Source organism: Rhinoraja longicauda, chromosome 40 (genome assembly GCF_053455715.1).
Source record: "Rhinoraja longicauda isolate Sanriku21f chromosome 40, sRhiLon1.1, whole genome shotgun sequence".
In the NCBI taxonomy this organism is placed as follows: domain Eukaryota; kingdom Metazoa; phylum Chordata; class Chondrichthyes; order Rajiformes; family Arhynchobatidae; genus Rhinoraja; species Rhinoraja longicauda.
The window spans coordinates 8,364,381-8,425,328 of record NC_135992.1 but is presented as its reverse complement, the minus strand read 5'-3'; the positions used below and the strand labels follow the sequence as shown (position 1 = coordinate 8,425,328).

At 50.8% G+C, this 60,948-nt stretch overlaps 2 protein-coding genes across 3 annotated transcripts in view; one reads left to right on the top strand and one right to left on the bottom strand.

Moving 5' to 3' along the window:
* Nucleotides 1-14,742: 14,742 nt before the first annotated feature.
* Nucleotides 14,743-50,082, bottom strand: LOC144611575 (tubby protein homolog). Its single transcript, XM_078430743.1, has 15 exons — nt 50,032-50,082; nt 45,440-45,481; nt 43,915-43,966; nt 41,477-41,627; nt 37,184-37,330; nt 35,203-35,364; nt 31,620-31,733; nt 30,689-30,838; nt 29,769-29,986; nt 27,701-27,877; nt 25,408-25,520; nt 22,674-22,788; nt 20,163-20,261; nt 16,465-16,636; nt 14,743-15,022 (listed from the first exon to the last, which is right to left on the bottom strand). Exons 1-15 carry the CDS (start codon nt 50,058-50,060, stop codon nt 14,889-14,891), a joined length of 1,875 nt encoding a protein of 624 aa, XP_078286869.1. The 5' UTR covers nt 50,061-50,082; the 3' UTR covers nt 14,743-14,888.
* A 6,368-nt stretch (nt 50,083-56,450) lies between these two features.
* LOC144611576 (nucleobindin-2-like) overlaps nt 56,451-60,948 on the top strand; it is a 30,103-nt gene continuing 25,605 nt past the window's right edge. The window contains exons 1-2 of one of the 2 annotated variants that reach the window (XM_078430744.1): nt 56,451-56,594; nt 60,421-60,544. In XM_078430744.1, the coding sequence (XP_078286870.1) occupies nt 60,440-60,544 (105 nt within the window). In that variant the 5' untranslated portion in view covers nt 56,451-56,594; nt 60,421-60,439. The remainder of the gene's footprint in view (nt 56,595-60,420; nt 60,545-60,948) is intronic. The other variant, XM_078430745.1, reaches the window with a different exon arrangement.

Below are 60,948 nucleotides of genomic sequence, written 5' to 3'. Positions count from 1 at the left end.
TTATGAAATAAAATCTCTGGGAAATTCTTCCCAATTTCCCATGGCAATTAAGCAGGATCCAGGAAACTGGAGACAGCAGGACACAAGATTCACAACCCCCAACTGGGTGCACATACTTACTCCTTTTGAATGCTGTACTGAATAATTTGCAGGTTCCAGCAATGTGTCTGTGTCCCCCTGGGCATTTATCCCTCATCTGGGTAATAATCCAGCCCTTGATACACTGGTGTTTCTCCCAGCCATGAATGATTATCTGTGATTTGGGTGATAGTTCTGCTCGGAATATTTATCTCACCTATGGATGATCAGACCTGGAAAAAAATGTGGTGTACTATCATGTTCATAAGTACTATCATTGCCCGTCTCCGTCCATCCCTCTCCTCCACAGCTGCAGAAACCCTCATCCACGCCTTCATCACCTCCCGTCTGGACTACTGCAACAGCCTCCTCTATGGCGCACCCTCAAAAATCATCAGTAAACTTCAATACATTCAAAACACCGCTGCCCGTCTACTCACCCACACCCCGATCCGTGACCATATCACCCCCGTCCTTTACAAACTCCACTGGCTCCCCATCCCCCAGAGAATCCAGTACAAAATCCTCCTCATGACCTACAAAGCCCTCCATAACCTGGCCCCATCCTACCTGACCGACCTCCTCCACAGGCACACTCCCACCTGCACCCTCCGCTCTGCTGCTGCCAATCTCCTATCCCCCCACATCCGGACCAAGCTCAGATCCTGGGGGGACAGGGCTTTCTCCATCGCTGCTCCCACCCTATGGAACTCACTACCCCAAACCGTCAGAGACTCCTCCACACTCACCACATTCAAAACATCACTGAAGTCTCACCTGTTCAGTACTGCCTTCAACCACTGAAGGTCACCTCACCTTCTGTCTCCTTTCTCTGTTCGTTTACTTATTTATCTATTTATTCACTTCCCTATGTTCTCTAAATCCCTGTAAAGCGTCTTTGAGTATATGAAAAGCGCTATATAAATGTAATGCATTATTATTATTATTATTATAAGTGCTAGGAGCAAAATATCCCTTTCGGCCCATCAAGTCTACTCTGCCATTGTATCATGGCTGATCTATCTCTCCCTCCTAACCCCATTCCCCTGCCTTCTCCCCATAACCCCTGACACACGTACTAATCAAGAATCTCATCTAACCTATTTAATCTTAGGCCACTCTTCTACCCATTTTAAATATCCAGACCTTTCTTTGTATATAAAACACTACTCTAACTCGTCAGTTATCTCTAAATCTCTAAATCTTCAGTTCTGCAGAATCCTAGTACGTATGGATTTTGACTTTATTAAGTATTTATCCTCACAATACAACTCAACATTCTGCTCAGTTTCCAAAAAATCTTGCAAAGTAACATATGAAAGACCCACATTCCAAAATCAATGAGTTCTTAAATATTACTGCTGTATGAAAACATAACAAAATTAAAATCGTGAAGTTTATAAACCCATGGTGTATATCTCAGAGCCAAATGGAAATATATCACACATGATCGATCCCTGCTCTGGATAGTAATCCAGCTGCAGATGAAAATCCCTTCTGAGGGTGCTAATTCCCACTGTGATTATCCCTATGCTGGGCATTTGTCCCTGAGCTGTGTAATTATCGCTGCTTATAGAAGTGAGGGGGAATGGAGGGGTGGAGTGTGACCCCATTATGGGCGCAGAGGAGGGATGGGAGAGAAAAGAAAGTGGCAGTGGGGGTAGAAGGGGGGTGTTGAAGTAACCTAAAATTGGAGGATTCAATGTTCATACCGTTGGATTGTAAGCTACCTGAGCAGAATATGAGCTATCAGGAATATATATAACTTATCCATGCCCTCTGGCAATGGAGGAGGCCCAGGACAGAAAGGTCAGTGTGGGAATGGGAAGGGGAGTTAAAATGGTTAGCAACTGGGAGTTCCAGGTACTCTTTGGCGGGCCAAGTGCAAGTGTTCAGCGAAACAGGTATCCCAACTCTGATCACTGGTCCAGATAATTATTCCTGCTCCCTCCCGGTGGTTATCTCTCATAGAGTCATACAGCACCGAAACAGGCCCTTCAGCCCACCATGTTCATGCCCACCTTTCGGTTCCTATCCATATGAATCATATTTACTAGCACTGCACCATGGCACAGTAGTAGAGTTACTGCCTTACAGCGCCAGAGACCTGGGTTCGATCCTGACTGCGGGTGCTGTCTGCATGGAGTTTGTACATTCTCCCCGTGACCACATGGGTTTCCCCTGGGTGCTCCGGTTTCCTCCTATATTCCAACGGCATATAGGTTTGTAGGTTAATTTGACTTTGGTCAAAAATTGGAAATTGTCCTCTTGTGTATAGGATGGTGCTAGTGTACGGGAATCACTGGTCGGCGTGGACTCAATGGGCTGAAGGACCTGTATCTCCAAACTAAACTAAACACTTGGCCTGTAGCCATTTGTGCCTTAGTAGTTAAAGTGCACAGCTAGAAATGTAGAAGGGAAAAACATCACCCATTCCTTCCCTCCAGAGATGCTGCCTGTCCCGTAGAGTTACTCCAGCATTTTTCCTCAATCTTTGGTGTAAACCAGCATCTGCAGTTCTGTCTTACACATTTTGTCTAGAAATGTAGTAAATGTTTGAGGGTTTCTGCCTCAGCCGCTGCATCCAGATTCCAGCCTTACTCTGGGTGGGGAAAAAAATCCTCAGATTCTAAACAATTTACTGCTTACCCTAAGACCTATACCTTTCAGATTTAGATATCACTGCTACAAGAAAACATTTTCTACCATCTAACCTATCTATGCCCCTCATAATTTTGCACAACTCTATCAGATCCTCCCTCAGCCCAAGGAAAATATAGCCAGCCTATCCCATCACTCTTTATAACTGAAACACTCTATCCCAGACCACATCCTGGTGAATCTCTTCTGCATCTTTTCCATTAAAACCATGTTCTTCTGAAAGTGCGGTGACCAGAACTATACTCAGTAATTTATATATAAATAAAATATAATATATGTGTTTACATGAGGTGTATTTATTATATATGTGTATATATTACTGGGTGTAGTATACTGGGTATATTAGGTATAGTATAAATATATATATTACTGGGTATCTATCTATCTATCTATCTATCTATCTATCTATCTATCTATCTATCTATCTATCTATCTATCTATCTATCTATCTAGTCATTCACACACACATATATGTTTACATATCTGTTTACATACATGTTTACATATCTGTTTACATACATGTTTACATATCTGTTGTGCTGCTGCAAGTGAGAATTTCATTGTTGCGTTTCAAGACATATGACAAAAAAATCACTCTGGACGCTAATGTTTGTCGTTGACCCAGATAAATACCCCCGTTTACCCGTGCTCTGATCCTGCATTTATATATCCCCACTTTAGGTGTCATGTCCTTGTCCCATGTGTGTGTGTGTGTGTGTGTGTATCCTCGCCCAGGTGGATCAGCCCGCCCAAGGTTGTACTACCCAGGCTGGTGAGTCTGAGTGTCGGTGACGCCTCTGGCTGGTTGCTACAGAACTCCGGCAAACGCCGAGCCTTTGTGCGCGAACAGGTTGCAACGACTCACCGCTGACCTCAGCCGCGGTCAGAAAGTTTGCCCAAGAATGAGGCGCTCCAGTCGAAGGTTTCCCGGTTACATCCAACCATTACTTTAATGCCCGAGCAGTCAGCCGAGTCCAGACTCATCGAGCCACGGATCTGGTGAGTGGGGAGGCACTGGGAGGTTTGCTCGGTTCCCCGGGAGGTTCCGTTATCTGTGGCAGGACCAAACCCATTGATGCCACGTTCCTCAATGATGTCCTTGAGATGGTGGCGGCGAGGCCTCTTCTGCTGACAACACTCCCATGCCATGGTCTTGGTGGGCACAGGGTTCAGGATTTAGACCCAGCCAAGCAATAGCCATCAACTGGAGGCACAGGAGACTGCAGGTGCTGAAATCTTGTGAGAAAAGCAGAAAGCTGTGGGTCAGGGAACATCTGTGGAGGGAAATGGACAACCACATTTTGGGTGTTGGCCATTCTTCACACTGATGATAAGGAAGGGTAGCCACCCGAAACATCCTTCCTCATACCCCCCCCCCCCCAAACATACTGCCTGGCCAGTCGAGTATCTCCATCTCATTACCTTTTCTTCAATAGGCAGATATTTCCAAGTCAGCAAAACACAAAGTGCTGGAGGAACTCAGCGGGTCAGGCGGCATCTTAGTTTACTTTAGTTTAGGGACACATGCCCTTTGGCCAGCAGAGTCCATGCCGACCAGCGGTCACCCCGTACACTAACACCATCCTACACACTAGGGAGAATTTACAATTTTACCAAGCTAATTAACCTACAAACCTGTACGTCTTTGGAGTGTGGGACCCGGAGAAAACCCACGCGGTCACAGGGAGAACGTACAAACTCCGTACAGACAGCGCCCGTAGTTAGGATCGAACCCGAGTCTCTGGTGCTGTAAGGCAGCAACTCTACCGCTGCGCCATTGTTGAGGGGATGGTCAGACAACCCAAAATGTCGTGACTCTCTGAGTTACTCCAGCATTTTGTGTCTATCTTCGGTATAAACCAGCATCTGTAGTTCCTTCCTACACATGCTGTACCCTTCACAGATGCTGCCTGGCCCGCTGAGTTCCTCCAGGACTTTTGCGCTTTGCTCCAGGTTCCAGCATCTGCAGTTCCTTGTGCCTCCGTTTCCGAGTCGGAACAGGGAATGACTTGTTGGGGAACCTGCAGATGCTGATGGATGATACCCTTAGACTTCTCGCGAATGGAGGTTCTACTGTAGGGTGAAGATAAGAGAAGTAATAATCATGGAGAGCAGATAATAATGATGGAGAGAAACAGAGTAAAGATGGGGTCAATGGCCTTTTACCAGAAAGTCGAGGAGCTTTGGTCAGATACTTGTGGGAGCGGTGGCTTTAACCTTTGAATAACATTGGTTAAGAATTATTCATTGCGTGTTCCATTTGTATTCATTCCCAACATCTTGTCAAGTTCTGAAAAGACCACACTTGATATCAGATCCTACTTGTTTTACAAACTTCTCGAGGACATTGGAGCTGTGCCGACCTCGTTTGCAGGGGAAATGCAGCAACATCTGTACAACGGCGATTTCTCCCTCTTTAAGACTGCGCCTGTTTTTGAAAGCAATTTTATACAGGTGAGGTGAAAACAACATCTTCGAGCTTAGTTGTCTTAGATTTTTAGTTTAGTGATACGGTGCGGAATCAGGCCCTTCAGCAGGCCAACACACCAGGGGACAATGTTTGCATTTATAGCAAGCCAATTAACCTGTACGTCTCTGGAGTTCTCGGAGAAAACCCACGCATGTCATGGGGAGAATATTCAAACTCTGCTCCCCATAGTCAGGATCGAACCCGGGTCACTGGTGCTGTAAGCGCTGTAATGCAGCAACTCTACCGCTGCGCCACCGTGCCACCCTTGTCCTTAATCAAAACCTGGCCACTTGTGTATATTGTCTCAATGGCCTATTCCTATACACTTTGTACTTAATCCAGAATTTTGCTTGCATATGGCTTTTCTTTTAGCTAATTTATAGTCATGTGTACTGAGGTACGGTGAAAAGGTTTTTTGTTGCTTGCTAACCAGTCATCGGAAAGACTGTACATGATTACAATGGAGCCATCCACAGTATACAGGGAATAATGGTTAGTGCATTGAAAGTCCAGTAAAGTCATGGGGAGAATCATGGGGAGAACGATGAGAGGAGATCTTATCGAAACGTATAAGATTATTAAGGGGTTGGACACGTTAGAGGCAGGAAACATGTTCCCAATGTTGGGGGAGTCCAGAACAAGGGGCCACATTTTAAGAATAAGGGGTAGGCCATTTAGAACTGAGATGAGGAAAAACTTTTTCAGTCAGAAAGTTGTGAATCTGTGGAATTCTCTGCCTCAAAGGCAGTGGAGGCCAATTCTCTGAATGCATTCGAGAGAGAGCTGGATAGAGCTCTTAAGGATAGCGGAGTCAGGGGTTATGGGGAGAAGGCAGGAACGGGGTACTGATTGAGAATGATCAGCCATGATCACATTGAATGGCGGTGCTGACTCGAAGGGCCGAATGGCCTCCTCCTGCACCTATTGTCTATTGTCTATTGTCTAAGTCCGATTAAAGATAATCCGAGGTCTACAATGAGGTAGACATTAGCTCAGGACCCCTCTCTAGTCTTTGGTAGGATGGTTCAGTTACCTGTTAACAGTTGGGAAGAAACAGTATAGTTTAGTAATACTTTGGTGAACTAATGCTCCAGGTTCCTCCCACACTCCAAAGATGTACAGGTTTTGTAGGTTAATTGGTTAAAAAGAATTGTCCTTGGGGTGTAGGATAGTGCTATTGAAGGTGTTGATCGCTGGTCGGTGCAGACCCGGTGGGCCGCATGGACTGTTTCCTCACTGTATCTCTAAACTAAACAAAAAGAAGGTATAGTAAAAAGCTTTTGTTGGAAAGACAATACATGATTACAATCGAGCCATTCGCAGTGTACAGATACATGATAGGGGAATAATGTTTAGTGCAAGGTAAAGCCAGTGAAATCTGATCAAAGATAATCCGAAGGTCACCAATGAGGTAGATGGTAAGTCATGACTGCTCTCTTGTTTAGTTTAGTTTAGTTTATACAGTGGAAACAGGCCCTTCGTCCCACCGAGACCATACTGACCAGAAATCCCCGCACATTAACACCGACCTACATACACTAGGGACAATTTTACATTTATACCAAGCCAATTAACCCACAAACCTGTACAATAGACAATAAGTGCAGGTTTAGGCCATTCGGCCCTTCGAGCCAGCACCGCCATTCAATGTGATCATGGCTGATCATTCTCAATCAGTACCCCGTTCCTGCCCTCTCCCCATACCCCCTGACTCCGCTATCCTTAAGAGCTCTATCTAGCTCTCTCTTGAATGCATTCAGAGAATTGGCCTCCACTGCCTTCTGAGGCGGAGAATTCCACAGATTCACAACTCTCTGACTGAAAAAGTTTTTCCCCATCTCAGTTCTAAATGGCCTACCCCTTATTCTTAAACTGTGGCCCCTTGTTCTGGACTCCCCCAACATTGGGGAAATGTTTCCTGCCTCTAACGTGTCCAACCCCCTAATAATCTTATACATTTCGATAAGATCCCCTCTCATCCTTCTAAATTCCAGTGTATACAAGCCTAGTCGCTCCAGTCTTTCAACATATGATAGTCCCGCCATCACGGGAATTAACCTAGTAAACCCACGCTGCACGCCCTCGGGAAGCTGAAGATCTTAGAGAAAACCCACTTGGTCACGGGGAGAACGTACAAACTCCGCACAGACAGCGCCCGTAGTCGGGATCGAACCCGGTTCTCTGGCGCTGCAAGTGCTATAAGGCAGCAGCTCTACCCGCTGCGCCACCCGTTGTACTAGTTGCGGTCGGGTGGTTCCGTTGCCTGATAGCAGCTAGGAAGATACTGTCCCTGAATAAATCCCAATCTTGTGATTGTAGATCAGTAAGAAGGGCCATGTGAGTGACATCCATCATCGAGTGACCATGGTGACGCTAGGAGTCTCCTCCACAGACCCCACGCTCTATACCCCGGACGTCCTGCTCATCGCCCAGCCCAGTGACCGACAGAGGCAGCTCCAGCTGCAGATCTTCAACAGGAAGCCGGGGGAGATCTTGAGTGCAGAGTCGCAGCTTCCTGGGGGTGCCTACACCCCTCTACAACTGCTGAGGTAAGGCATTTGGTTTAGAGTCAGAGAGTGATACAGCTTGGAGATGGGCCCAACTTGCCCACACCGGCCAACATGTGCCTCCACCCCTCTACAACTGCTGAGGTGAGGCATTTGGTTTAGAGTCAGAGAGTGATACAGCTTGGAGACAGGCCCAACTTGCCCACACCGGCCAACATGTCCCAGCTACACTCACCCCACCTGCCTGTGTTTGGCCCGTATCCCTCCAAACCTGTCCTATCCATGTACCTGTCTAACTGTTTCTTAAACGTTGGGATAGTCCCTGCCTCAACTACCTCCTCTGGCAGCTTGTTCCAAATGCCCACCACCCTTTGTGTGAAAAAGTTACCCCTCAGATTCCTATTAATTTTTTTCCCCTTCACCTTAAACCTATGTCCTCTGGTCCTCAATTCCCCTACTCTGGGCATGAGACTCTGTGCATCTACTCGATCTATTCCTTTCATGATTTTGTACACCTCTATAATATCACCCCTCGTCCTCCTGCGCTCCAAGGAATAGAGTCCCAGCCTACTCAACCTCTCCCTATAGCTCACACCCTCTAGTCCTGGCAACATCCTCATAATCTTCTCTGTATCCTTTCCAGCTTGACAATATCTTTCCTATAACATGGTGCCCAGAACTGAACGCAATACTTTAAATGCGGCCTCACCAACGTCTTATACAACTGCAACATGACCTCCCAATGTCTACACTCAATACTCTTACTGATGAAGGCTAACGTGCCAAAAGCCATTTTGACCACCTGTGCCTCCACTTTCAAGGAACCATGCACCTGTACTCCTAGATCCCTCTGCTCTAAACACTATTCAGAGCCCTACCATTCACTGTGTAGGTCCTGCCAAAATGCCTCAAATTTCTCTGTATTAAATTTCATCAACCATTCCTCAACCCACCTGGCCAATCGGTTAAAATCCTGCTGCAGTTTTTAATCTCAGTTTTTGGAACCATTTTTTAACCCAGTTGTTTTTACCCCTAGGGAGTAGTTTAATGCAGTGGGATAACATAGAACTAGTTAAGGGCGGCGCGGTGGCGCAGCGGTAGAATTGCTGCCTTACAGTGAATGCAGCGCCGGAGACCCGGGTTCGATCCCGACTACGGGCGCTGTCTGTACTGAGTTTATACGTTCTCCCCGTGACCTGCGTGGGTTTTCTCTGATGTCTTCGGTTTCCTCGCACATTCCAAAGACGTACAGGTTTGGCTTGGTAAATGTAACAATTGTCCCGAGTGGGTGTAGGATAGTGATGATGCACTAGGACACCCAGATCTCGTTGTACGTCCCCTTTTCCTAACTTGACACCATTCAGATAATATGTAGGTTGGTGTGCGGGGATCGCTGGTCGGCATGGACCCAGTGGGCCAAAGGGCCTGTTTCTGTGCTGTATCTCTAAACTAAACTAGTGTGAACGGGTGATCGATGGTCTGTGTGGACTCTGTGCGCTGAAGGGCCTGTTTCCATGTTGATCAACGGTTTTGTTGGTCCAGAGTTTTGAAGTCCCACGCTCATGTGTTTTCTCCTGTTGACTCCCCAGACTTTTCCCCCTGAAGCTGACGAAGATCTCCGTCTATGACGAGAAGAACCACCGACTGCGGCTAAGGCTGGTCACCCACCAGTCCTTCTACCTGCAGCTAGTGGGGGCCGATCCCCGCTTCGAGGATGAGATGTTCCAGCACTGGGTGAAGCTGATGCAGCACATCTACCCCCACAGAGTGGCCGCGGCCAGCTCGCCCTGAGCGACCCCCCGCCTCCCCCCAACCCCACCGGACCCCAGCCCGGATAGACCTCCCAACGCCTCTGCTTATCGCTTCACCCAGGAGCAACACTGCCTCCCACTCTCGCCAGCGTGGAGAGTCAGACACAAACTGGAAGTCAAAGATAATGAAACAAAAAAAAATAAAACATATAAATGATTTATAACTCCAGGCGTGTGACCCTTTGGGGTCGAGGGTTGCGGGTTGGGGGGGTGTGGGGGGAGTGTCCGCCATTGTTTAAGTCACGGTTTACAAGTCCTCACTTTGCCATGGTGGAGAAGCTTACCTGTGCCAATGATCCTGAGAGCTGTGCTCTTGGTAGGGTTGGGTCACCCGTGGTCAATAGACAATAGACAATAGGTGCAGGAGTAGGCCATTCGGCCCTTCGAGCCAGCACCGCCATTCAATGTGATCATGGCTGATCATTCTCCATCAGTACCCCGTTCCTGCCCTCTCCCCATACCCCCTGACTCCGCTATCCTTCAGAGCTCTATCTAGCTCTCTCTTGAATGCATTCAGAGAACTTGCCTCCACTTCTTTCTGAGGCAGAGAATTCCACCAGAGATGTGGTGGGCTGGTCGAGGGGAGATGGAAGGTCCCTGACAAAGCGTGGCCCAAGAAGAAGAGCTCAGTGGTGGAACTGAGCACGGTAGGTGGAGCCCCACATCGATTGGTGTTCCCGTTTAGTTCATTGTTGCGTGTACCGAGGAACCGAGATACAGTGAGAAGGCAGAGAGTGGATGTGGAGAGGATGTTTCCACTGGTGGGAGATTCTTGGACCAGAGGTCACAGCCTCAGAATTAAAGGGCGCTCTTTTAAAAAGGAGATGAGGAGGAACTTCTTTAGTCAGAGGGTGATTAATCTGTGGAACTCATTGCCACAGAGGGCTGAGGAGTCAGTGGATATTTTGCCAAGGCAGAGATAGACAAGTTCTTGATTAGAACGGGTGTCAAGGGTTAACATAGATACATAGAAAATAGGTGGAGGCAATTCGGCCCTTCGAGCCAGCACCGCCATTCATCGTGATCATGGCTGATCGTCCACAATCAGTAACCCGTGCCTGTCTTCTCCCCATACCCCTCGATTCCACTAGCCCCTGGAGCTCTATCTAACTCTCTATGAAATTCATCCAGTGAATCGGCCTCCACTGCCCTCTGTGGCAAAGAATTCCACAAATTCACAACTCTCTGGGTGAAAAAGTTTTTTCTCACCTCAGTTTTAAATGGCCTCCCCTTTATTCTTAGACTGTGTGGCCCCTGGTTCTGGACTCCCCCAACATTGGGAACATTTTTCCTGCATCTAGTTTGTCCAGACCTTTTATAATCTTATACGTTTCGATAAGATCCCCTCTCATCCTTCTAAACTCCAGTGAAGTCAAGCCCAGTCTTTCCAATCTTTCCTCATATGACAGTCCCGCCATCCCGGCTTACGGGGAGAAGGCAGGAAAATGGGATTAAGTGGCAGAGATCAGCCATGATTGAATGGCGGAGTAGACTCGATGGGCCGAATGGCCTAATTCTTTGCCTATAACTTGTGAACAACGTTTAGACTGAGACGCAGGAAGAAGGTTTACAACTCTCTGATTGAAATTTGTTTTCCACATCTCCGTTCTAAATGGCCTACCCCTTATTCTTAAACTGTGGCCCCTGGTTCTGGACTCCCCCAACATTGGGAACATGTTTCCTGCCTCTAACGTGTCCAACCCCTTAATAATCTTATACGTTTCGATAAGATTCCCTCTCATCCTTCTAAATTCCAGTGTATACAAGCCTAGTCGCTCCAGTCTTTCAACATACGACAGTCCCGCCATTCCGGGAATTAACCTAGTAAACCTATGCTGCACGCCCTCAATAGCAAGAATATCCTTCCTCAAATTTGGAGACCAAAACTGCACACAGTACTCCAGGTGTGGTCTCACTAGGGCCCTGTACAACTGCAGAAGGACCTCTTTGCTCCTATACTCAACTCCTCTTGTTATGAAGGCCAACATTCCATTGGCTTTCTTCACTGCCTGCTGTACCTGCATGCTTCTTTTCAGTGACTGATGCACTAGGACACCCAGATCTCGTTGTACGTCCTTTTTCCTAACCTGACACCATTCAGATAATATGTAGGTTGGTGTGCGGGGATCGCCGGTCGGCGTGGACTCGGTGGGGCAAAGGGCCTGTTTCCGTGCTGTATCTCTAAACTAAACAAAAAAGGTCACCCCTCATTCTTCTATACCCACGAGGGTTCTGCCCCAGTCTGCACGGTCTCCCTCAACAAACCCACCACCCCCAGAATTAACTGCTCATCCCTCACCGAATTCCTCTGTCACAAGCCTTTTGCTTCCTTCGTGGGGGAGACCGGACCTGTGCACAATATTCCGGATGCAGAAACCTAGGTCATTCTGAACCACATGGAACCTACGTATCTGGAGGATCAGTTCTACACGGTCAGTGTGTCCGTTGCATGGATTCTGTGTGCAGGGCAGTGGGATTTGGTGGGTGAGGGATTAGTTCGGGTCAGTGTATGTGTGTGTGTGTGTGTGTGTGTGTGTGGGAAGGGTGGTAGCATTCTGTGTGCTGGGCAGTGGGATTTGGAGGGTGAGGGATTAGTTCGGGTCAGTGTATGTGTGTGGGAGGGGTGCTGGGATTCTGTGTGCTGGGCAGTGGGATTTGGTGGGTGAGTTGTCAGTGTATGTGTGTGTGGGAGGGGTGCTGGGATTCTGTGTGCTGGGGATGTAGGTGGATCGCTAGGGTTAGCATGGACTAAGACTAGGTGTGGGTCAGTAGATGTGGGGTTGAGTGATATCCATGTGTGGCTGGACTTGTGTGGGCTCAGGGTTAGGGGGTGTTCTTTGGCCTGGGGTTACGGACATTCCATGCGGTCGGTGTGTCATGAGGTCACAAGTTGTAGAAGCAGAAGTGGGCCCTTCAGCCCATCTACTGCGCCATTCAACCATGGCTGATCTATTTTTCCCTCTCAACCCCATTCTCCTGCCTTCTCCCCTTGACCCCTGACACCGTCAAGAATCTGACAATCTCCGCCTTTAAAATACACAATGTCGGCTTCCACAGCCGTCTGTGGCAAAGAATCCCACAGATTCACCACCCTCTGACTAACGAAATTCCTCCTCACCTCCTTCCTAAAGGCACGCTCTTTTATTCTGAGGCTCCGGCTTCCGGTCCGAGACTCTCCCACCGGTGGAAACATCCTCTCCACATCCACTCTATCCAGGCCTTTCACTATTCGGCAAGTTTGAAAGAGGTCCCCCCTCATCCGTGTAAACTCTAGCGAGTACAGGCCCAGTGCCTGGGGGGAGGGGCTTAGTGTGCAGTACGCAGAGAGGAAAACATACCGTCCGGGTCGAACATGCGACCAACATGCATCCTAATCCTAGGTATACATGGTGGTCAAAAAGGCTTTTGGCACATTGTCCTTCATCAGTCTGAGTGTTGAATATAGAAGTTGGGAGGTCATGTTGCAGTTGTACAAGAAGTGGTGAGGCCGCACCATGTTATAGGAAGGATGTTGTCAAGCTGGAAAGGGTGCAGAGAAGGTTTACGAGGATGTTGCCAGGACTCGAAGGCCTGAGCTGCAGGGAGAGGTTGGACAAGCGAGGGTTTCCTTGGAGCACATGAGGATGAGGGGTGATCTTATAGAGGTGCATAAAATCATGAGAGGAATAGATCAGGTAGATGCCCAGAGTAGGGGGGTTGAGAACCAGGGGACATAGGTTTAAGGTGAGGGAGGAAAGATTTCATAAGAATCTGAGGGGTAACTTCTTCACTCAAAGGGTGGTTCGTGTATGGAATGAGCTGCCAAATGCAGGTAGACAATAGACAATAGGTGCTGGAGGAGGCCATTCGGCCCTTCGAGCCAGCTCCGCCATTCAATGTGATCATGGCTGATCATTCTCAATCAGTACCCCGTTCCTGCCTTCTCCCCATACCCCCTGACTCCGCTATCCTTAAGAGCTCTATCTAGCTCTCTCTTGAATGCATTTAGAGAATTGGCCTCCACTGACTTCTGAGGCAGAGAATTCCACAGATTTACAACTCTCTGACTGAAAAAGTTTTTCCTCATCTCCGTTCTAAATGGCCTACCCCTTACTCTTAAACTGTGGCCCCTGGTTCTGGACTCCCCCAACATTGGGAACATGTTTCCTGCCTCTAACGTGTCCAACCCCTTAATAATCTTATACGTTTCGATACGATCCCCTCTCATCCTTCTAAATTCCAGTGTATACAAGCCTAGTCGCTCCAGTCTTTCAACATTTGACAGTCCCGCCATTCCGGGAATTAACCTAGTAAACCTACACTGCACACCCTCAATAGCAAGAATATCCTTCCTCAAATTTGGTGACCAAAACTGCACACAGTACTCCAGGTGCGGTCTCACTAGGGCCCTGTACAACTGCAGAAGGACCTCTTTGCTCCTATACTCAACTCCTCTTGTTATGAAGGCCAACATTCCATTGGCTTTCTTCACTGCCTGCTGAACCTGCATGCTTCCTTTCAGTGTCTGATGCACTAGGACACCCAGATCTCGTTGTACATCCCCTTTTCCTAACTTGACACCATTCCAGATAATACTCTGCCTTCCTATTCTTACCACCAAAGTGGATAACCTCACTTAACCTAGGTGGGACTAGTGTAGATGGGACATGTTGGCCGGTTGGAGAGGCTAGATGCGGGAAGATTGTTCCCGATGTTGGGGGAGTCCAGAACCAGGGGTCACAGCTTAAGGATAAGGGGGAAGTCTTTTAGGACCGAGATGAGAAAACATTTCTTCACACAGAGAGTGGTGAATCTGTGGAATTCTCTGCCACAGAAGGTAGTTGAGGCCAGTTCATTGGCTATATTTAAGAGGGAGTTAGATGTGGCCCTTGTGGCTAAAGGGATCAGGGGGTATGGAGAGAAGGCAGGTACGGGATACTGAGCTGGATGATCAGCCATGAACATATTGAATTGCGGTGCAGGCTCGAAGGGCTGAATGGCCTACTCCTGCACCTATTTTCTATGTTTCTATGTGTGGGCAAGTTGGGCCGAAGGGCCTGTTTCCACACTGTAAGGCTCTGTAACACCACATTGTACAGAGGTGAGAGTGAAACTATAAGCACAATGGGCAGTAGCATACACAAGCACACGGGTTCTGCAGTTCAAACATTTAACATGATTATCATTAAACTTTTCCCGGACTCTGGCAGTATTCCTTAGAAACAATGTCCCAGGATCAAGGTCAGATGTCCCAGTAAATTGACAGAAGATCTGTGGATTTCTACATCGAACAGCTGGTGTCGCTTCAATCTTCTCCAGCTTTGCGGATGATTTGGCAGTCGGAAGCCCTTCTGTGCAGCGCCCGGCAGGCCCTTCGATTCTCTACTCACAAGCCAGCTTGCTGTCAAAACTAGAGAGGGAGACTGCAAAGGCTTGAAGGGCGCACATGGGGTAGTTGTAGTCCATGGTGAACACGTCATCAGCGACCCGGCCAAACTGCATGATGATATAATCAGCTGGAACCAAGGGACAGGGAGAGGGAGAGGGAGACAGATGGAGAGAGAGAGAGAGAAAGAGAGAGAAAGAGAGAGAAAGAGAGAAAGAGAGAGAAAGAGAGAGTGTTAATGTGTAGGAAGGAATTGCAGATGCTGGTTTAAATCAAAGACAGACACAAAATGCTGGAGTAACTCAGCGGGACAGGCAGAGAAGGAATGGGTGGAGAGAAGGAATGGAGAGAAGGAATGGGTGGCCTTTCAGCTCGAGACCCTTCTTCTGAAGAAGAAAGGTCTTGAAGAAGAAGGGTCTCTGAAGAAGACGGGTCTCGACCCGAAACGTCACCCATTCCTTCTCCCCAGAGATGCTGCCTGACCCGCTGAGTTACTCCAGCATTTTGTGTCTATCTTTGAGTGGGAATTAGTTGGCACATTCCAATTCATTATGTTGAAGTCGCCCCCATCCATTTCCAGGTGGTTCTCTGAACCTTCCTCCACTCAATCCCCATCTCTACCCTCAGCACATGTTCAAAGACTTGTCCCAATTCTTTTTCTCCCGTTTCTTCTCTCCAGAGATGCTGCCTCAAGTGCTGTGTTACTCCAGCATTTTGTGTCTACCTTCTGTCCCTAGTCTCTCCTTGGCTCATTCCTCCTTCTTTCAACTTTACTTCAGACTTTAGAGACTTTACAGCGTGGAAACAGGCCCTTTGGTCCACCAAGTCTGTGCCGACCAGCGATCCCTGCACACTAATGCTATCCTACACACACACACACACACACACACACACTAGGGAAAATCTACAATTACACCAAGCCAATTAGGCCTGTATGTCTTTGGAATATGGGAGGAAAATGGAGCACCCGGAGAAAACCCACGTGGTCACAGGGAGTAGGCACAAACTCTGTAGAGACTGCACGGAAGGTCTGGATCGATCCTGGGTCTCTGGCGCTGTGAGGCAGCAACTCTTCAGCTGCACCACCGGACCACACTTATATATAAACCTACAGAACTCATCACACCTCACCCAACACCAATCCTCTGCACAAGCCAGAAACCCTCCACACATTTGCCTTCAATGCCCAGACTTGGTTACAACCTCGGACTTTTTAGTTTGGAGATTCAGCGCGGGAACAGGTTCTTCAGTCCACGCCGACCAGCACATTAGCGCTATCCTACACGCACTTGGGACAATTTTTCCATTTGTACCGAGCCAATTAACCTTCAAACCCGCACGTCTTTGGGGTGTGGGAGGAAACTGAAACACCCGAAGTAAACCCACGCAGGTCACGGGGAGAACGTACAAACTCCGTACAGACGGCGCCCGTAGCTAGGATTGAACCCGGGCCTCTGGCGCTGTGGGGCAGCAGTTCTATCGCGGTCCTGTACTATCCTGAGCCATTCCCTTCACCCCTCCCTCCCTCCTCAACGGGGACCGCGAGGCTTCCCGTCAGGCCCGGCTACTCACAGTCATTGGCGTGGATTATCTGGAAGTTCTTCACAGAGGCCTGGGTGACTCGTCCGTGGAAGTTCAGCACGTAGGACTGCGTGTCTTCATTCCACACCGGGGCCTTGTTGTGGAGCTCGATGATGTTCTCCATGTTCTTGTTTTGCCAACGTGTCAGCAGCGTCTCGTGGTCCTGGTGAGGAAAAGCACTGGTCAACACTCAGCCCAAAGCCCAGGGGCAGGCAGCAGCTCCCGACCCAGAGCAAAACTGGAGTAACTCGGCCAGTCCGGACAGCATCTGCGGAGAAAAGGAATGGGTGACGTTTCGGCTCGAGACCCTTCTCCAGTCTGAGTCGTCACCTATTCCTCCTCCCCAGAGATGCTGCCTATCCCGCTGAGTTACTCTAGCTTTTTGTGCCTATCTTCGGTTTAGAACAGCACCTGCAGTTCCTTGCTACACAGCTCATGACCCAGGCTCCGGCCACACAGCAGATCTGAGGGACAACTGCTCACAGCTCTGAAACACCATCATTGGCACCTCTGGGCGAGAGATACACAGCTTTCAGTCAGAGAGTTGTGAATCTGTGGAATTGTCTGCCTCAGAAGGCAGTGGAGGCCAATTCTCTGAATGCATTCAAGAGAGAGCTAGATAGAGCTCTTAAGGATAGTGGAGTCAGGGGGTATGGGGAGAAGGCAGGAACAGGGTACTGATTGAGAATGATCAGCCATGATCACATTGAATGGCGGTGCTGGCTCGAAGGGCCGAATGGCCTCCTCCTGCACCTATTGTCTATTGTCTATTCTCACTGCCCACTGCCCAACAACCAAATGGCATCTAGTGTAGATGGGACATGTTGGTCGGTGTGGGCAGGTTGGGCCAAAGGGCCTGTTTCCACACTACAACCACATTCCCTAGGGGGAAACTGGAATCAATTAATGGGGCAATGGCTGCACTAAAAATAGACGCCGGAAACACCCAGAAGGTCAGGCAGCATCTGTTAGACAATAGACAATAGGTGCAGGAGTAGGCCATTCAGCCCTTCGAGCCAGCACCGCCATTCAATGCGATCATGGCTGATCACTCTCAATCAGTACCCCGTTCCTGCCTTCTCCCCATACCCCCTCACTCCGCTATCCTTAAGAGCTCTATCCAGCTCTCTCTTGAAAGCATCCAATGAACTGGCCTCCACTGCCTTCTGAGGCAGAGAATTCCACACCTTCACCACTCTCTGACTGAAAAAGTTCTTCCTCATCTCCGTTCTAAATGGCCTACCCCTTATTCTTAAACTGTGGCCCCTTGTTCTGGACTCCCCCAACATTGGGAACATGTTTCCTGCCTCTAATGTGTCCAATCCCCTAATTATCTTATATGTTTCAATAAGATCCCCCCTCATCCTTCTAAATTCCAGTGTATACAAGCCTAATTGCTCGAGCCTTTCAACATACGACAGTCCCACCATTCCGGGAATTAACCTAGTGAACCTACGCTGCACGCCCTCAATAGCAAGAATATCCTTCCTCAAATTTGGAGACCAAAACTGCACACAGTACTCCAGGTGCGGTCTCACCAGGGCCCGGTACAACTGTAGAAGGACCTCTTTGCTCCTATACTCAACTCCTCTTGTTATGAAGTCCAACATTCCATTGGCTTTCTTCACTGCCTGCTGTACCTGCATGCTTCCTTTCAGTGACTGATGCACTAGGACACCCAGATCTCGTTGAACATCCCCTCTTCCTAACTTGACACCATTCAGATAATAATCTGCCTTTCTATTCTTACTTCCAAAGTGAATAACCTCACACTTATCTTCATTAAACTGCATCTGCCATGTATCCGCCCACTCACACAACCTGTCCAAGTCACCCTGCAGCCTTATTGCATCTTCCTCACAATTCACACTACCCCCCAGCTTAGTATCATCTGCAAATTTGCTAATGTTTAGTATCATCTGCAAATTTGCAAATTTGCTGTTGTCACTGAAACCAATGTTTCCAGTCATTGACCCCGGTCAGAACGAATAAATAGTTCAAAGATACACACAAATTGCTGGAGTAACTCAGAGGGTCAGGCAGAATCTCTGGAGAAAAAGAATGGGGAACGTTTCAAGTTGGGACCCTTGTTCAGACCTGACACCTCACCCATCCTTTTTCTCCAGAGATGCTGTCTAAAACGCTGAGTTACTCCAGTACTTTGTGTCTATCATTGGTTTGAACCAGCATCTGTAGTTCTTTGTTTCCATTAAGAAATAGTTCATTTGGGGTACCCAAAATGGCGGCGCTGCCCTAGCAGCTGCGGCTTACCTGCGGTCCATTTGTCTTTGTGTTTTTGTTGTTTTTTTTGTCTTAATTGTTGATGTGATGTCGTGCTTTTGTGGTTGTGTACTATGTGTGTGTGTGTGTGTGGGGGGGAGGGGGGGAACTGTAAAATTGTAAATTTGTCCCTTCCGAACGGAGACCCGACCTTTGTTTTCTGGGTGTTGTCTCCGTTCCTGCTGCGGCCTACCATTGGCCCAACTCCTGGAGCTGGCGGCCCCCAGGGCTCTGGTTCGCAGAGCCCGCGGACCGGACTCACCATCAGCGGAGCCGGCCGTCCTCGGAGGCTGCGGGAGCGGCTGTGGCTCGCCTTGGGCTCGGGCCGCGTGGATGCCGGCGTCAGGGGCTCTGGCAGCGGCAGCGTGTTCGCCCGCCCTGAATCGCGGGGCTTGGGTCGGCCCGCCGCGGACATTTCACCGTCTGGCGCGGCCTGAAATAAGCCGCGAGATTTTTCCCTGCACGGCGGGGGCTTCAATGTCGGGAGCCATGACTGACCCGACATGCACCAGCAGCAGCAGCGACAGTGTGTTCGCCCGCCCCGGATCGCGGGGCTTGGGTCGGTCCGCCGCGGACCTTTCACCGTCCGGCGCGGCCTGGAACGTGGCAACGACAACAGCCTGACCGCGGGAGAGGACAGCAGGGGAAGGGAAAAGACATTGTGGCCTTCCATCACAGTGAGGAGGGGACTGGAGGAGACTCACTGTGATGGATGTTTCTTTTTTTGTGTTGGTTGGGGTTGTGTAATTTGCTTATTTTATTGCTTTTATTGTTGGACTGTGGGTGACTAAATTTCGTCCAAAAGCTTTTTTAAAGCTTTCCTTGAGATTTTTCTCAGCTCTGATGCTGCCTGTCCTGCTGAGTGTTTCTGATTTATTTAGCTATTTTTTGCTTAGTTTTGTCACTGAATGAAAACTCTGAGCATCGACTCTGAGCGACACTGGTGGGAGAGTCTAGGACCAGAGGTCACAGCCTCAGAATTTAAGGGGAGCTCTTTTAAAAAGGAGGTGAGGAGGAACTTCTTTAGTCAGAGTGTAGTTAATCTGTGGAACTCATTGCCACAGAGGGCTGTGGAGACCAAGTCAGGGGCTCTTTTTAAAGCAAAGATAGACAAATTCTTGATTAGAACGGGAGTCAAGGGTTATGGGGAGAAGGCAGGAAATGGGATTAGGAGACAGAGATCAGCCATGATTGAATAGCAGAGTAGATTCGATGGGCTGAATGGCCTAATTCTACTCCTGTCACTTGTGAACTTGTGAACCCACAGACATGGACTGTGATCTAGAGTAACTCAGCGGGTCAGGCAGCATCTCTAGGGAAAAAGGAATGGGTGACGTTTCGGGTCGGGAATTAGAATGACTTGAGTTGGTGAAAGGGGAATGCTGGGTTACACAAAGGCTGGGACTCACGTTCTTTGGTCGAATGCACATTCTCTCGTTCTCCATGTTCATTCCTGGAATAATCACTGTCATCTTCCGAGGCCCTTTAAACCCGAGAATGTTGGTCTCCTGCATTGTAGAAGCAGCTCTGGGTTAGCATGGGTTGTGTTCTGATCGCCATCCTCAACTAGGGTTGCCAACTTCCTCACTCCCAGATACGGGACAAGGTGACATCACCGCCCCGCGCCCCACGTGACCTCACCCAGCCAGCGGCCACGTGCTCCCGCTCCACCAATGGTGGCCGCCCGGGCTGGGGGCGCGGGGTGCGGGGCGGTGACATCGCCCTTTGTCCCTTCTTTGGGAGGGAGGAAGTTGGCAACCCGACTAATACCAATACCAATACCAATTTAGCCCAAAATACAGGATGTCCCGGCTAATATGGGACAGTTGGCAACCCTACACAACACCCAGGAAGTCCATCCAACAATCAGCAGATACAACTAAATGTGCCAATACAATGGGTGGCACAATGGCACAGCTGGTAGAGCTGCTGCCTCACAGTGCCAGAGATGCCCGGGTTCCATCCTACTTCAGAGGTGCGGTCTGTGTGGAGTTTGCACGCTCTCCTTGTGACTGCGTGGCTTTCCACCAGGGGCTGTGGTTTCCTCCCACATTCCAGCCAACTGCAGGCTCGTAGATTAAAGTGGCCTCTGTACATTGCCCGCCATGTATACGATGCAAAACTGGGATAACAGAACTAGTGCGCGGGTGATCGCTGGTCGGTGTGGAATTGATTGGCCGAAGGGCCTGTTTCCACGCTGAATCTCTAAAATAAACATACACCGATCAGCCAAAACATTATGACCACTGATAGGCGAAGTGAAAAACATGGATTATCTTGTTACAATGGCACCTGTCAAGGGGTGGGATATATTAGGCAGCAGTTCTTGAAGTTGATGTGTTTTGGATGCAGGAGAAATGGGCAGGAGTAAAGACCTGAGCGACTTTGACAAGGGCCACATCGTTATGGCCAGACGACTGGGTCAGAGCATCTCTGAAACGGCAAGGCTTGTGGGGTGCTCCCGGTCAGCAGTGGTGAGTACCGACCGACAGTGGTCCGAGGAGGGACAAGCCATAAACCGGCGACATACAGGGTGTTGGGCGCCCAAGGCTCATCGATGAGCGAGGGCAACGAAGGCTATCCCGTCTGGTCCGAACAGACAGAAGGTCGACTGTGGCACAAGTCACAGAAAATGTTAATGGTGGTCACGGGAGGAAGGTGCCACAATGCATAGTGCATCGCACCCTGCAGCGTATGGGGCTGCACACGGAGGACCAACAGCATATTAGGCAGGTGGTCATAATGTTTTGGCTCATCAGGTCATAATGTTTTGGCTGATCGGTGTATATCCTGAAACAGAACAATGACATTTTACATCCCAAAGATGTGTGGGATTGTTGGTTTACTTGGCCCTGGTCTGTCGGGAGTGGATGCGAGAGTGGGATAATGTCGTGTGATCGGGTGATCAATGGTCGCCATGGACTCAGTGGGCTGAAGGGCCTGTTTCCATGCTGTACCTCCAAACTTGGTTTTAATTTTTTTTTTTAGATTTATAGATATAGCTCAGAAACAGGCCCTTCGGCCCACCGGGTCCGTGCCGCCCAGCGATCCCCGCACACTAACACTATCCTACACCCACTAGGGACATTTTTTTACATTTGCCCAGCCAATTAACCTACAAACCTCTACGTCTTTGGAGTGTGGGAGGAAACCGAAGATCTCGGAGAAAACCCACGCAGGTCACGGGGAGAACGTACAAACTCCGTACAGACGGCGCCCGTAGTCGGGATCGAACCTGAGTCTCCGGCGCTGCATTCGCTGTAAGGCAGCAACTCTACCGCTGCGCCACCGTGCCACCCACAGTCTGCACTGTGCAACTTGTTTTTCCCTTCCTGGTTTCTCTACCACTGTGTCTCCCTCTCCTAGTCCTCCTCCCTGCTACCCTTGACTCTTCTAGACAATAAACAATAGACAATAGGTGCAGGAGGAGGCCATTCGGCCCTTCGAGCCAGCACCGCCATTCAATGTGATCATGGCTGATCATTCTCAATCAGTGCCCCGTTCCTGCCTTCTCCCCATACCCCCTGACTCCGCTATCAACTTAAGAGCTCTATCCAGCTCTCTCTTGAATGCATTCAGAGAATTGGCCTCCACTGCCTTCTGAGGCAGAGAATTCCACAGATTCACAACTCTCTGACTGAAACAGTTTTTCCTCATCTCACTTCTAAATGGCCTACCCCTTATTCTTAAACTGTGGCCCCTGGTTCTGGACTCCCCCAACATTGGAAACATGTTTCCTGCCTCTAACGTGTCCAACCCCTTAATAATCTTATACGTTTCGATAAGATACGCACTGCACTGGATGTGTCTCTAGCTGTGGTCCCTGCCACATCCACAGCATCCTGGACGTCCGAGCGACCGTGTCCTCTACCCTCGTTAGATTTCCATGGCACTGCGGCCTCCCCACTGTTTATACTCACATAGCAGACTGCCACGATCTCCTCACGGATGGCTGTGATCTCGGACACCATGGGAGTCTTCTCTGGATTCACGCCGTTGTCAAATACCGTGAACTTGGTCCCAAACACATTGGACCTGCGTCAAGGGGAAACGTACGACTGGTTATGTCGCCAACTGTCTCGTATTAGCCGGGACAGCCCGTAATTTGGGCTATATTAGTTTGTCCCGTACGGGACCGCCCTTGTCCCGTATTAGTAGGGCTGCCAACTTCCTCACTCCCAAATAAGGGACAACGGGTGACGTCGCCGCCCCGCGCCCCCACGTGACCTCGCCCAGCCAGCGGCCACGTGCTCCCGCTCCACCAATGGCGGCCGCTGGCTGGGCGAGGTCACGTGGGGCGCGGGGCGGCGACGTCACCCTTTGTCCCTTATTTGGGAGTGAGGAAGTTGGCAACCCACCCTGCAGTCAGTGAAATTTAATCCTTGTACTAACTCCCGACTACTACCACTGCACTAACTATACTATCTAGACTCCAATATTGGCGCCCAAACCCAGGCGGCTATTTGCGTGCTAGCCACTGAAGCAGATCTACAATTGCAGATACACACGCTTAGATCTCTGTCTATACACTGTGAATGGATCGACCGTGATCACGTACTGTCTTTCCGCTGACTGGTTCGCGCGCAACAAAAGGCTTTTCACTGTACCTCGGTACACGTGACAATAAACTGAACTGAAACCTCTCAGCTGATGGACACTGAGGCGTGATATTATGGGAGCTTTCACCCCAAAGAACGTTAGCTGCAAATTAAACAAATTTGGTGACATTTCGGCTCTGAAGAAGGGTCTCGACCCAAAACGTCACCCATTCCTTCTCTCCCAAGATGCTGCCTGACCCGTTGAGTTACTCCGGACATTTTGTGTCTATCTTCGATTTAAACCAGCATCTGCATTTTGTTTTTCCTAAACAAATTGGGTCCTGTCTTGTTCTCGCCTTCTCCATCTTTCAGTCTGAAGAAGGGTTCTGACCTAAAATGGCACCTGTTCCTTTTCTTCAGAGGTGCTGCCTGATCTGCTGAGTTACTCTCGTATCTTGTATCTATCTTCGATATTAACCAGCATCTGCAGTTCCTTTCTACATAAACCTGCTGCAACATGAACGGTGTCCATTATTGCCAATTGTCCGGTATAATAAGGGTAGCGGAGTCAGGGGGTATGGGGAGAAGGCAGGAACGGGGTACTGATTGAGAATGATCAGCCATGATCACATTGAATGGCGGTGCTGGCTCGAAGGGCCGAATGGCCTCCTCCTGCACCTAATGTCTAATGTCTGTTGTCACTTGTCTATAATCAAGTCAGGGGATTATCATTGCATAATTAGTAAACACAAGCAACTGCAGATGCTGGTTCATGCACTAAAGGACACAAAGTGCTTCACACAGAGAGTGGTGAATCTGTGGAATTCTCTGCCACAGAAGGTAGTTGAGGCCAGTTCATTGGCTATATTTAAGAGGGAGTTAGATGTGGCCCTTGTGGCTAAAGAGATCAGGGGGTATGGAGAGAAGGCAGGTGCGGGATACTGAGTTGGATGATCAGCCATGATCATATTGAATGGCGGTGCAGGCTCGAAGGGCCGAATGGCCTACTCCTGCACCTATTTTCTATGTTTCTATGTGCTGGAGTAACTCAGCAGGTCAGGCAGCATCTGTGGAGAAGTGACGCTTTGGGTCAGGGACCTTCTTCAGACTCTGGGGCTGGAATCCAGGTGAGCTGGCGGGCCGGGGAGGGGCGAGGACCGGCGGAATCGATGGTCGTGGCCCGCGGGTGGCTGGGGTGCAGGTCGGCGGTGGCAGCAGGAGGCATGACCTGGTCGTTGGCGAGGAAGAAGTGAGGGCCGGGGGTGGCGTCACCAGGCCCAGCCTGGCGGTGAAGCCTGGTCCGTTATCAGCAAAATAGTTTCCCTCTCCCCTGAGTCTCAGTCTGAAGGGTCTCGACCCACAACGTCGCCCATCTCTTCCCTCCAGAGATGCTGCCTGTCCCGCTGAGTTACTCCATCATTTTGTGCCCGTCTCCATTATAAAGAGGCCCATAATGGCGAGGGTTTACTGTATTCTACCATATTCCTGAACTGTGCATCATAAAAAGAAACATAGAAAATAAGTGCAGAAGGAGGCCATTCAGCCCTTCCAGCCAGCACCGCCATTCAATATGATCATGGCTGATCATCCAAAATCAGTACCCTGTTCCTGCCTTCTCCCCATATCCCTTGATTCTGTTAGCTATATCCAACTCACTCTTGAAAACCATCCAGTGAGTTGGCCTCCACTGCGTTCTGTGACAGAGAATTCCACAGATTCACAACTCTCTGGCTGAAAAAGGTTTTTCCTCATCTCGGGCCTAAATGGCCTACCCCTTATTCTTAAACTGTGACCCCTGATTCTGGACTCCCCCCCCCCCCCACATGGGGAACATTTTTCCTGTCCAATCCCTGAAGAATTTTAAGAGTTTTACATGTTTCTATGATGATGGGAAAGCTTTGGGGAAACAGGAGGTGAATCACTGACCATTGGGGCCTTGGCCTCTGACCAGCGTCAATGGCCACGCGGTTTATATGGAGCTTGGCTTGAGCTTCTGGCCAATGTTGATCCCTCCCACCCATGCTGTTGGCATTGGGGGAGAGGGGGAGGGGGTGATTGGAAGGGCAGAATGGATGTAGGGGCGTGCCGGCTTTGCCATCTGTTGCCGTTGTCTCACCTCAACTTGCCGACGAAACTCTCGCCCGCACGGGACAGGTTAGTTGGGTCAGTGGAGATGAGGTAGTTGGACGTTTTGCTCTTCTTGCGTTTCCGTCCGGCCATCAAGAAAACCTGTGGACGTGACCACACGACAGGTATTTACTCTACCTGGGTGGGGAAGGTCCATAATGTCCACAGACAGGGAACAGATCACCCCCACCTCACTCCCCACCTCCCTCCTCCCCCTCCCCAACCCCTCACTCCCTCCCCACCCTCACTTACTCCACCCACCGCCACCCCTCCCTCCCACCCCCACCCCTCCCTCACTCCACCTACCCCCAACCCCTCCCTCCCACCCTCACCCCCTCCCCACCCCCACCCCTCCCTCCCACCCCACCCCCTCCGAACCCTCACTCCACCCACACACCCCCACCCCTCCCTCCCACCCCATCCCCTCCCCACCTTCACTCATTCCACCCACCCCTCCCTCCCACCCCCACCCCCTCCCCACTCTCACTCCACCCACCCCCACCCCTCCCTCCCACCCTCACCCCTCCCCACCTTCACTCACTCCACCTACCCCCACCTCTCCCTCCCACCCTCACCCCCTCCCCACCTTCACTCATTCCACCCAACCCACCCCTCCCTCCCACTCTCACCCCCTCCCCACCCTCACTCCACCCACCCCTCCCTCCCACCCTCACCCCCTCCCTCCCACCCTCACCCCCTCCTCACCCACCCCCACCCCTCCCTCCCACCCTCACCCCCTCCCCACCCTCACTCCACCCACCCCCACCCCTCCCTCCCACCCCCACCCCCTCCCCACCCTCACTCCACCCACCCCCACCCTTCCCTCCCACCTTCACCCCCTCCCCACTTTCACTCACTCCACCCACCCCCTCCCCACCTTCACTCACTCCACCCACCCCCACCCCTCCCTGCCCACCTCCCTCCCTCCAACCCCCACCCCTCACTCCCTCCCCACCCTCACTCACTCCACCCACCCCTCCCTCTCCCCCACCTTCACCCCTCAGAGACCCCCGAACTAACTTTGGTTGGACTTTACCTTGCATTAAATGTTATTTACGTTATTCCCTTTATCATGTATCTGTACACTGTGAATGGCTCTATTGTAATCATGTCCCATTGACTGGTTAGCGCGCAACAAAAGCTTTTCACTGTCCCTCGGGTACACGTGACAATAAACTAATCACAATGTTTAAGGAACATTCAGATAGGTCCATGGATTGGACTGGTTTGGAGGGACATGGGCCAAATGCAGGCAGGTGTGACTAGGGTAGATGGGGCATGTTGGTTGGCATGGGCAAGTTGGGCCGAAGGGCCTGTTTCCATGCTGTAAGACTCGATGACTCCCCTCACCTCCAAAGGGAGGGTGCAATAGAGATCTAAGGTGGCCCGTGATCATTTATCCAGTGAAGGGAAGCTCTGTGAAGGGCTGAGGGGAAGGTTAGTGCCAGCAGGGAGTCAGCTTTCAGGAACTCCTCATTGCCAGACTCACACTGACCCCCAGGCTTTGGCCCCCAGCTGCCTCCAGATGACATACATGATGAAAGAATGGGTCGACTGGGCTTATAACTCACTGGAATTTAGAAGGATGAGAGGGGATCTTAGAGAAACATATAAAATTCTTAGATGATTGTTCAGGCTGGATGCAGGAAAAATGTCTCCAACGTTGGGGGAGTCCAGAACCAGGGGTCCCAGTTTAAGAATAAGGGGTCGGCCATTTTGGACTGAGATGAGGAAAAACTTTTTTTACCCAGAGAGTTGTGAATCTGTGGAATTCACTGCCACAGGAGGCAGTGGAGGCCAATTCACTGGATTTTTCAAGAGAGAGTTGGATATCGCTCTTCGGGCTAAAGGAATCAAGGGATATGGGGAAAAAGTAGGAGTGGGGCACTGCACATTTATGTGTATGTGACAAATAAATTGACTATTGCCTATTGACTATTGATTTAGGATGATCAGCCATGATCATATTGAATGGCAGTGCTGGTGCAAAGGGCCGAATGGCCTACTCCTGCATTTCTATGTTTCTATGTTTCAGCCCACAACGCCCATGCCATACATACTGCCAAGACCAACTCCTACCTGCACATGATCCATATCCCTCTATTCCCTGCATTTCCACATGTCTATCTACTTTCTATGTTTCTATGATAGTCCATTTCTCAGGGTAAACAAGGAATGCAGTTAGATCAGTAGGCAAGGATTCTCCAGGATTGGGAATGCCATCATTCCTGATCCATATGGATTCCTGCCCGAGACATCGGACTGATTGATGAACCTGTTACCTTTTTCCCGTCATCCCTTTCCAAGTGCAGGTAGTAAGTCGGGAACATTCCCTTGTCCATCCCCTTCTTGTCCCGTGTGATCCGACATTTGACGACGGTTCCTTGGGGCGCAGGCTTGAAGGCAAATTCGTCCAGGTTCCCCACTTTAATTGGGACTCCCTCAGCTCTGGATTCATCCTAGATAATAAGACACGGTGTCACTGATGCAGTAGGCAGCTAGTAACAGAGGAAACTTAGTGAGTAAAATACTTCAACTCAGCGAAAGGCGGAGGAAAGAATACATCTCATTGGCATCTTTAACAAGCCAATGAAGAATTGTGTTTAATAAAAACGAACTGCAGATGCTGATTTATACCAAAGGTAGACACAAAGTGCTGGAGTAAAACTCAGCGGGTCAGGCAGATCTTATCGAAACGTATAAGAATATTAAGGGGTTGGACACGTTAGAGGCAGGAAACATGTTCCCAGTGTTGGGGGAGTCCAGAACAAGGGGCCACAGTTTAAGAATAAGGGGTAGGCCATTTAGAACTGAGATGAGGAAAAACTTTTTCAGTCAGAGAGTTGTGAATCTGTGGAATTCTCTGCCTCAGAAGGCAGTGGAGGCCAATTCTCTGAATGCATTCAAGAGAGCGCAAGATAGAGCTCTTAAGGATAGCGGAGTCAGGGGGTATGGGGAGAAGGCAGGAACGGGGTACTGATTGGGAATGATCAGCCATGATCACATTGAATGGCGGTGCTGGCTCGAAGGGCCGAATGGCCTCCTCCTGCATCTATTGTCTATTGTCTATTGACCCGCTGAAGAACCATCTTTTTCTCCAGAGATCTTTTGGTGCATCTTTTTTCTCGGGAGATGCTGCCTGACCCGCTGAGTTATTCCAGCACTTTGCTGGAATAGCACTTTTCTATCAAAAGATAGAATGTGCTAGAGTAGCTCCATAGGTCGGCCACGGTGGCGCAGCGGTAGAGTTGCTGCCTTACAGCCCTTGCAGCGCCGGAAACCCGGGTTCCATCCTGACTACGGGCGCCGTCTGTGCGGAGCCTGTACGTTTCTCCCGTGACCTGCGTGGGTTTTCTCCGAGATCTTCGGTTTCCTCCCACACTCCAAAGACGTACAGGTATGTAGGTTCATTGGCTTGGTGCTTGTGTAAATTGTCTCCAGTGTGTGTAGGATAGTGTGTTAATGTGCGGGGATCGCTGGTTGGTGCGGACTCAGAGGGCTAAAGAACCTGTTTCCGCACTGTATCTCTAAACTAAACTCAACGTGTCAGGCAGCATCTCTGGAGAACATGGATCGGTGACATTTCGGGTCGGGACCCTTCTTCAGACTGAAGGAGGTCCCGACCCGAAGTGTCACCGATCCAAGTTCTCCAGAGATGCTGCTTGACCCTCTGAGTTACTCCTTGTGTCTGAGGATTGTGTTTAGTTTGTCTCACCACATCAGCTCCGGCACCAGTGTCATGCATTCAGTTTGTTCCCCCCTCCTTGCACTCTTTGTTCAATCACACATCAGGAACACATGTCCCAAATATGTTAACCCATTTGTTAACACGGTCAGTGTGCACTGAGTAACAACAGGCCAAAGGGGCGGGGGGGGGGGTCACAGAGGGGAAGCCCTAAACAGGTTTGCCCCCCCCCCCCCCCATATATATAAAAAAATCTTCCAACCCACCACTCTATCTCCAGGTCCCTCTGGTTGGCCGACTTGGGGCTACTGACTATCCCGCGGTCTAGGCTTAAGCTCGGGGGTGACCGCGCTTTTGCGGTTGCAGCCCCTAGACTGTGGAACAGCATCCCTCTCCCCATCAGAACTGCCCCCTCCATCGACTCCTTTAAGTCCAAGCTCAAAACCTATTTCTACTCCCTAGCGCTTGAGGCCCTCTGAGGGGGCGCTGTGAACTGTTTATGTATGTGCTGTTATGTTTGTGTGCCATTGTATGTTCGTTTCTTAGTACCTGAACCGATGTACAGCACTTTGGTCAATGTGGGTTGTTTATAAATGTGCTATACAAATAAAATTGACTTGACTTGACTTGAAAGAAAAAGGGAAGCAAAGAGAAAGTTGTCTCACATCGCAGGTGATGATGGGTGGGATGGAGTCAGACTGCTCGCTGCTGTGGATCTGAGGGGAGATGCTCTCCCCCTCTTCTCTCTCCTCCTCCTCCTCATCACCATCATCATCATCCTCATCCTCATCTTCCTCGCCCTCCTCTTCCGCCCCTGCCTCTGTCTCTTCCATCGCCTTCTCCTCGTCAGAGTCATTGTCGATGAGCTTCTTCTGTGCTGGAGCTGCAGAGGAGAGTGCACAGTGTTGACTCTTTAGACCGAGATTGTCACAGGGACAACCTACGTTTACGGTGGCGCAACGGTAGAGTTGCTGCTTTACAGCGAATGCAGCGCCGGAGACTCAGGTTCGATCCTGACTACGGGCGCCATCTGTACGGAGTTTGTACGTTCTCCCCGTGACCTGCGTGGGTTTTCTCCGAGATCTTCGGTTTCCTCCCACACTCCAAAGACGTACAGTTATGTAGGTTAATTGACTGGGTAAATGTAAAAAATTGTCCCTAGTGTGTGTAGGATAGTGTTAATGTGTGGGGATCGCTGGGCGGCGCGGACTTGGTGGGCCGAAGGGCCTGTTTCCGCGCTGTATCTGAAATATGAAAATAATAAATAATAAAAATAAAAATATTTACATAGGAATTTGGTTAATAATGTGGATTTTTTTTTTTTAAAGGCATTAATAAGGATAACAAGCAAATGCTGAATTGTATTCAAATAAGCCATTGAAACATGCCTATTTAAAAAGTGTCTCTTTCAAAAAAAAGGGCCATTATAAAAATGGCCATTTAAAAAAATGACCATTGGTGGAGTGGGAGCATGTGGCCGCTGGCTGGGTGAGGTCACGTGGGGCGCGGGGCGGTGACGTCACCTTGTCCCGTGTTTGGGAGTGAGGAAGGTGGCAACCCCTAGAATGCACAGCTCACGCCTCACCTCTCATCTTCCGTCGCCTGTTCCTCTTGGTCAAGACTGGCACACTCACGACTTCCTCCTGGTCCTCACTGGAGTCGCCCACCGTGAAGATCTCAACCTTCCGGTCTATCTCCTCCACCTCTTCCTGAAAGGCCACAATCTCGTCGCCAGCTGGAAGCGGACAGGGCAGCGTGCGCGGTGAGCGCAGAAGGGAACAGGTCAAAATCCACTTCCACACAGTCACTCCGCAACCCAGTGCCCTTCAGAAAGAGGGGGACTGAGACAGAAGCACCTCCTGAAGACTTTCTCCACCCACAGTGGACTTTGCCAGGTTCCCATTAGTTGACCTCTCTCTCTCTCTCTCTCTCCTCACATTTGAATTTTTTCCCTCTCTTCATTCATTCGACAAGTCAGCTTCCAAATATGTCCCCTGTGTCCTCCTCCCTTCCACCCATTTCTCTCAACTACCATCACCCCTTCCCCTCAACTCCCTTCCACCTCTCTCCTTCCCCTATCTTCCACCCCTCATCCTCCATTATCTTCCTCCCCTCGCCCTCCCACTACAAAAAGACACAGACACAGACACAGACACAGACACAGACACAGACACAGACACAGACACACACACACAGACACACACACACTCACCACACACACACACACTTTCACGTTGCACATATCACACTGTGTGCTGCTGGGAAGGACATTGCAAGAGACTGAAGATGCTGGAATCTGTGAGCAAAACAAAAAACTAACAGCATCTGAGGAGGGAAATAGTGGCACAATGTTTTGACCAGAGATCCTTCTTCAGTCTGTGACCGCAATGCCGTCTGTCCATTTCCCTCCTCAGACGCTGCCTGACCCGCTGAGTTCCTCCAGTACTGTTTCCTTTGCCATAGTGAAGGACGTGCTGGGTGTTGACTGGGGCTGCCGGTGACACAATCTCTCTCACCTTCCTTCCACCACTGCCTCTTCGCGCCGTTTGCTCCCGTTCGGGATATCATCTTCAGGGGGGTTTGGAGCTTGTCCCCGGTCTCGGCCGCTTTCAAGTCATCGGCTAACGATTCTGCAGAGAGCGGAGGGGGACGTCAGTGATGGAGGCAGGGACTCTCGTCGTATTCAAGTGGTGGAGGCAGGGAGGGGAGACACCAATGAGTTCGGGTGGAGGAAGAGACGAGACACTCACACAGCCAGCGAGGGACAGAGGGACAGAGGGAGGGAACGAGGGAGAGAGGACCTGGAATTGGAGAGTGAGAATCATGTAAAACTCATGACAATGTGTGACGTTGTGGGTCTGTGCGAGAGTCAGCCCGAGTACTCTCACCCTCCAGCGGGATAGATTTAGGATCAGAGTTGTAAAATCAGCAGCCCAGCCTGTCCAAACTCACCATCAATTACCTATCTGTACTAAGGGAGTCAAAGATTACGGGGAGAAGGCAGGAAAATGGGGTCAAGAGGGGGGGAAAACAGATCAGCCTTGATAGAAACGTAGAAAATAGGAGCAGGAGTAGGCCGTTCAGTACCCCGTTCCTGCTTTCTCCCCATACCCCATGATTCCATTAATAGACAATAGATAATAGGTGCAGGAGGAGGCCATTTGGCCCTTTGAGCCAGCACCACCATTCAATGTGATCATGGCTGATCATTCTCAATCAGTACCCCGTTCCTGCCTTCTCCCCATACCCCCTGACTCCGCCATCCTTAAGAGCTACATCTAACTCTCTCTTGAATGCATCAATGATCGAATGGCAGAGCAGACTCGATGGGCTGAGTGGCCTAATTCTGCTCCCATGTCTCGTGGTCTAAGAAAGCACTTGGGCCCTGGTCTTCCCTGCCCTGCTGATTCGTCTGCTTGTCTAACCACTTGAGAGCAAAGAGAGTCCCTGCCTCAGGCTGCGTTCCACATTCCAGCTACCTACAGGTTAAGATGTTCCTCAGGTGCCCTCTAAACCTTTTCTACCCAGCAGGGGTCTAGTTTTAGGGCGGCCAAGTGGTGCCCCCTCACTCCACCAGAGATTCCCCCGGGTTCGTTCTTGACGACTGGTGCTCTTCGTGTGGGGTCTGCACGTTCTCACTGGGACCGAGCGGGTTTCCTCCGGGTGCTCCGGTTTCAACAGACAATAGACAGTAGGTGCAGGGGTAGGCCATTCGGCCCTTCGAGCCAGCATCGCCATTCAACGTGATCCATGGCTGATCATTCTCAATCAGTACCCCATTCCTGCCCTCTCCCCATGCCCCCTGACTCCGCTATCTTTAAGAGCTCTATCCAGCTCTCTCTTGAAAGCATCCAGAGAATTGGCCTCCACTGCCTTCCTTCCCACATCCCAAAGGCAGTGTTGTTGGAGTTCACCGGAGCGCCACTCCGGCACCTCTGTAAAAAGAAGCCTAAATAAACAGCGGGGAATGTTAACATAGAAACATAGAAACTAGGTGCAGGAGTAGGCCATTCGGCCCTTCGAGCCTGTACGCACCGCCATTCAATATGATCATGGCTGATCATCCAGCTCAGTAACCTGTACCTGCCTTCTCTCCATACCCCCTGATCCCTTTAGCCACAAGGGCCACATCTAACTCCCTCTTAAATATAGCCAATGAACTGGCCTCAACTACCTTCTGTGGCAGAGAATTCCACAGACTCGCCACTCTCTGTGTGAAGAAATGTTTTCTCATCTCGGTCCTAAAAGACTTCCCCCTTATCCTTAAGCTGTGACCCCTAGTTCTGGACTTCCCCAACATCAGGAACAATCTTCCCGCATCTAGCCTCTCCAACCCCTTAAGAATTTTATATGTTTCAATAAGATCCCCCCTCAGTCTTCTAAATTCCAGCGAGTATAAGCCGAGTCTATCCAGTCTTTCTTCATATGAAAGTCCTGCCATCCCAGGGATCAATCTGGTGAACCTTCTCTGTACTCCCTCTAAGGCTCAGATTAGGAGACCAAAACTGTACACAATACTCCAGGTGCTGTCTCACCGAGGCCCTGTACAACTGCAGCAGAACCTCCCTGCTCCTATACTCAAATCCTCTTGCTATGAATGCCAACATACCATTCGCTTTCTTCACTGCCTGCTGCACCAGCGGGGGATTTAACAGCAGCCGCTCCAGCACCAGTGACAGCTCCGCCACAACAACACCACCTCATCCTAAACCCGCGGCGTCTAGTTTTAGGGCGGCCAAGTGGTGCCCCCTCACTCCACCAGAGATTCCCCCGGGTTCGTTCTTGACGACTGGTGCTCTTCGTGTGGGGTCTGCACGTTCTCACTGGGACCGAGCGGGTTTCCTCCGGGTGCTCCGGTTTCAACAGACAATAGACAGTAGGTGCAGGGGTAGGCCATTCGGCCCTTCGAGCCAGCATCGCCATTCAACGTGATCCATGGCTGATCATTCTCAATCAGTACCCCATTCCTGCCCTCTCCCCATGCCCCTTGACTCCGCTATCTTTAAGAGCTCTATCCAGCTCTCTCTTGAAAGCATCCAGAGAATTGGCCTCCACTGCCTTCCTTCCCACATCCCAAAGGCGTGCTGGTCTGTAGGTTAATTGGCTTCTGTACAATTGCGCCCTAGTGCGTCAGGGGGTGGATGCGATAGTGGAATAACATAGAACTAGTGTGTGGGTGATCGATGATTGTCGTGGACTCAGTGGGCCAAAGGGCCTGTTTCTACGCTGTATCACTAAACTAAACTAAAGTTGACACCACCTAAAGACTCCACCCTATCTACCCTGACTATGTTCCTTATAATTTTATATCTGCCAATCCTCACTCAGCCTTCTCTGTGCCAAGGAGGAGCCGCATCTAACTTGGGTTGCCAACTTCCTCGCTCCCAAATACGGGACAAGGTGACGTCACCGCCCCGCGCCCCCCCCGCGTGACCTCACCCAGCCAGCGGCCACGTGCTCCCGCTCCACCAATGGCGGCCGCTGGCTGGGTGAGGCCACGTGGGGCGCGGGGGGCGGTGACATCACCCATCGTCCCGTATTTGGGAGTGAGGAAGTTGGCAACCCTCCTCTCCACACCACACCAAAGGCTTCACACCAGACATGACGTATCTTCTCTGCACCCTCCCCAGTGCAACGAAGGGGTCAGCCTCGCGAACCTCCTCGGGCGGTGAGCCCTGTAGCCCTCTGGAGAAGGAAGAGGACAGACTGGGAAGGGACAGGGCGGGGGTGAGCGAGACACAAAGAACAGGCAAGCTGGGAGGTCATAAGGTCCAAAGTGAGAGCAGCAGAATTAGGCCATTCAGCCCATCAAGTCTACTCCACCATTCAATCATGGCTGATCTTTCTCCCGCCTTCTCCCCATAACCCGTGACACCCGTACTAATCAAAAGGAATAGGTCTTGACCTAAAATGTCACCTATTCCTTCTCTCCTGAGATGCTGTCTGACCCGCTGAGGTACTCCAGCGTTTTGTGTCCATCTCAGGTTTAATTCTACGTTGCTATTTAGTAGATACCAATGTTGGATGTTACTGTACAGGTAGTGGGTTAGTGGATGAGTGGGCGGGCGAGTGTCCATGCCCTGTGCTGTGAAGAGTTACCAGGTGGGACGGCTGAGCTCCTGTGTTTGGAGGGATTCGGGCCTTTCTTTACTCTCGGGCCTGTGTCGGCCATTACCGCCGGGTGTTCACAAAGATTGAATAGGTTTTGCGGGCTCCCCACCACGTTGTCCTGCAGCTCCTCCACGGCCACCTCCAGCGCATCTACGGTATCAGGAAACAGCGACACAGATCAGCACACAGGGACCGCATGGGTCGGTATTCAGGGCAGGGAGACGGGCAGCACGGTGGCGCAGCGGTAGAGTTGCTGCCTCACAGCGCCAGAGACCCAGGTTCGATCCTGACTACGGGCGCTGCCTGTACGAAATTTGTACGTTCTCCTTCGTGACCCGTGTGGGTTTTCTCCGGGTGCTCCGGTTTCCTCCCACCCTCCAAAGACATACAGGTTTGTAGGTTAATTGGCTTGGTATAATTGTAAATTGTCCCTAGTGGGTGTTGGATGGTGTTAGTGTGCGGGGATGGCTGGTCGGCACGGACTCGGTGGGCCGAAGGGCCTGTTTCTGCGCTGTATCTCTAAACTAAACTAAAAGATGGGAGAGAGGGATGAGCCCGATGAGCAACAGTCAGTGGAATTGGAGCTCACCACTCTTCCATCACCTGTGCTTGTTCCTCAGTGGGATGAATTGCTTTCTGCATCAATAGAGACCCCGAAACTGTTCCAGCTCCTGAGCAGAGATACAGACTACATCTGAAGAATCAGGAACTGGTTGAGGTCTTCAACTACAGTCTGAAGAAGGGTCTCGACCCAAAACGTCACCCATTCCTTCTCTCCCGAGATGCTGCCTGACCCGCTGAGTTGCTCCAGCATTTTGTGTCTACCTTTGATCTAAACCAGCATCTGCAGTTATAGATCTAAACCAGCTCTTAAAGGTAGCAGAGTCAGGGGGTGTGGGGAGAAGGTAGGAACGGGGTACTGATTGTGAATGATCAGCCATCATCACATTGAATGGCGGAGCTGGCTCGAAGGGCCGAATGGCCTACTCCTGCACCTAATGTCTATACAAATACAGGCAGGGCGAGGCTAGTATTTGTGTCTAGGGATCACGCTAGGAATCAAATAGTTGAAGGTAAGAGCCACCTTCTGGACAGGGGGGGGGGCTGGGGGAATGGTGGGGGGAGGAAGAAAGCTGGGAGAGAGGAGGGGCAGGATAAAGCCTGGCAGGTGAACACAGGTGGGGGGGGGGGGGGGGGGCTGATAGGCAGATGGTTGGAAACAAGCCAGAGATTAAAACAAAAGGTGTCAGGAATTGAAAAGTTGCAAATATATCTTGAATCTTGAATCTTGAAATTGTGAAGACAAAATAAGGAATGTGGGTGGATGGGGAGGGGAGCAATTGGTGCGAGCCTACTAGGGTTGCCAACTTCCTCGCTCCCAAATACGGGACAAGGTGACGTCGCCGCCCCGCGCGCCCCCACGTGACCTCGCCCAGCCAGCGGCCACGTGCTCCCGCTCCACCAATGGCGGCCGCCATTGGTGGAGCGGGAGCACGTGGCCGCTGGCTGGGCGAGGTCACGCGGGGGCGGTGACGTCACCCTTTGTCCCCGCATTTGGGAGCGAGGAAGTTGGCAACCCAAGTTAGGTGCGGCTCCTCCATTTTGCGCGCGGCCTCACTCTGGCAATGGAGGAGGCCCAGGGACACAGAAAGGCCAGTGTGGGAAGAGGAGGTTATGGAGAAGATCGGATGGTCAACATTGAACAGCGGGGCTGGCTCCTAAATTCTGCGTTCTTCGATAATCCGACTTTATCTCATCCGGCCCTGACCCAAAAAAAACTAAATATTTCTCAATCCGGTTCCATGTCAACTGCTGGGAGGGTAACATTTCCTGAATTCTTTCAAGTGCAGTTTGACGTATCTCAAGAGCACAAATTGTCATTAAAGACCTCAACCAGTTCCCGATTCTAACCCAAGCACCTCGTGATTGCCTCTTGATCTGGAAGTATCTCTTGGGCCCTCATTCATACCTTCTTCCAGACTCCACGCCTGCTCCTTGTTGATCATAGCCTTATTGTGAATCTCTCTGTCCAGAAGCAAGCTGTCCCCATTGTCAAGAGACTCCAAGCGGAGCTGGGTGCTGGAAATCTCCTCCACCGGGATCTTGCAGGAGAAGTCTTGGGAAAGGTGCGACAGAGAGAGAAAGAGGAACTTATTAGACAAGAACGACGCACCCATTGCCCTCCGCCAGTCTCGGGACCTGCTACCTGTTCCCAGTTCAGTCCCACCCACCAACATCTCAATCCCAATCCTCGTCAAGTCAAGTCAAGTCAATTTTATTTGTCAATTTATAGCACATTTAAACACAACCCACGTTGACCAAAGTGCTGTACATCAGTGCATGTACTAAAAAAAAGAACATACAATGGCACACAAACCTAACAACACAAACATAAACAGTTTACAGCGCCCCCTCAGATGGTCTCAAACGCTAGGGAATAGAAGTAGGTTTTGAGCCTGGACTTAAAGGAGTCGATGGAGGGGGCAGTTCTGATGGGGAGAGGGATGCTGTTTCACAGTCTAGGAGCTGCAACCGCAAAAGCGCGTTCCGAATCGCGGGGCTTGGGTCGGCCCGCCGCGGACCTATCAACGTCCGGCGCGGCCTGAAATAGGCCGCGGGATTTTCTCTGCCCGGCGGGGGCTCCAATGTCGGGAGCCACGACCGCCCCGACGTGCAGCGGCAGCGTGTTCGCCCGCCCCAAGTCGCGGGACTTGGGTCGGCCCGCCGCAGACCTTTCACCATCCGGCGCGGCCTGGAACGTGGCAACTTCAACAGCCTGCCCGCGGGAGAAGACGGCAGGGGAAGAGAAAAGACATTCTGGCCTTCCATCACAGTGAGGAGGTGACTGGAGGAGACTCACTGTGATGGATGTTTCTTTTTGTTTGATTGTGTGTGTTTATGCTTATTTTTATTGCTCATATTGTTGGACTGTGGGTAATCTTTCATTTCACTGCACATTTATGTGTATGTGACAAATAAAATTGACTATTGACTATTGACCCCTGAGCTTAAGCCTGGACCGCGGGACAGTCAGTAGCCCCAAGTCTCCCCCTTCTCTGCCAAAGGTATCTTCTGTTGCACTTTACCGAGGTCTCCATTGCGCACAAGGGCACAGGCGTGCGAAAACGCACACATTCAGGGACAGTTTTTTCTCAGCTGTTATCAGGCAACTGAAGCATCTGCTCACCAGCTAGAGAGCAGTCCTGACCTCCCATCTACCTCATTGGAGACCCTCAGACTATCTTTAATCAGACTTTACCTTGCACTAAACATTATTCCTGTTTTCCTGTATCTGCACACTGTGGACGGCACCGATTGTAATCATGTACATAGTCTTTCCGCTGACTGGATAGCTCGCAACAAAACAGCTTTTCACTGCACCTTGACGCACGTGACAATAAACTAAAGAGCTAAAGAGCTCCACTCTCTTCAAATACTGTCTGGATTATTCACATGTTGATTTAAGTCAAGTCAAGTCAAGTCAATTTTATTTGTATAGCACATTTAAAAACAACCCACGTTGACCAAAGTGCTGTACATCTGATTAGGTTCCAATGGGGAAAAAAATGAAACATACAGTAGCACGCAAACAGTTCACAGCGCCTCCTCAATGAGCCTCAAACGCTAGGGAGTAGAAATAGGTTTTGAGCCTGGACTTAAAGGAGTCGATGGAGGGGGCAGTTCTGATGGGGAGAGGGATGCTGTTCCACAGTCTAGGAGCTGCAACCGCAAAAGCGCGGTCACCCCTGAGCTTAAGCCTAGACCGCGGGATAGTGAGTAGCCCCAAGTCGGCCGACCTGAGGGACCTGGAGTTAGAGAGGGGGGTTAGAAGATTTTTGATGTAGGGGGGGGGGAGTGTCCATTTAGGGCTTTATACGTGAATAGGAGGAGCTTGAAGTTGATTCTGTACCGTACAGGGAGCCAGTGGAGAGAGGCCAGAATCGGGGTGATGTGGTCCCTTTTACGGGTACCCGTCAGGAGTCTCGCTGCGGCGTTTTGGACACAGTGCCCGCTCTCTGATAGGTTTCCAAGTCAAATATCCTCAGGGCTGTGCAGGAGTTACCAGGACTTGCCACCACCTGATATTCCCCATCCTAATCTCATCAATTCCCTCTTTCAGCTCGGTCTATTATGACCCTCCTCGAGTCCACTTTGGTGGCAAAAATAATGAGGCAGATAATTATCCCAATGATGCCAGATTAGGTAAAGGGGAAGTGTAACGAGACCTGGGTGGCCTTGTACACCAGTCACTGAAAGTAAGCATGCAGATACAGCAGGCAGTGGAGAAAGTCAATGGAATGTTGGCCTTCATAACGACAGGATTTGAGTATAGGAGTAAAGAGGTCCTTCTGCAGTTGTATAGGGCCCTGGTGAGACCATATATGGAGTATTGTGTGCAGTTGTGGTCTCCTAATTAGCGGAAGGACATCCTTGCTATTGAGGCAGTGCAGCGTAGGTTCATGAGGTTAATCCCCCGGATGGCGGGACTGTTATATGAGGAAAGATTGGAAAGACTGGGCTTGTATTCACCGGTGTTTAGAAGGATGAGAGGGGATCTTATAGAGATGTATAAAATTCTGAAAGGACTGGACAAGCTAGATGCAGGAAAAATGTTCCCAGTGTTGAGGGAGTCCAGAACCAGGGGCCACAGTCTAAGAATAAAGGGGAGGCCTTTTAAAACTGAGGTGAGAAGAAACTTTTTCACCCAGAGAGTTGTGAATTTGTGGAATTCTCTGCCACAGAGGGCAGTGGAGGCCAATTCATTGGATGAATTTTAAAAAGAGTCAGATAGAGCTCGAGGGGCTAGTGGAATAAAGGGATATGGGGAGAAGGCAGGCACGGGTTTTACTGATTGTGGATGATCAGCCATGATCACAATGAATGGCAGTGCTGGCTCGAAGGGCCAAATGGCCTCCTCCTGCACCTATTTTCTATGTTTCTATGTTTCTATGAGTCAGACCCTTTCTCTTCCAATAGAAGCCCATCCATTTTTGCTATTTCTCCCCTTCCACCCACATGTAAAGGTCACATAATATTGTTGACCAAATTCTCAACCTGCTACTTGGCAGACGGTTCTAAACCCATGATGGATTTATCGAACTGAATAGAATTGAATTGATTATTTTATTGTCACATGTGACATGCCACAGTGAAATTCTTTGCTTGCATACCTTGCCATGGAATGCAAACAGTCGCCCATGGAGGACGCTTACAAAGTTACAAACTCTCCCCCCCCCCCCCCGCATCAAGTCCCCCTTAATTCTTCCCCCCCTCCCTCATGGCAGTCCCCCCCCCCACGTTGGGTCCTCTATTGTCCACTGTTCCTCACAGCGGAGATGAAGGGCCAAAGTGGGACGAAGCAGCCTGTGACAATAGACAATAGACAATAGACAATAGGTGCAGGAGGAGGCCATTCGGCCCTTCGAGCCAGCACCGCCATTCAATGTGATCATGGCTGATCATTCTCAATCAGTACCCCGTTCCTGCCTTCTCCCCATACCCCCTGACTCCGCTATCCTTAAGAGCTCTATCTAGCTCTCTCTTGAATGCATTCAGAGAATTGGCCTCCACTGCCTTCTGAGGCAGAGAATTCCACAGATTTACAACTCTCTGACTGAAAAAGTTTTTCCTCATCTCAGTTCTAAATGGCCTACCCCTTATTCTTAAACTGTGGCCCCTTGTCCTGGACTCCCCCAACATTGGGAACATGTTTCCTGCCTCTAACGTGTCCAACCCCTTAATAATCTTATACGTTTCGATAACATCTCCTCTCATCCTTCTAAATTCCAGTGTATGGACGATGGGTGAGAGGCATAGGGGAGGGAACCGCGGCCCGGCCCGCCGCGCCCACGAGGGAGGCTGCGGGAGACACCCCCGAAGCACAAAGGCGGACGGGCAAGGAGAGGGATGTTGCGTCCAAGGGAGGCGATGGCTGGAGGCCCTGCAGCAGCCTGGGGCTCGCCTGGATCAGGTACCGCCCATAAGACCTAGAGTGCGGACTGCAATTTGAAAATGGCGCCAAAACCTGGCACCTTCTGCCTGCGGGATCAGCAGACTATTTCTGTACACTTGCTAATCGGGGACGTGCTGAGGTGTGGGAATACTGTGCTGGACTGTACGTATGAAAATGATTTCACTCTGCGTTTGCACATGTGACGGTTAAAGCACCATTCAATCTCTCTGTGCCACGTTGCTCCAACAATGTCAAAGAATTACTTTTGTGTCCAAGAGTCTCCCTGTGGCACAAGAATAGATGCAGTACCTGCAAGCATGTTGATACTATGCGTTTCAAATGACGAGGACAGGTCGTCAGCCTTTTTTTGCTGCCTGGGCTTCACCTTGGCATCTGGGTTAGCCTGAACCATCAGAATGTCCTGCCGTTTCCGTCGCTGTTTCTGCTTCAAGAGATTCCACTGAGAAAGCAGAGACAATTAAGCATTAGACCCAGTGCAGCGCAGAAAGAGTCAGAATAAAACTCCCTCAACACAGCCCCAGATAGAAATAAACTGCTGCCTCACAGCGCCAGAGACCCGGGTCCGATCCTGACCTTCAGCTGCTGTCTGTGGGGAGTTTGCACCTTCTCTCTGTGACCGTGTGGGTTTCCTCCCACATCCCAAATATGTGCAGGTTTACAAGTTAATTGGCCCTCTTGTAACTCGCCCCTGGAGTGGAGGACTGGATGCGAAAGTGGGATAACATAGAACTAGTGTGAACGGGCGATCAATGGTCGGCGTGGACTCGGTGGGCCGAAGTGCCTGTAACCATGCTGAATCTCTAAACTAAATATGCAAGTTGTTCGGTTAATTGGCCCTCTGTAAATTGCCCCGAGTGGATGCGAAAGTGACATGACAGAGAATTAGTGTGAAGGGGTGATCGATGGTTGGCGTGAGTGGGCCGAAATGCCTGTTTCCATGATGTATTTCTAAACTACAGACCAAATTTATCTTAACGCTCGTTCTTAAATAATCCCAGAGCAAGGATACTACAGGCAGGGTACAGAGTAAAGCTCCCCTACATTGTCCTATTCCTCCAAAGGACGGGTGTATAGGAGATTAGACGAAGTGTAAAGCTGGATTTATATTATTCAATCAAATAATCCCAAAGAAGGCACAGCATAGCTTCAACACAGAGCAATGGTAACTCTCTATATTGCACCCCAAGGAACGGGTAGCAAGATTACATACAAGTAGGGTTGCCAACTTCCTCACTCGCAAATAGGGGACAAAGAGTGACGTCACCGCCCCACGCCCCACGTGACCTCACCCAGCCAGCGCCCGGGGCGGGCGGCTGCCATTGGTGGAGCGGGAGCACGTGGCCGCTGGCTGGGTGAGATCACGTGGGGGCGCGGGACCGAGAGATTCACAACAAGGCTGTGATCAACAAGGAGCAGGCGTGGGGTCTGGAAGATGATAAGGATGAGGGCCTGAGAGATACTTCCAGATCAAGAGGCAATGGCGAGGTGCTTGGCGCGGGACTTAGCAGCGCCCAGTGCGGCTCGGCCGCGGGACCTAACATCGCCCGGCGCGGCTCGGCAGCGGGACGTTTCAGCGCCCGGTGCGGCTCGGCCGCGGGGACTTCCATCTCCTTGCGGGGGCTGTGTGGGTCGGTCGCCTCGGTAGGGGTCGAGCTGTCTGTCCGTGGGCGTGGGGGAAGAGAGGGGAAGTTTTGTTGCCTTCCATCACAGTGAGGGGGTGTTTGGAGTCACTGTGATGGATGTTTGTGTTGGGGTCGTGTGTCTTGTGTTCTTTTCTTTTTTGTTGTGTTCTGTGACTGCTGGAAATGTAATTTCGTTCGGTATCTCGGTACCGAATGACAATAAAGCTCTGTATTGTATTGTATTGGGTTAGAATCGGGAACTGGTTGAGGTCTTTAATGACAATTTGGGCTCATGAAATATGTCAAACTGCTCTTGAAAGAATTCAGGAAATGTTACCCTCCCGGCAGTTGACATGGAACCGGATTGAGAAATATTTTGTTTTTTTGGGTCAGGGCCGGATGAGATAAAATCGGATTATTGAAGAACACAGAAGTAGGAGCCAGCCCCGCTGTTCAATGTGACCATCTGATCTTCTCCATAACCTCCCCTTCCCACACTGGCCTTTCTGTCCCTGGGCCTCCTCCATTGGCAGAGTGAGGCCCGCGCGCAAAATAGAGGAACCACACCCAGGGTTGCCAACTTCCTCGCTCCCAAATACGGGTCACCGCCCCGCACCCCATGTGACCTCGCCCAGCCAGCGGCCATGTGCTCCCACTCCACCAATGGCGGCCGCCTGTCCCGGGCGGCTGCCATTGGTTGAGCACTGGCTGGGTGAGGGCACATGGGGGGTGCGGGTCGGTGATGTCACCCTTTGTCCTGTATTTGGGAGTGATGAAGTCGGCAACCCTACTAACACGGGACAATGGTGGTCCCAGACAGGACAAACTAATTTAGTCCTAAATACGGGATGTCCCGGCTAATACGGGACAGTTGGCAACCCTTGATACAAGTGAAGCTTATTCTATACTCCTTTCCCCAGTCCTGCACCAAATATCCAGTGGGTGTGGACACTGGTGGAGTATCTCAATGGTCACAGGCCAACCATTACAGTGAAGGTAGACACCAAATGCTGGTGTAACTCAGCGGGACAGGAAGAATCTCTGGAGAGAAGGAATGGGGGACGTTTCGGGTCCCTCCATTACGGGGTCCGCCAGCCCTCCTACCTGATTGTCAAGCCTCTGCCGACGCAATCTCTGACCATCCTCGTCCAAAACACTACGTGGGGAACAGAGACACAAGGATGTCAACGTACACAGCACAGGCAGTGGACAGTGGGGGGAGTGGTGGCGTGAAGTTAGGGGCACAGTATTGCACAGGGGAGCAAGATGGAGGGTGGTGGCATGAAGTTAGGGGCACAGTATTGCACAGGGGAGCAAGATGGAGGGTGGTGGCATGAAGTTAGGGGCACAGTATTGCACAGGGGAGAAAGATGGAGGGTGGTGGCATGAAGTTAGGGGTACAGTATAGAACAGATGAGCGAGGTGGGGGGGGTGGAGACAAGCCAAGAGTCAAAAGTATTTTAGTGACATATGTCCCGAAACGGATCAATGAAATTCTTACTTACAGCAGCACAACTGATATGTAAACATATTACACTGTAAACACCATAATAAAGAACATATATTTATCTAAATATAAAATGTGTGTGTGTATAATTATATATATATATATATATATATATATATATATATATATATATATATATTCACAAAATGCTGGAGTAACTCAGCAGGTCTTGCAGCATCTCAGGGGAGAAGGAATGGGTGACGTTTCGGGTCGAGACCCTCCTTCAGTCTGAAGAAGGGTCTCGACCCGAAATGTCACCCATTCCTTCTCTCTCCTGAGATGCTGCCTGACCTGAGTTACTCCAGCATTTTGTGAATAAATACCTTTGATTTGTACCAGCATCTGCAGTTAATTTCTTACAATATATATATATATATATATACACATACACACAATCACATATAGACATTTTGGAGGTCATAGTGTTTAATAGCCTGATGGCTGTAGGGAAGAAGCTGTTCCTGAACATGAACATTATGGTTTTCTGGCTCCTGTACCTTCTTCCTGATGGAGATGGGACTGAATTGATATGGGGAGTGGGAGTTTATAGGTTATAGGAGCAGAATTAGGCCATTCGGCCCATCAAGTCTATTCCACCATTCAATCACGGCTGATCTATCTTCCCCTCTCAACCCCATTCTCCTGCCTTCTCCCTGTCACCCAAAGTGCTGGGTGGAGTAGAGTGATGGGTCTGAATTGGTGGGATGGGGAGGGGGAAAGGGAGGTGGGTGGAGAGTGGTGGGGGAGAGGAGGCAGTCAAACTGGGTTGGCGTGAGAGTGGATGGAACTGCAGGGGATGGGAAAAGAGGGGCGAGGGATGTGGGTGCGGACCAGGAATGTAGAGCAGGTGAGCTTGCAGTGGATGACACGTGGGTACATCAGGGACTGTGGATCAGTAGTGGCGGGCGAGGGTGGATTATATGAAGTGGGGGGGTTATCGTTTTGGGGAGCAAGTGTGATACGAGGCAGAATTTCAGACTGGGTGCAGGACGAAAGGGGAGAGCAGAGCTGGAGAAAGCAAAGTAACGCCTCCCACATAACCCCTTGGCCCATGGCACTAAGCAGACTGTACAAAATAAAACTTCCAGAATTAAAAATGCCAGAAAGAATATTCAACTCTACCTTCCTGAGAGCATCGTGGAATAAATTGGAGAATTCTCAGTCCTGGGGTCGTCCGCAGGGAGGGAAGGATGCAGACAAACAAAGAGACAGAATTACTACTAATAAATGTAGACGTATCTAGTTACCGTGACTATGCTGCCTGCGTCCAAGGAACTCTCCCAGTACAGAAATGAGGGGACAATTTTATCAATGGTGGCACTGGTTGCACGGTGGCCCGGCGGTAGAGTTACTGCCTCACAGCGCCAGAGATCTGGGTTTGACCCTAACTACGGGTGCTGTCTGTACGGAGTTTGTACTTTCTCCCTGTGACCTGCGTGGGTTTCCTCCGGGTGCTCCGGTTTCCTCCCACATCCCAAAGACGTGCAGGTTTGCAGGTTAATTGACTTCTGTAAAGTGTCCTTGGCGTGTAGGATAGAAATAGTGTACAGGTGATCGCTAGTCGGCATAGACTCGGTGGGCCGAAGGGCCTGTTTCCACGCTATACTGTATCTCTAAACTAAACCAAACTGAACACAGAATATTTACATGCATCAAATCATCTCAAGGTGTTCCTCAGGGATGTTGTCAGACATAAAACTGATACTGAGCCATGTAAGGAGATATTGAGGCAGGATTAAAAGGTGAATTAAACAAGCAGCTTTCAAAGAGCATCTTTGAAGGAGAGAGTGAGTTGGACAGATATGGAGTGGAGCGGTGTGGGGGAATCCAATGTTTAGGATTCAAACAGCTGAAGTAATATTCAGGAATGACATGTGGGTACATCAGGAATGTACAAAAGACCAGCATTTGATAATGGTATAGGTATACTTAGTTTAGTTTAGAGATACAGCGCAGAAACAGGCCTTTCGGCCCACCGAGCCTGCACCAACCAGCGATCCTCGCACATTAACACTATCCGACACCCACTAGCAACAATTTTTACATTTACCAAGCCACTTAACCTACAAACCTGCACGTCTTTGGAGTGTGGGAGGAAACCGAAGATCTCGGAGAAAACCCACGCAGGTCACGGGGAGAACGTGCAAACTCCGCACAGACAGCACCTGTAACCGGGATCGAACCCGGGTCTCCGGCGCTGCATTCGCTGTAAGGCAGCAACTCTACCGCTGCGCCACCGTGACGCCCCACCATTGTTACTTGTACCGACATATAGTAAAAAGCTTTTGTTCGCTGCTCTGTCATTAAATCAGATGATACTCTACAAAAGTACAATCAAGCCACACACAAGTACAACATGTAGCGCAAAGAGATAAAATACCAGATTACAGAATTTGAGGAGTGAGAGATGTTGAAGGATTATCGGAAAAAAGGAGGGTTAGGTAACATTGCACAATTGGATATGTTTAGCCATGTTTGGGTTTAGTTTATTGTCACATGTACCGAGGTACAGTGAAAAGCTTTTGTTGCGTGCTAACCAGTCAGGTTTACGCATGACAACAGCATTGTGACAGGTCTGGATCTTTAGTCAGAGGGTGGTGAATCTGTGGAATTCTTTGCCACAGAAGGCTTTAAAGGCTAAGTCAGTGGATATTTTTGAGGCAGAGATAGATAGATTTTTGATTAGTACGGGTGTCAGAGGTTATGGGGAGAAGGCAGGAGAATAGGATTAGGAGGGACAGATAGATCAGCCATGATTGAATGACAGAGTAGACTTGATGGGCCGAATGGCCTAATTCTATTCCTTTCACTTATGACCTGTTTCTGGGCAAAGGGAGGAATAGAGCTGATGGGTGGATAACAAAGTTTACAATGGGAACTGAAAATAACTGCGTTGTTCTTTTAAATACCGTTAGAAACTTTTCAGTTTAGTTTTTATTGTCACGTACACCAAGGTACAGTGAAAATCTTTTTTGTTGTGTGCGAGCCAGTCAGTGGAAAGTCTATACATGATTACAATCAAGCAATCAAGCCGCCCACAGTGTACAGATACAGGATAAAGGGAAGTGTTTAATGCAAGATAAAGTCCATTAAAGTCTGATTTAAGATGGTATGGAAGAGTCTCCAATGAGGTAGTTGGTAGGGCAGGACCGCTCTCTAATTGGTGATCCTGACAAACCATCTATCTCTAAGATAGACACAAAAGGGTGGAGTGACTCAGCGGGTCAGGCAGCATCTCCGGAGAAAAGGGATGGGTGACATTTCGGGTCGAAACCTGAAGAAGGGTCTCGACCCGAAATATCACCTATTCCTTTTCTCCAGAGGTGATGCCTGACCCACTGCGTTAATCAAGCATGTTGTGTCTATCTTTGGTGTAAACCAGCATCTGCAATTCCTTCCTACCATCTGCTTCATTGGAAGGTCTCCAATGAGGTCGATACGACGCAGCATTGGACAGTTCTGGAGCTACTGCAGGGTCAGTGACGGAGTGGGTCTAGGAGTTGCCGTGAGGGCAAAGCAAGATGTAAAATCCAGGATTTTACTGTGTAGAACAGTGCACTTGCTCCCTCTGCAACAGTCCCAATCGTGGAACATAAGACTCTGAGCTTACATCGTGATTGCATCATTGGCAAGTGGTATCATCATGATAGCAAGAGCACAGGATGTCCTTTCAGCAGACCCAGTGCCCTTTAAACACGCTCACTGCAGCGTGAGGAGGTGAGGACTCCCCATGCGATACCTTCTCCCCGGGGAGCTGATAGATTAGAGCTGGCAATTTGGCGCAGATCACAACATGCCCCTGGCTACCAGGAGATCCCAGTCCCCTGGAGTGAATCCAACCTGCTAGGATGCCGTCAAAGGAACAAGATGCGTGTAGGAAGGAACTGCAGATGCTGGTTTATACCGAAGATAGGCACAAAATGAAGATATGAAGATAGACACATTTCCTCTAATTCTCCCCACAAACATCTCATCACCGGCCCTCTCCTCGCCTACACTCTCCCTCACTCACACCCTTTACATTCCCTCTCCCTTTCAATCCATGCTTGCGCCCAGCATTAACATTGTTCTGGTCCCCGAGACAGACTGGTTAACCCTTCCCCTGAAACCAACAACTCAAGAGCCGAAAGCCCAATCATTGCTACTTCATTGGCTTCATATTCTCTTGACCCTTTGCCCTTCACCTGTGGCCTCTTCCGTGAACATAGCAAAAAGCAGACGTCATTGAGGCATGTTGGTGAAGGCAGGGTAGACTCCACACTTCCATTCACATACCACAATAGTCACAAAGCAGTCTTCCAGTTACTCAGCACTTTAACTCCCCCTCCCATTCCTTTTCTGTCCTGGGCCTCCTCCATTGTCGGAGTGAGGCCCAGCGCAAATTGGAGGAACAGGACCTCATATTTCGTTTGGGCAGCTTACACCCCAGTGGTATGAGCTTTGACTTCTCTAACTTCAAGTAGCCCTTGCTTTCTCGCTCTCTCCATACCCCTTCCCCCCCCCCTTCCCAGTCCTCCAACCAGTCTTACTGTCTCTGACTACATTCTACCTCTGTCCCGCCAACTCCCCTAACATTAGTCTGAAGAAAGGGTCTCGACCCAAAACATCGCCCATTCCTTCTCTCCAGAGATGCCGCCTGTCCCGCTGAGTTACTCCAGCATTGTGTGTCTACTCACAGATCAGTGCTGGACTCCATTTGCAACCCGTCCAGCTCAAAAGGCATCTTGATACAAGAATGGGTGCAAGGATTAAAGAGAGAGCTGTGTGCTCGCACAACAGTGAGGGATTGAGCCTTAAGATGGCTAATCCCTCAAATGCTGACGCCCAAATTAGAGGGTAATCCGATTGACAAGGGTTTAATGCAGAACAGCAGAGCTTCGGTGACTGCTTCAAAGTGACTGGTGAAAGATGCCCTGGAAATACAGTGGGCAGTGGAAGGAGACGGTGCTGGTCCCACGGTAAACCCTGGTACCAATCACCAGATCAAGAACTGGAGGGCATAGGTTTAAGATGAGAGGAGATAGATTTAATGGGAACCTGAGGAACAGCATTTTCACAGAGAACATGGTTGGCATATGAAACAAGCTGTCAAAGGAAGTAGTTGAGGCAGGTAGAATAACAACATTTAAAAGGCATTTGGACAAGTACATGGACAAAGTTTCGAGGACAATGTGTCAAACGGGAGTAAATGGGAGTATCTTATAAATGGGAGGATCTCATGACAGCTCCTCTGGCACCACTGGCACAGAGACTCGCCACTGTGGATTGTGTGCCACTGGGTTTCAATCCCACTCACTCTGGAGCCGTGTCTTGGCAGAAACCTCCTGGAGCCAGGCACGGAGGAGGGGTGGAGGTAGGGAGGGAGGGAGGCAGAGGAAGGAGAGAGGGATGGAGAGGAGAGGAGAGGAGGGAGAGGGCAGAAGAGGAGAGGGGAGGGGAGGGGAGAGGAGGGGAAAGGAGGGGAGGGGAGAGGGGCGAGGAGGGGAGGGGAGAGGAGGGGAGAGAGGAGAGGAGGGGTGAGGGGAGAGGAGAGGAGGGGAGAGGGAAGAAGGGTCCCACATCACAGCTGTCAAGCGCCAGTCCACCGCACCTTGCTCCCTTGCTTCCCTTGCTCCCCTCCTCCCCTCCCCTCCCCTTACTCCCTTGCTCCCTTGCTCCCATGCCCGCTGGAGCGGACCCGGGAGTGGCTGCGGCTGCAGCTCGGGCTGCCCTACCTGGCCATGTCCACCAGCATGGAACTCATCCTAGTCCACACGCCGCCCCGCCGCTACTTCCGGCTCTCCTCGCCGCGGCCGCGGCGCCCCGTCATAAACAGATGCCCACCCTGCCATTGGCCGCCGGCTGCCATGGCTACCTGACGTCACCTTCAGGCTGGAACGCCCCCTTTTGTCGCGTCACATCTCCGCCTGCCCTGGTCCTCAAAGGGACAGGCCCACCCCTGCCCATACGTTCACGAGAGACCAAGGGACCTTCAATGTCACATGGTCCCACATAGAACAATGAAAGCAACACAACAATATGTAAACATAGTACACTGTCAACAATAAAGAGCGGAATTAGGCCATTCGGCCCATCACGTCTACTCCGCCATTCAATCATGGCTGATCTATCTTCCCCTCTTAAACCCATTCTCCTGCCTTCTCCCCATAACCATAAGGGTGGTGAATCTGTGGAATTCATTGCCACAGAAGGATGTGGAGGCCAAGTCAATGGATAATTTTAAGGCAGAAGTAGATTCTTAATTAGTGCAAGAAACTAACTCAGATGCTGGTACAAATCGAAAGTATTTATTCACAAAATGCTGGAGTAACTCAGCAGGTCAGGCAGCATCTCAGGAGAGAAGGAATGGGTGACGTTTTGGGTCGAGACCCTTCTTCAGTCTGAAGGGGAGGGAAGAAGGGTCCCACACCGCTTCTGTATTTCAGTCTGAAGAAGGGTCTCGACCCGAAACGTCACCCATTCCTTCTCTCCTGAGATGCTGCCTGACCTGCTGAGTTACTCCAGCATTTTGTGAATAAATACTTTAATTAGTGTAAGATGCAGTACAACGTGGATAAATGTGAGGTTATCCACTTTGGTGGCAAGATCAAGAAGGCAGGTTATTATCTGAATGGTGTCAGATTAGGAAAAGGGGTAGTGCAATGGGCCTGGGTGTCCTTGTACATCAGTCACTGCAAGTAAGCATGCAGGTACAGTAGGCAGTGAAGAAAGCTAATGGCATGTTGGCCTTCACAACGAGAGGGTTTGAATATAGGAGCAGTAGAAACTACCTTCCAGGGTAATAGGTCCTCAATTTTACATGAGCAAATGTTAGCGCTTCTTAGTTAGATGTTATTTGATTCGTACGGGTGTCAGGGGTTATGGGGAGAAGGCAGGAGAATGGGATTAGGAGGGAGAGATAGATCAGCCATGATTGAATGGTGGAGTAGACTTGATGAGCCGAATGGCCTAATTCTGCTCCTATAACTTATGAACTTATGAAGGCAGATCCATCAAGACAGTGGCTGAAGAAGGGTCTCGACCCGAAACGTTACCTATTCCTTTTCTCCAGAGATGGTGTCTGATCCGTTGAGTTACTTCAGCTTTTTGTGTCTATCTTCCATCAACCGGAGTAGACGTGATGGGCCGAATGGCCTAATTCTTCTCCTATCACTTATGGTCTTATGACCAAGGTGCTCTCTAAAAACTGCCAGTGCTCCCTCAGTGCAATCTCTCTGTTGACAATCTATCAGAAATTCGTCTCCAACCTTGCAGTATTTCCTTAGCATCGTCCGTCCAGAAGGTTGCTGTTCTCCCAGTACTGCTCCTCTGGCGTTGCAGCAGTCCCTCAATACAGTCCCTTTGACATTTGGCACAGCCTCGCCAATGCTGCAGCAATTTCCTAGTAGTTTTCCAATAGCGCAGTACTCCCACAAGACTGCCCCTCTCACAGTACATCACTGTGTGATACTGCCCACTGCAAGGCAGCAAGCACTTGCCCCGTTCGGCATTTCTCTACTGTATCTGTTGTTCAAGGTGTGGGCTCTTATACATCGGCGAGATCAAACATGGACTTGGCGATCGTTTTGCTGAACACTTTCGCTCAGTCCACCTGGACCTACCTGATTTCCCGGTTGCCAAACACTTTAGTTCCCATTCCCATTCCTACACTGACCTTTCTGTCCTGTGCCTCCTCCATTGTCAGAGTGAGGCCAAACGCAAATTGGAGGAGCAACATCTCATATTTCGCTTGGGCAGCTTACAACCCAGAGGTATGAATATTGATTTCTCTAACTTCAAGTAACCCTTGCACCTCCTCTCTCTCCGTCCCAAGTTATTGTACTAGCTTCAAAGCCATCTTGTTGAGTCTCATTGTCTGGAACTCGTTTTCACCTAGCCCACAGCTAACAATGACCTGTTTCCTTTATCATCGTTACTTTTTTGTACATCTTTTATTCATTTGTTCTATATCTCTCCATATCACCGTCTATATCTCTCATTTCCCTTTCCCCTAACTCACTTTGAAGAAAGGTCTCGACCTGAAACATCACCTATTCCCATTCCATCTCTGATAGTTCAGCACTCCCTCCATACCGCCCTTCTCTCAATTCCGCACTCCCTTAATAATGCACCTCTGTGAGTTTATCAGACTACCCTTCCTATGGAGCAGCATTCCTTCTGTATTTGAAGCAGAAGCCTACAGTATGTGCTTAGAGATGGGGAGGCTGGAAGTATGGCAAGTGTACAGGAGATTGTTGTGGCCTGTGTTAAATATGGACCCATAAGAAAGATTTTCAGTAATGTTAAAAGAGTTGAAGTGTGGCCCGTTTCCAAAACAGGTTATTTTTCATTAATTTGACAACTGCAGCCATTCCTGCAAGACCAGCAATTAATGGCCATCATAATGGCTCATACAGGCAGTGTTCAACCACCGATATAGACGCAAAATGCTGGAGTAACTCAGCGGGAAAGGTAGCATCTCTGGAGAGAAGGAATGGGTGACATTTCGGGTCGAGACCCTTCTTCAGACAGCACAGTGTTCAACCACCTCCTGAACCATTACAGACCTTCTGGCTGCTGGTTGGGAGCTCAATAACGTAAACCCAGCAGCATGAAGCAATGGCAATATGTTTCCAAGTTAGGTTTTGTGCCTTGGAGGGAAACTTACAGGCAGTGATGAGGGTTTGGGAGGTTAGGTTGCCAGAGCAGCTGAATTAGAGTATTTGTAGTTGGCACACCCTGCAGCCTCCGTTTGCATGTTCTCCCTGTGACTACATGGGTTTTTTTCTGGGTGATCTATTTTCCCCTCACGTTCCAAAGGCGTGCAGGTTTGTAAGTTAGCTGGCTTCTGTAAATTTCCCCCAGTGCATATGAAGCAAAAGTGGGATAATGTAGAATTAGTGTATGGGTCGAAGTTATTTATTCACAAAACGCTGGAGTAACTTCAGACTGAAGAAGTGTCTCGACCCGAAACGTCACCCAGTCCTTCTCTCCTGAGATGCTGCCTGACCTGCTGAGTTACTCCAGCATTTTGTGAATAAATACCTTCGATTTGTACCAGCATTTGCATTTATTTTCTTACACTAGTGTACAGGTGGTAGACACAAAATGCTGGGGTAACTCAGCGGGTCGGCAGCATCTCTGGAGAGAAGGAATGGGTGACGTTTCGGGTCGAGACCCTTCTTCAGACTAGTGTACGGGTGATTGATGGCCGGCGTGGACTCGGTCGGCCGAAGGGCCTGTTTCCATGCTGTATCTCTAAACTAAACAGAAGGATTCCAACGCGAAACGTCACCTATCCATCTTCTCCAGGGTCGCTGCCTGACCCACTGGGTTGCTCTAGTACCTTTGTGTCCATTTTTGTTGGAGATAGTTATTACTGGAATACTTGTATACACTGGAATTTAGAAGGATGAGAGGAGACCTTATCGAAATGTATAAGATTATTAAGGGGTTGGACACGTTAGAGGCAGGAAACATGTTCCCAATGTTGGGGGAGTCCAGAACAAGGGGCCACAGTTTAAGAATAAGGGGTAGGCCATTTAGAACTGAGATGAGGAAAAACTTTTTCAGTCAGAGAGTTGTGAATCTGTGGAATTCTCTGCCTCAGAAGGCAGTGGAGGCCAATTCTCTGAATGCATTCAAGAGAGAGCTGGATAGAGCTCTTAAGGATAGCGGAGTCAGGGGGTATGGGGAGAAGGTAGGAACGGGGTACTGATTGAGAATGATCAGCCATGATCACATTGAATGGCGGTGCTGGCTCGAAGGGCCGAATGGCCTCCTCCTGCACCTATTGTCTATTGTCTACTTGGTGTGGTACAATTGTACTTGCCACTTCTCAGCCTAAGCAATTCTCAGGGTTGAGTTGATACATTTTCTCAGGTATTGTGAATGGAACTAAATATTGCAATAATTAGCAAATAGTTCAATTTCTGATTTTCCAATGAAAAAAGCATTTGAAAATGGTTGGGTCTTGGCCACTCCTGCAGAACACTGCAACAATGTAATTAAAAAACAAAAAGAAGATACAGATGCTAGAAATTTGAAATAAAACAAAAAATGCTGGAAATCCAGGCTTTGGTGTTCCCCTTTCCCTTCCACCTAAATTACTCTCTCCTTCGGACAATAGATGACATTTTGGGTCCGGACTTTCTTTAGATTGGGTCGGGCCCCTTTTCGGACCCCTGAATCATACCGAATAAGGATCTATTTCCCTCCACAGATGCTACCTCGCCTGATACATTCCTCCAGCACTGTCTTTTTTGCTCAAGGTTCTGGCATTTGCAGTCTCTTGTGTCTCCATTCATCTGGCCTTTTCTTCTATCCCTATACTCACTAGCCTGTGGCACAGGAAACAATCCAAAGATTGCAGCCTTTGAGGTCTTGCTCTTTAGATGGGTACCTAGCACCCTGCACATAGGTAGCAGGATCTCACTCCTTATCAATGGTTCAATGGCACGATATTTGTCACATGTACCGAGGAACAGTGAAATTCATTTTTGTATACAGTTCAGTACAAGTATCACTATACATAAGTGTCATAAGTGTAGGATGGAACTGTACCTATGTCTATATCTATGTATCTATGTTTTATATCTCTTTATATCACCATCTATACCTCTTGTTTCCCCTTCCCCTGACTCTCAGTCTGAAGAAGGGTCTCGACCCGAAACGTCACTTATTCCTTTTCCCCAGGCATGCTGCCTGACCCGCTGCGTTACTCCAACTGGCTGGTAGGACCATTCTACTGGGCACCTGTGGCTTAACCTGAGCAAGTTGCACGTCAATTTTGGATGCCTCCTGCGTTGCTCTTTTACATTCCTTACTGAGGGTTGCCCCATCCCAATTCATGGCTTGTCACGGCTTGACGAGGAATAGTCAGGACAGGGGCTGTGGTGAGAAACAAATCTGTGGTGAGATGCAGTCCCTTGGGTATGCATTCTGCTGGCAACTTACTGATCCAAAAGTATCTCCAGTTGTCAGCTGCTGACTCCATCCTTGGCCTATTTCATGCGGCAGAAGGGTTGTCGATTGGGTGAGGTCTCCATGGTATCCCAGCTGCTGGCTCCATCCTTGGTCTATCTCTTGGTTCTTGGTCCTCCAAAATATTCCAAATGGAATTTAAACTGGAGGTGGCCGAGTATGGACTTAAGCAAGAAGGGCTTCTTGGAGAAGAAGATCTACCTTAAATTTAGTTGCGTCTGGTTGAGTAACTATAGTAGGGTGAAGACTATTCCATGCTTTAATTGTGCGAGGGAAGAATGAATTGCTATACACATCTGTCTTGATAGCTGGTATCTCGAATTGAATCAAATGCCGTCTGCTCCTGATAGGTTCGGGTTTGATGTAGATTTGGTAATATATGTCGAGCTGACCATCTAATAACATTTTATCGAGCTGACCATTTAGTATCTCATGAGGCAGCAGGGTTGTCCATTGGGTGAGGTCTCCATGGTATCCCAGCAGTGTCAGCTCACCGTCTGGAGTCACCGTCCAGCGTGGCCTGGAACGTGGCAACTTCAACAGCCTGACCGTGGGAGAAGGCGGCAGGGGAAGAGAAAATACATTCTGGCCTTCCATCACAGTGAGGAGGTGACTGGAGGAGACTCACTGTGATGGATGTTTCTTATTTTTTTGTTTTTTGTTTATTGCTCTTATTGCTGGACTGTGGGTGACATTTCATTTCACTGCACATCTTGTATGTGTATGTGACAAATAAACTTGACTTGACATTCTTGGTCTACCCCATTGGGGCAGAAGGGCTGTCCATTGGCCCATCCTTGGTTTTCTCATGAGGCAGCAGGGTTGTCCATTGGGTGATCAGCCATGATCATATTGAATGGCGGTGCAGGCTCGAAGGGCCGAATGGCCTACTCCTGCACCTATTTTCTATGTTTCTATGTCAACTCATGAGGCACCAGGGTTGTCCATTGGGTGAGGGTTCCATGGTATGCCAGCTGCTGGCTCCATCGTCGGTCAACTCATGAGGCACCAGGGTTGTCCATTGGGAGAGGGTCTCCATGGTATCCCAGCACCTGACCCTCCTCCCCGCTGACGTCACGACGTCGGACGCGCTGAGGTCATCGCGCCGGCTGCGTCGGACGCGCTTAGGTCATCGCGCCGGATGCGTCGGACGCGCTGAGGTCATCGCGCCGGATGCGTCGGACGCGCTGAGGTCATCGCCCCGGCTGTGTCACGGCCGGTTGTCAGGACCGCAAGCAGAGAGCGGCCATTCTGTCCGGAGTGTGGGCCAGGTCGGGAGACAGCAGCACAGCACAGACAGCAGCAGCAGCCCGGGGTAAGCCGGAGCCCGCCGCGGAGAGCGGGGCGGACTGGCCGCTCGCCCCACCTTGGCGGGAGGGGTTGGGGTTAGGTGGGCGCGATGGGCCGAGTGGTCCAGCGGCCTCCCGACTGGGCTGGGGGCAGATCAGGGCCGACTGGTGGCCCAGGGCAGCGGGGAGGGGCACTTCCACTTTCATTGCTCCCCTGCCCTGGTGGTCACTTGTTCCCTTGCCCTGGTGGCCACTTGTTCCCTTGCCCTGGTGGCCACTTGCTCCCTTGCCCTGGTGGCCACTTGTTCCCTTGCCCTGGTGGCCACTTGTTCCCTTGCCCCGGTGGCCACTTGTTCCCTTGCCCTGGTGGCCACTTGTTCCCCTGCCCTGGTGGCCACTTGTTCCCCTGCCCTGGTGGCCACTTGTTCCCTTGCCCTGGTGGCCACTTGTTCCATTGCCCTGGTGGCCACTTGTTCCCCTGTCCTGGTGGTCACTTGTTCCCCTGCCCTGGTGGCCACTTGTTCCCCCTTTCTGGAGGCCTCAGCTCCCCTGCCCTGGTGGCCACTGCTCCCCTGCCCTGGTGGCCACTGCTCCCCTGCCCTGGTGGCCACAGCTCCCCTGCCCTGGTGGCCACTGCTCCCCTGCCCTGGTGGCCACTTGTTCCCCTGCCCTGGTGGCCACTTGTTCCCCTGCCCTGGTGGCCACTGCTCCCCTGCCCTGGTGGCCACAGCTCCCCTGCCCTGGTGGCCACTGCTCCCCTGCCCTGGTGGTCACAGCTCCCCTGCCCTGGGGTGGCCACTTGCTCCCCCTTTCTGGTGGTCACAGCTCCCCTGCCCTGGGGTGGCCACATGCTCCCCTGCCCTGGTGGCCACTTGTTCCCCTGCCCTGGTGGCCACTCACTCCCCTGCCCTGGTGGCCACACGCTCCCCTGCCCTGGTGGCCACTTGTTCCCCTGCCCTGGTGGCCACTTGTTCCCCTGCTCTGGTGGCCACTTGTTCCCCTGACCTGGTGGCCACTTGTTCCCCTGCCCTGGTGGCCACAGTTTCCCTGTCTGGTGCCCACAGTTTCCCTGCCCTGGTGGCCACTGCTCCCCTGCCCTGGTGGCCACTGCTCCCCTGCCCTGGTGGCCACTTGTTCCCCTGCCCTGGTGGCCATTTGTTCCCCTGTCCTGGTGGCCACTTGTTTCCCCTTTCTGGAGGCCTCAGCTCCCCTGCCCTGGTGGCCACTGCTCCCCTGCCCTGGTGGCCACAGCTCCCCTGCCCTGGTGGCCACAGCCCCCCTGCCCTGGTGGCCACTTGCTCCCCTGTCCTAGTGGCCACGTTCCCATGTCCTAGTGGCCACTTGTTCCCCTGCCCTGGTGGCTCCTGCTCCTCTGCCTTGGTGGTCGCCGCTCCCATCAATGGTGATCACCGCTCCCCTGCCCTGGCGGCCACTTGCTCCCCCTTTCTGGAGGCCACACGCTCCCCTGCCCTGGTGGCCACTTCTTCCCCTGCCCTGGTGGCCACTTGTTCCCCTGCCCTGGTGGCCACTTGTTCCCCTGCCCTGGTGGCCACTTGTTCCCCTGCCCTGGTGGCCACTTGTTCCCCTGCCCTGGTGGTCACTTGTTCCCCTGCCCTGGTGGCCACTTGTTCCCCTGCCCTGGTGGCCACTTGCTCCCCCTTTCTGGTGGTCACAGCTCCCCTGCCCTGGGGTGGCCACTTGTTTCTTTGCCCTGGTGGCCACTTGTTCCCTGCGCTGGTGGCCACTTGTTCCCCTGTCCTGGTGGCCACTTGTTCCCCCTTTCTGGAGGCCACAGCTCCCCTGCCCTGGTGGCCACTTGCTCCCCTGCCCTGGTGGCCACAGCTCCCCTGCCCTGGTGGCCACTTGTTCCCCTGCCCTGGTGGCCACTGCTCCCCTGCCCTGGTGGCCAATGCTCCCCTGCCCTGGTGGCCACTTTCTCCCCTGCCCTGGTGGCCACTTGTTCCCCTTTCTGGTGGCCAGTGCTCCCCTGCCCTGGTGGCCACTTGCTCCCCTGCCCTGGTGGCCACTTGTTCCTCTTTCTGGTGGCCACTGCTCCCCTGCCCTGGTGGCCACTTGTTCCCCTGCCCTGGTGGCCACTGCTCCCATGCCCTGGTGGCCACTTGTTCCCCTGCCCTGGTGGCCAATGCTCCCCTGCCCTGGTGGCCACTGCTCCCCTGCCCTGGTGGCCACTTGCTCCCCTGCCCTGGTGGCCACTTGTTCCCCTGCCCTGGTGGCCACTTGTTCCCCTGCCCTGGTGGCCATTTGTTCCCCTGCCCTGGTGGCCACAGCTCCCCTGCCCTAGTGGCCACAGCCACCCTGCCCTGGTGGCCACTTGCTCCCCTGTCCTAGTGGCCACGTTCCCATGTCCTGGTGGCCACTTGTTCACCTGCCCTGGTGGCCACTTTCTCCCCCTTTCTGGAGGCCACAGCTCCCCTGCCCTGGTGGCCACTTGTTTCTTTGCCCTGGTGGCCACTTATTCCCCTGCCCTGGTGGCCACTTATTCCCCTGTCCTGGTGGCCACTTGTTCCCCCTTTCTGGAGGCCACAGCTCCCCTGCCCTGGTGGCCACTTGCTCCCCTGCCCTGGTGGCCACTTGTTCCCCTGCCCTAGTGGCCACTTGTTCCCCTGCCCTGGGGTGGCCACTTGTTTCTTTGCCCTGGTGGCCACTTGTTACCCTATCCTGGTGGCCACTTGCTCCCCCTTTCTGGTGGCCACAGCTCCCCCTTTCTGGTGGCCACAGCTCCCCTGCCCTGGTGGCCACTTGCTCCCCTGCCCTGGTGGCCACAGCTCCTCTGCCCTGGTGGCCACTTGTTCCCCTGCCCTGGTGGCCATTTGTCCCCCTGCCCTGATGGCCACAGCTCCCCTGCCCTAGTGGCCACAGCCCCCCTGCCCTGGTGGCCACTGCTCCCCTGCCCTGGTGGCCACTGCTCCCCTGCCCTGGTGGCCACTTGCTCCCCTGCCCTGGTGGCCACTTGTTCCCCTTTCTGGTGGCCACTGCTCCCCTGCCATGGTGGCCACTTGCTCATCTGCCATGGTGGCCACTTGCTCCCCTGCCCTGGTGGCCACTTGTTCCCCTGCCCTGGTGGCCACAGCTCCCCTGCCCTGGTGGCCCTTGTTCCCCTGCCCTGGTGGCCACTTGTTCCCCTGCCCTGGTGGCCACTTGTTCCCCTGCCCTGGTGGCCACTTGCTCCCCCTTTCTGGTGGCCACAGCTCCCTTGCCCTGGTGGCCACAGCTCCCTTGCCCTGGTGGCCACAGCTCCCCTGCCCTGGTGGCCACTTGTTCCCCTGCCCTGGTGGCCACTTGCTCCCCCTTTCTGGTGGCCACTTGTTCCCCTGCCCTGGTGGCCACAGTTTCCCTGCCCTGGTGGCCACTTGTTCCCCTGCGCTGGTGGCCACTGCTCCCCTGCCCTAGTGGCCACTGCTCCCCTGCCCTGGTGGCCACAGCTCCCCTGCCATGGTGGCCACTGCTCCCCTGCCATGGTGGCCACTTGTTCCCCTGCCCTGGTGGCCACTTGCTCCTCTGTCCTAGTGGCCACTTGCTCCCATTTTCTGGTGGCCACTTGTTCCCCTGTCTGGTGGCCACTCGCTCCCTTGCCCTGGTGGCCATTTGCTCTCCTGGGGGACTAACCTGTTGCCACTCCTCAGATTTGACAACTCAGAATAAGCTGCTGTGTGTACCAACGACTGGAGAATTTGCCTAAAGAATTGCTGCATTTGCCTATCTGTAGGTGGGGGAGGATTATTAGCTGAAAATTAGATAACAGGAAACTAGTATGAATGGGCAATAGTCAGAGTGAACACGTGGGCTGCTGTGTCCTTAAATTAAACAAAATCCATTTATCTTTTATATTAGGTAACCATTTGCAGAACTGATGGAGCTTTGGTATCTTGTTGCTGGCCTCCTAGTGTCGGTTGTGGCAGTGCCCATCGACAGGTCAAAGAAGACAAATGAGAAGCAGATCAAACCTGAGTCACCGGTGGGTGTGTGATTGTGTGTTGCTGTGTGCTTCTGCACTGACTGTCAGTGCGAATCTTGGCTCTAAATGTTTTCCTATTCAGTGAGCTAACATAATGTCGATCAGCTTAGTGGTAGATGTTTGTGTATTTGGAATAATGCAGAAGGAGGCTATTTGACTTTTGGGGTCCATGCTGGCATCCAGAGGAGAGTCTTATTAACCATATTTCCTCGTTCCTTGTCTCCTCTGCTAACTTATTTTCTTGCATATGTCCCCATAAGTTCTCCTTTGATTCATTTTGCCACTAACTTACACCAAGGGATAATTTGCAACAAACAGTTAGCATACCAACAGAGCCGTGGGATATGGGGGAAGGCAGGACACCCACAAGAAATTAGGAACTGCAGATGCTGGTTAACAAAAAA

Excerpts from the sequence above, each read along its gene's own strand:
- LOC144611575 (XM_078430743.1), bottom strand. The coding sequence starts at position 50,060 with ATGAGTTCCATGCTGGTGGACATGGCCAG. Across the intron at positions 43,967-45,439 it reads TCCACGATGCTCTCAGGAAG|TGTTTTGGACGAGGATGGTC; the intron begins GTAGAGTTGAAT and ends TTCCCCACGTAG. Across the intron at positions 15,023-16,464 it reads GATAATCCACGCCAATGACT|CTGATTATATCATCATGCAG; the intron begins GTGAGTAGCCGG and ends CCTTGGTTCCAG.